The sequence below is a fragment of the Parasteatoda tepidariorum genome, chromosome 8 (genome assembly GCF_043381705.1).
Source record: "Parasteatoda tepidariorum isolate YZ-2023 chromosome 8, CAS_Ptep_4.0, whole genome shotgun sequence".
In the NCBI taxonomy this organism is placed as follows: Eukaryota; Metazoa; Arthropoda; class Arachnida; order Araneae; family Theridiidae; genus Parasteatoda; species Parasteatoda tepidariorum.
The window spans coordinates 53,080,492-53,152,580 of record NC_092211.1 but is presented as its reverse complement, the minus strand read 5'-3'; the positions used below and the strand labels follow the sequence as shown (position 1 = coordinate 53,152,580).

The window sequence follows — 72,089 nt, the reverse complement described above, 5'->3', positions numbered from 1 at the left end:
AAAATTATAAATTAATATTTTGTGTAACTTGAATGTTTTACAAATTTACAACGGCTTTTAAAAAGACTAAAATTAATTCAAGTTTATGAGAATAAATTATTATTGTCTAGTTAGAAACATTTATAACAGAGGATTTAGAAACGGTTTGGTACATAATTAGTATTACACGTGCAGGACAAAACAGTTTTTTGACATTTAGAAACTTTTGCATAAACTTAAAATGTTACACTATGTTAAAAAAAATGGTACTGGAACATTTAGAAATGTTCTGATATATTTTTACTTCATCTGGAAAAAGCAGTTCTAACAGTTCTGGGACAAAGTTTTGGCCCATTACTATAGATACACGTTTTGAACAAAATGTTCCTGGAACACATGAACGTTATATTAACCTAATAATGTCATATTTTCAGACAAAATGGTACTGGCGCATTTAGAAATGCTTTGACACAATAATATTGTTTTACACCTTGTAGACAAAATAGGTTTACGGTTTTTAACCCATGTTCTGGTATCTTTCTAACGTGTTATTTTCTGAACAAAACAGTTTTGGGTATTTTAAGAAACGTTATGAAATTAAATAATAATGCACTATTTAAATAAAGATGGATTGGATCGTTCAGGTGCATTGCTATTATTACATCTTGACAAAACGGTTCTTGTATAATGTTCTGGTACATTAATACTGTTATACTTTCCGCAAAAAGTTATTTTGGGACAAATAGAAATGTCCTACAGGATCACTTATGTAAATCAATTTCTTGGCAAAACTGCATTTGTACAGTTAGAAATGCTCTGACACATTATCATTGTTCTGTTCGAAACGCTATCAACTCATTTGAGACAAAATTCTGTAACAATTAACTAAATTCAATGGCTCGACCGCGCATGGAGGGCCAAGGCCTGTACAAGTTTTCTTGATCTTGGGAACTGGGGTGAATGAGCAAATGATCCGGTTAAGTGATCAGCCAAGCGTGAAAGTCCCAGTGTTTAGTTCCCAAGCATGCTTGGTACTCATTTTATCCACTCTCTGAAGGGATGAAAGGATGAGTCAATCTTTCCCGATCCGAGGATAGAACGGTATGGTCACGGGAGCGCTACCTCTCAGCCGCCAAGTCTATTTATATTATTTTAATTCCTAAACAAAACAGTTCTGGGACACTTACAGCCGTTCTGGTAAATTAAAAACGTTAAACTTTCTGAGCAAAATTCTACCGGTACTTTTAGAAGCAATCTGGTATACAATTAATGTCGGGAAAAAGCGTTTTTCTGACACTAAATCATCTAAACAAAAAGATTCAATACCTCTGGGGGTACAGAATTGGAGATCGATCGTTTTCTGATTCAGGTCAGAATCACGATCTGTGGATGAATGAATGAATGTATGAATGGGTCCGCCCTATAAACGGGTGCGACGTATGGTGTGGTGGAAGTCGAATTCTTGGCCAAAGAGGGCGCCACTGGAAAACAAGAGCAATCGCACCCCTTCTGCCAAAACAGGAATACGTCAACAACAACAACAACAACAAAAAGATTCTGGGACATTTTAAAAAGTTGTGGTAAATTACTATTTTAACAATATCAGTGAACGTTCTGGGGCATAACCAATGTTGCACATTCTAAATATAATAATTCAGGTACATTTATGATTGTTATTGTACATAATTATTGCAACATGTAGAGAAGTAATTATTACAGCAAGTAGTGTGTAGAGAAAAGTATTTTGGAACATTATGAATGTTACATATTTTAAAGAAAATAATTCTGAGACAGTTAGAAATGTTTTGGTATATCTCTACTTTTTCACGGCCGGAATAGCCTGTTTGGTAGGATGTTGGGTTTGTGTTCGTGAGAGCGTGAGTTCAAATCCCACCGGCTGAAGACTCTAATGAATGGTGTTTGTTGAATCTGCCAAAATCACGATCCAGGAATGGGTCCTCCCTGTAAAACGGGCTGTGACGTGTGGAGGATGAAACCGTATTCCTGACCATTGGTGGTGCCATTATAAGTCTAGAAATGCACCCTCTTTCTTAAAGATTCTCTTAGATTCCCACAGTATTCTTGCTGATATTGGCAAGTGGCATTAGTAACAACAGCAACAGAATTTTTGACAAAACTTATTTTGGGAGTCAGCTTTAGTACATTAATGCTAACATTACATTAAAAAATTTTCTTTTAAAGTTAACTCAGGAGATTTTTATGACATCATTGGGAAAATACTTTTAATTTGAAACAGGATATAATTCTTAGTTTAAAAAGTTTTAATTTAAGATTTTTGCTTTGAAGAGTAAATAAACGAGGACAGTTGTTATAATAGAAGCATTAATATTCCTCACGAAGAAGTAATTTATAGATTTATTCTGCTTAAATAAGAAAAATCATAGTTATTTGAAATACTAGCCGTGATTTTCTTAAATATTTCTCTTCTTAAAATTCTTGTAAGTTGCAATATTTACAGCTTTATATAAAAACATTAATCTTAAGAAAAATTCCGAAACAGTATTTTCCTTTATTCAATTACCCCAAAAATTTCTTTCAAAGAATTGTGAAGAAATATGAGTTTTCCGCATTTTCAATAACCTACAAACAATAAATTGATTTTTCGAAACGCTTCTTTCATAGCGAAATGCTTCTACGTTTAAAAATAGAAAGCTTTATAATTTCATACCAGGAAGAAATATTTAAAGCCAATTTAAATTATGCTCACTTATCTTTTCCCGCAAACTTAGATAACAGACTCCTGACTGAGATTTCTACATCTTTAAAATAGTTAAGTATAAATCAATGAATTAAATATCTTTTAGGAAAATTCGTGTTTCTAAATTGTTTATTTAGAAGAAAGTTGTTCCCAAAATTAATATGAAGCGAATTAAAATCAGAGTTTTAATTTGGAAACTTCTTTTAGTTGTATTTTTATAAGGGTTTCATATGGAAATATTGTTTAAATTTGTAAATAATTTGTGTTGTTTTCTGTTTAAAGTTACCTTCGAACTAAAAACATGGTCATGGAAAGCAAATTTGAAGAAATGTTTTGAGGAAGTTAATAAATGAATCATGTGATATTACAACAATGGATTCATTCATTCAGTAAATAATTTTATTGGTTTTTGTTAAACATTATGGTTGTTTAATTGACCTAGTTCCATAAGAAACTAGATGCGTTTTCGATATTTCAAAATTATAAATATATATTTTAATTATACAATTTAGTTAAAAGAAGTTAATTAATAAATAGAAGTTCAATAATGTATTTTTCTAATATTAACAGGCTGCATTTTTTTATCGCTGAATTCATCAAAATCTATAATCTACCAAATTTTTTTGCTCACAGAACTACAGTGTTACCTAGAGCATAGCATCTTGAATAGTTTGCCACAGTTTCAAAGCGATAGTCTATGTCTTATGTGAGTGTTTGTTTAGATTTTGTGGTTTAAGTTAAAATGACTTTTCACTACATAAGAGTTTTTAAATTATGGTTCCTTGGGTTATTCATCCATTTTTCCTTCGAGGTTAATATCTTCCTTACCTGTACTATGCATGATTCTTTATCGCCTTACGAGATCATCGCCAACAAAACCAATTATTATTTTTATTTTTTGAAATGCCGGATGCTATTTAGGCAAAGTATGAAATAATCGTCCTGATGAGGTTATTATGTAAATGATGTGCATGTTACTGCGAATGAACGAAATCAGTAGTTGTTGACTTTCACCGGTGAATGTTGACAATCAAATTAGTCGCTTTGGTGAATGTCCGAAATATTTATTACATCCGATTTGATATTAATTTATTCGTGGATATAATTACATTTATTCGATATTTTAATACTTACTGACGATAGATTAGAACAAACATCAGTGTTTGGAGTATCGGGCAAATATATACCGGGCAATGGCACTTGACCTTAAAAAAACATCAGTGTAGGGTATACCGGGCAGTGGCACTTGACCTTAAAAAAACATCAGTGTAGGGTATACAGGGCAAATGTATGCCGGGCAGTGGCACTTAACCTTAAAAAACATCAGTGTAGGGTATACCGGGCAGTGGCACTTGACCTTAAAAAAACATCAGTGTAGGGTATACCGGGAAAATGTATAGCGGGCAGTGACACTGAACCTTAAAAAAACATCTGTGTAGGGTATACCGGGCAATGGCACTTAATCTTAAAAAAACATCAGTGTAGGATATACCGGGCAAATGTGTACCGGGCAATGGCATTTAACCAAACCTAGTATGACTAGACCTTTGATAAATGCCCGAAATATATACTAGGTCTAGTGCCACTTTTGCTATAGCTTAAATATTAAAAAAAATTAAACAAAGCGTTTGAATAAATTTTAAACTGATAACGAAATTATTGCTTTAAAATTAAAAAAATAATAATAGATATGCGCCAGATAAGAGTAATTGAAGTAGTTGTTTTATACAGCGCATGTGCGGAAAAAAGGTTTTAAAAAAATTATCCACGTGCATCTTAAAGTGGATGAATATCCCAAGACACCGAAAAAACACCGGTGTCGTTTTCTGCGTTAAAGATGAAATCTTCCAAGCACGGCTCACTCCTCAGCAACAATTTTTCAAATTTGCACTTTTTTACAGTTTAGATGAAACACCAGTGTTTTTTTCAGCGTTAAATATAAAATCGTCCAAAGACGCTTCATTCCCAAACAATAATTCTTCAAATTTGCACTTATTTACCGTTTAGATAAGCGTAACAGTTTTTCATAATTGAAACTTCAAAAGCAATTATCGATAAATTTTTTAATGTAAATGAATTTTTTTTAAATCTACTTTTTTATGAATTTAAATTTTAAGACAAATATAATTCCGATAATCTAACAGATTTTTTCTGCAATTATTAGATTTTTTTATAATTAAAAAATACAAAAATATATTTTTGTCTGTAATTTGAGCTTCAGAAAAATAGATGAAAGGGACACTGATGTCCAAACTGCGCCAAAGGGTTAAAATTTTCGTCATATATAAACTCTTTTTAGATAGCTTAAATTCAAATAAAGACAAAATTTATTTCCGTTAGTTAAAAGTCCTTTAGCTCAAGCTCAAATATTTATTAGCATTTTTATGCGGTCAGTTTTGAACTCGAATCAATTTCTTTGGTCATCCTTTTCGAAGTTTAGCATTTTAAGTAACATTCTGCTATCAGGGTGTAGAGTTCCATTTAGCTAGATCGAAGGTAACACCGAACCTGCAACCTGTCATCGTGCACATCCTGATTTTATTTCTGCTGTCGGAAATTAACTGTAACCGACTGCAAGAAACAGATGTCATTTTTGTTATCGCCCACTTTTCCCAGAATATATTTATAACTCTGTGAAATCATAAAGTATTTACTACTACTCAGTGAGTTATACATTTTTTGCATTTTAATTTATTTTAAGTTAGTCACTCAGTTTTGTGACTGCACCTTTTTCCAGAAAATAAATCTTTTATTTTTATCCTCTAATTTTATTCATGTTGTCTTTGGTTCCCTCAAATGTGTGAACGTTATACTAGTTCTTACAAGGGCATTGACTAAAACTTTACCAGGGTTAAATCTGAACTAGATCGGTAGTTTAACTGCTACGTATCGAGTTATGTCAATATACTAAAAAGAATTGTCACAAGCATAGTCAATAATTAAGATTTTCTTTTCAAAGAGAACTTATGGACAACAAGAAATATAGATTTTTAACTTATATTAAAATATAAGAGAGGATTTAGCATGTTTATAAGCTAAGTTAAAACACTAGAGAGAATTCGGATGCTTTTTGTTTCAATTTCAGATGATGAGGAATGAGGAATTCAGAAACGAGGATGGAATGGAGAATTTTGGCACTCATCCATCGCCCCTTTTTCAATGTCAATAAATCGTTTTTATTCAAATGGTTACTATATACAACAGAAAGTCACGAATAGAAATACAAATGATCACAAAAGTTTTATCTCAATCTCAGTATTGCTTTCAGCCTACTTTCTAGAAGAAATAAATCATTCTGTATAAATTATAAATTCATAGTGTGAAAATATATGAAAAATATTTTCCATCTCTCATTTTTTTCCTAATCCAAATGTAATATGATGTGCAGTATGGTACATAGCTCCCAGGCTGCTTATTTAAATCTAATAATGATATCTTTTTCGTAAAATATATGGCAGATATTTTTCAACGCAAAGATATTTCTTATATGCAGTAAAAAGTGAGTCGTGGTGGCTCAGGGTGGCTCCACAATTAAGTGTGACCAGTTGTAGGATTGTTAGAGTAAACCTTAGACTTTGAAAAAAGCCAAAAGAAAAGGTACTACATTATCATTTTGCATGATCTGGACAACTAATCTGATCAGATCAGTGGTGGCTCAGGAGATAGAGAAATCTCCTCTCAATGAGGTGAATAGAGGATTCGAATCCCAGCTATGGCTGGTTGATGCGAATTCTGCAACCGACTCGCACTGATCACAGTTCTGATGTAAAATATCCTCAGTGGTTGACGGATCATGGGTTAGAATCCCGTTGCTGTCAGACTGATTTAGTGAGATTTTCGTGTTTTTCCTCGCCATGTAACGCAAATGCGGGTTAGTTTAATCAAAACATCCTCCACAAAAGGCAAATTTCTCCCAATACTTGATCCAGGAGTGCCCTTGTCTTCTGAATTTGGTTCGAAATTACAAGGTTACAGAGTTTAACATTGTTATTCTTGAATCCAAAATTGGTTTTACTGTTCAACGGCGGTTATAAACTAATCTGATCACCAAAATATGAAATTACTTTACCACCGAATGGCTCAAGATTGCTCAACAATGAACATGTTGAGTGGAATTAAAACTTAAGCCAATAAAATGAGTTCTTTTGCAGAACGTTTGATTTTGAGTAACTTTGAACTGTCAGTGGTAAAAGCGTGATAAAAACTACCAGAATAAAGTATGTGCACACCGAAAAGCTCGTTAATTTTTACGATAGAGCTTTGGTTATAACTATTAATTAACAATAAAATATGGTTTTATGAAATGCGCCAAAATTTGGTAAGTGTGGTAAAATTTGATAATTTTATCATGATAACTTAGAACATGGCATAGAAATCATTTGTCCTGTTAAATTTATTTTTCAGTTTTGCATATTTACTAAATGTCTGGTAATACCACCGTTAACATATGAATGCAATAATTACCAAATGTATGGTTTAAATACCGTGTATTTTAGTTTTATTAGCCAGAAATACATTTTTCGTCCTTTTTTTTTAAAAAAAAAGATTATAAATTCTTTTATTATACAGTACAGTTATTTTAAATTTTTTTCACCGTGTTGGATGATTTTAAAGCCTTATTGAAAGATTATTAATGTTTGCCTAACACAAGCAAAGTTTTTGCTGAAAAGAATGAAAAATTTTAAGATAAGCGTTATAAAAAAATAATTTTCTAATGTAAATTAAAATGTTTTTTTTGAAAAATACTTGACAAAAATTACAAATAATGTAAACATTATTAACAGCTTTGTATTTTATGTCTTAATATTTTTTCTCAAAATTGTTGCATCATTTTTCTAAGGATTATTTAATTATTGATATTCTCATCAGAAATTTCTTCAATGCTTGAGAAAGTAAAAAAAAATATATAGTACTTTTCTGAATACAGTAATATATCATCGCATGATTTCATAAACCATCAATTTTGCTTAATGTTCTAATTCTTTGCTTTTGACTGGTTTTTTGTTAGCTTTAAATTCTTAAAAATTGTTGTAAGAGCACAGTTAGCCGTCATTTATATTTATTTATAAAAACTGAGATACGAAACATGGTGTTATCTACATGCATTGAAAATCATTAATAAAACTCTATACTATCATTACTTTGGCGTAAAGTTATTTTTTTTAAAAAATATATAATTACCGTGATTATTATTATAATCAATCGTTCGAAATTTTCCGTATTTTACAACTTAGTAATAATGATTCAACTAATAAGTAAAAAAATTATTAAATATTAAGTTAAAAATAATGTAAAGACCACGAGGGAAAAACGGTTTATGAAGGACTGATTCGAAGAAAATGATTTCACGCGTAGCAAGGAGGAAGAGTTTTTCTGCAAGTATGACTTTCTCTATGTAATAACTCTCGGGGAGAACCGATTTTCACGTCATTGAGTTGTAGAAATTTAGTTACTCCCAAAAGACAACAGATGGCAATCCAATCGTTATTTTTGTGAAAATCGGAAAAAACCGTTCTATCTCCATTTTCTTTTGTTTTAATAGTCAAAGTAGTGATACTTAAAAGAAGAGTTATTAACCACAATTACCAAGTTATTACCACAATTAACCGTAATTATAATTACAAAACAAACAATTGTAAACATCTTAATCAACGAAAGACTATTAATTATTTTAAAAATATTTAATGAATGAAATTTTATTAGTTATTTAGGAAATATTTAATATTGAAATTTTATTAATTATGCTGAAAATAATTAATGATTGATTAACTGCTTTGAAAATGTTTAATAATTGAAATTTTATTAATTATTTTGAAAACATTGAATGAATGAATGAAAAATGAAATATTTTCATTGTATAATTTTATCAATATTTTTCTTAAAAATTGTTTTATTTTTGTCAGACAGGTGAATTCAAAGGTCTAGAGGGGTATCTAGTCTATTTCTTAATTGGGTTTTATTGAAGGCATAAACTGCAAATGATTACGCTGAAGTATGGCTTTATCCTATAAGTAATCCTTTCAGGAATTGGAAAATAAAGCATGCATTGAAACATTTTGTAATATTCAACACGTAAAAAATATATTAATTAGTAGACGGAAGCTAATTTGTAAAATGCACATTGTTAATAGAAAGTAAAATTATTTTGATATTTCAGCTCCTTATTTTAATGAGTCCCGTTTCTTGAAATTTTACGTTAAAAGCATGCAACACGCGGTTCTTCAATGAAGCTGTCGCTGTAAAACTGTTTCTTACAGCAAACTATTAAACAAGTTTTCCAAAAACTAGAATTTGGAGCAAAGTTTGAGCCACTGCATTATGTTTTACAAATATACAGGATAGTATAAAAAAAAGTGCGGCTATCAGGAGAACTCCTCCAGACATCCGTCTCGCGTCGTGGCGGGTACCATGGTTACGAGGAAAGGTCACTTCGAATAGGGTTGTGGGGTGAATAGTTTTGTCATAATCTTAGCGTAGGTCGTCGTAAGAAAACCAATTGACACCTTCTTTCCTCCATTTCACCCCCATTAGAAATGTGATCTCGCTTGTTACCATAGCAGCAGACAGCCCCAGACTTTCAGTCTGGGGGAGTTCTCCTCAAAGCCGCACTGTAGTTGAATCATTCGCAACAGAGATTAACTTTACGAACCAAGAGTTGATTCAATGCAATTGGAATAATATTGGATCCGATTTAGTGGAAACATGGGAGGAATTGTGATAATTTCTAAAAGATATTACTTTGATTGTATAAAATTCTGTTGTATGTGTGCTAAATTATGCATTGAAATATATATTTTTGTTTGAATAAAAGATTTATGTAAAAACTAATTATCTTGCATATTTCTTAAAAGTTAGCTGAAGCAATGTAATTTTTATAATTAACTAGTGGTATTTGTATGTAAAAGAACAGCAGGCAAATAAGAGTGAAAATTTTTTTAAATTATTAATTTTGCATGTTTGTGAAGTAATAAATAATTCGACGTTTAAAAATGTCTTTTTATAAGAATTTTAAACTATTCTTTAAAAAAGAAGTTATTTTTAATGTCAACTATTAGCTAGATTTATTCGAATTTTTACATTAATTCTCTAAAGCCAACTATCTATAATTTGATGGATTATAAGAAATAGCGTAATATATTTTGAAATAATATTTAATATAATATCTAATAAATAATTGTAATTTAGAATAATATGAAAAATTCTTATGAACTTTTGTTTGGAATTTAATTTTTCTTTTTTTTTAATAACCGTTCCAGGTTTACGACATACATGCTTTACGTGGTTCTATTCACTAAAATACTATTCATTTCATTTTACTCACTATTCAATAATTATTCGCGTTTCAAGCTGAAGTTTTATTAAAGTCCTTTAATTTACTGTTGTACGAGANGCGTTATGGTTTGGGGAATGTTTTCCTGGCATTCACTGGGTGCACTCATCATTGTAGAAGGCACGATGGATCAGTATAAGTACATATCTGTCCTTGCGAACCATGTCCATCCCTACATGCAAATGATTTTTCCTCAGAATGATGGCATCTACCACCAGGACAATGCCAGGTGTCATACAGCTCGCAGTGCATGTGCGTGGTTCGAAGAGCACCAGGATGAATTTACCGTACTCCCCTGGCCAGCAAACTCACCGGATTTGAACCCAATCGAGAATCTGTGGGACCACCTCGGTTCGGGCCATTGTTCGGGCCATAGATCCTCAACCGCGTAATCTAGCGCAGCTGGCCACGGCACTGGAGTCGGCATGGCTCAACATCCCAGTGAACACTTTCAGAAACCTAATTGACTTTCTTCCTGCACGTTTCGTAGCGGTCCGCTCAGCCAAAGGTAGTTATTCTGGCTCTTGACAGGTGGTCACATTAATGTGACTGAACTGTGTATATTAATTAGTAGACGGAAGCTAATTTGTAAAATGCATATTGTTAATAAAAAGTAAAATTATTTTGATATTTCAGCTCCTTATTTTAATGAGTCCCGTTTCTTGAAATTTTACGTTAAAAGCATACAACACACGGTTCTTCAATGAAGCTGTCGCTGTAAAACTGTTTTTTACAACAAACCAGTTAACAAATTTTCCAAAAACTAGAATTTGAGCAAAGTTTGGACCACTGCATAATGTTTTACAAATATACAGGATAGTATTTAAATCATTGGCAACAGAAATGAACTTTACGAACCTCCAAGAGTTGATTTAATGCAATTGGAATAATGTTGGATCCGATATAGTGGGCAAACTGATCAGTAAACTAAGAGGAATTGTGATAATTTCTAAAAGATATTATTTTGATTGTTTAAAATCCTGTTGTGTGTGTGCTGAATTATGCACTGAAATATATACTTTTTTGTTTGAACAAAAGATTTATGCAAAAAATGATTTTCTTGCATATTTCTTAAAAAAGTTTTTTGCAGAAGCAATGTAATTTTTATAATTAACAAGTGGTAGTTTTATGTAAAAGAACAGCAGCAAATAAGAGTGAAAAAAATTTTAAAATCTCGTATTTATTAATTTGCATATTTCTGAAGTAATAAATAATTCGCCGCTTAAAAATTTCTTTTATAAAAGTTCTTAACTATTCTTTAAAAAAGAAGTTATTTTTAATGTCAACTATTAGCTAGATTTTACATTAATTCTTTAAAGCCAACTATCTATAATTTGATGGATTATAAGAAATAGCGTAATATATTTTGAAATAATATTTAATATAATATCTAATAAATAATTGTAATTTAGAATAATATGAAAAATTCTTATGAACTTTTGTTTGGAATTTAATTTTTCTTTTTTTTTAATAACCGTTCCAGGTTTACGACATACATGCTTTACGTGGTTCTATTCACTAAAATACTATTCATTTCATTTTACTCACTATTCAATAATTATTCGCGTTTCAAGCTGAAGTTTTATTAAAGTCCTTTAATTTACTGTTGTACGAGAAATTGTATTGAAAAACGCAAATTATACAGATTTTTATTGCTTACAAAGCTGTAAAATTCCCAAATATTAAAATAGAAATTTATTTATGGTTCAAAAACAGTAAATATAATATGTATATACCAATAATGCAAAATGTGAAAGCTGATATTAAAATTCTTACTTGTTTTCTGGTAATTTTTCATTGTAGATTGAAGTATGAAGAAATGTAGCTTTGTTTAAAATGGCTTAAATTTTACACTCGGTTATACCTTAGCTCCTATTGAAGAAAAAGCGAGAAATTAAAAAGTTTGAAACTCTAAAAGTATTATTTTTATAAAAGTAACAAATAAAAGAAATTTGTTCAAAATCTGTAATTTCAATTAAATAGAAAATCAAATTTTAAATTTTCAGAATTTTTAAAAAATGTAAATCTGTTACTTTTTGAAGAATTTATATTTCCATAAAATGCGAATGGAATTGATTTAACGCTCTATGATTAATAAAAACAACTACCATCTAGCGAATTCTGATTTAATGTTTAGTTAAATAAGTGATGCATTTTCATCATGAATCGCTTTTCCTCGGGCAGTCAAAATAGTTTTGATGTTTTAATCCCACTTAGCTCATTACTGTTTCTTCAGATTCCGATTACTTTCCTTCCTTTCAAATAATCATTTGTGACACTTAATATAATATTCATTCTCGGCTTAGTTTTTAACATTGATTTAAACAATAAATACTACGGGGAAAAATATTATTATCATCGGAATGTTCTTAAGGCCTGGTTTCTTAGGACAGGACGCCGTCAGCTGGAAATCAGAGCTAACCTCTGATTGGTCCATTTGTGAGTTTGATGGTATACGTCATCGACCGCTCATCTTGAACTGCAATTGCCGTCCAACTCAACTGCAGTTGGATTACAACGTGACGTTAACCAGAGAAGCAATGGCGGACAACATCCAACAGCACATTGAAATCAGCTAAGATTTTGACATTAAACATAGCTTCTTCATTAAACATAGCACTCTTCATTTAGCTCAGCTATAATGCGTTTTTTCTTGGACAAAGTCATTATTTGTTCTCTAAAACACTGGTCGACAATAACAAAATCAATACAAATTCAAACTAAATATTTGTTTACGTTATTAACTCATGCGCAATGAGAGATAATGTCTGCGTTGGACCGACTGCTCACGCTGAGCTAACAAAAAAGTATTTTTTTGGTGTCAGCTCTACGTCTACTTTCCGCTGACGCCTAGAAAAAGGCGCTAGTTCTAAGACACCAGGCCTTGAGCTAACAAAACAGTATTTTGTTGGCGTCAACGGGACGTTGACGTCCCGCTGACGCCCAGATAAGGCTCTTGTCCTAAGAAACCAGACCTTACCATAAATGTTTAACATATGTTCATTTTATCTTAGAAAAAATGTGACTGCTTGAAATTTTTGAAATGCAACAACTCTTATCTATTAAAACTAAATCCACATTTGCAATTTTTTTCAGATCAATATGCTTTTCTATTTTTCCTATTGCTAAATAAAGTTTAAAAACAAATTTTTGGCCTAAATGCTGAGGAATGCTTAGGAAAAGGAAAGATAGCCTAAATTTGGCGAGTCATTGATGGATTATATTGCCAAAAATAAAGCAAACACTGCGCTTTATACTAAATTTTAAATAAGTTGGCTACAACTTAATCACCAAATGGACCGTTAAAATTTAATGTAACCCAGTAATCGAAAGATTTTTGTAGTTAGAGAAATAGTTTTTTTCTCCAATGCTCACCTGGATTGACATTTCGTCAATTCAGGTGTATTAGAACATATTTGCTGCACTCTTTTAAGTGGCACCATATTAGATGGGCCAACGTTGCTCTCACAGTAAGGACAGATAGTACAGAGAATAAAAAATCCATTCCTTGCCCAGGATTCGAACCCAGAACCTTTCTGATGCAAGGCCAGTTCCCTGACCCCTACACAGTCCGGTTGGCGGAGAAAGCAAAAGGCCAGTCATTGGCCCTTTGCGAACTAAGTCAGGATGGTGTGCCCTTCGTTTGATAAGAGAGCACCATAAGAATGAAAGTGCGTCTTAGCTCTGAACCCCACGGATAGATGGTAAGTCTACTGATTTGAAGGCCACTTCCTTAATTTAAACATAGATCTAATTTTTCGTAGATCACTGCATCAATGTTAATAGCATTGTTTCCGAAAGCAAGGAAAAACTAGTAAATCGAATGTTTCGAATGTATGTGTGGGGTGGTGGTCACATCAGATGGCGGTCACTTTGATTAAACAAAAGTATGGGACTAAACTCTGTTGCGTAAGTCACATTAATTTTCATTGAGTATTAAGACCAAAATCTGTTCTGCGAGCTATATTATGCAACAAATATGTAAAATTGTTTAAATAAAAAAATTCTATTGAGTCTCAAGACCTAATTCTATGGAGCACGCAAAATGAAGTTCTTTGGAATATTAAGACTGAACTCTGTTGTGCACGCATAGTTACTGGAGCAAATTTGATTAATGGAAGATTTAAGACCAAATTTTCTGAGTAAGCTAAATAAACTTCCATTGAGTATTGTGATCCAATTCCGTTGAGTGCGATAAATTATGTAATAAAATATGTTTGCTTGAAAAGATTATATTTATGCAAAAGTTCTTACCTTTGTATGTTTCTTGAAAAAAGTAAAAATACACTGGGTCTATTGAAATGAATGAGTTTTAGAATACGTTTATATTTTTATTAGGCCAAAACGTTGAATAGAATAAGAAAATTTTGAATAAAGAAATTCTGACCTGAAAATTCTGAGTATCAAGACCTAATTCTATAGAGTACGATAAATTAAGTTCTTCGCAATATTAAGACAGAACTCTGTTGTGTACGTATGAATACTGACTGGAGCAAATTTGATTAATGGAAGATTTAAAACCAAATTTTGTTGAGTGAGCTAATTAACTTCCAATGAGTACTAAGATCAAATTTTGTTGAGTGCATTAAGTTATGTAATAAAATATGTTTGCTTGTAAAGATTATATTCATGTTCTTCCCTTAGCATGTTTCTTGAAAAAAAAAATGAAAATACAATGGGTCTATTGAAATTAATGAGTTTTCGACCACGTTTATATTTTTATCAGACCAAAATGCGAAATAATGCAGTCAAAACGTAACTTCTTATGTTAATTATCGATGAATGAAAAACGATTTTGTTTCGACTTTTTTTGAAACTTTACATCATTGTTATATGAGTTATTTCGAGTGGTTCATTTGTTTCAAGGATTGTTATGTTTGATTAGTTGATTCACTAATTAGCTAAGCAAGGTCATTAAATATAGTAACGTCATACTACTTCAGAATTACTTATGAAAATTCAATTTTTATTTCGTAGTCCACAGTCAATATTTCAATTCTGACGTTAAATGTGATACTTATGACAAACGTACTCTTAAAAATGCTGTTAATTTGTATTTAAGAGCGTTTGCTTAAAATTAATAAAGCAATTGAACTTTTAAAAATTTAGTTTTTTTACTTTCGAATCGGTTACAATTTGAAACGTATAAGTATAATTTAAAAATATATATTCCTTACTATTTAAGATTTCAATTACATTTTGAGCTTAAGCTCAAAATCTGATTTATACTTGAAGTTCAGAATGACTGCTCTTAAGTCAGAGAACTTCATTATATTTATTATTAATGAGAAATTTAGTGAAAAGAACAAATATATGATCGAGATTGGTGGATTTCAAGGGGCTTATTATTTCTCAAATTAATAGATAGAAAATTATTTGTAGTAATAAATCCAGCGTTTGTGTTGAAAGTTAACAAAAACAAAGTAAATTTTAAATAATTTTCCTACTGGTTTCACTAATTATTATTTTTTTTTATCTCAACTTAAAACTTTTTAGCTTTAAAGTTAACTTATAGAGTTCATTATCGGTATTGCAGATCGAATAACCCATTTTTATATCTATTTATGTCGCATCATCTTTAATCCAATATTTTGTAAGGATGACTGCAGGTGTTATAGTGTAATTTTTCGGAGATTTGGAAAGTTTTTGGCAGGAGATCGAACTTTGATCAAATCATTCTTTATGTTTAAATATTTTTTTTTAGTATGTTTGCTGTTCTTTTTACTATTAAAAGTGTAGAGTTCTGCGAAGTGCTACAGGGCTTACTTGCTGTTGCTACATTGCAAAAACGAAATCCTGTTTCTAATGTTACATAGAGTTCTTTTACGAACTAAGTCAGGATGGTGTGCCACTCATTTCATAAGAGAGCACCGCAAGGAGGAGAGTACCTCTTAGCTCTGAACCCCACGGATAGAGGGCAGCACCACCTTTTTTGAAGCAATTTTCTCAATTTAAACATATATTTGAAGGGGAAGGAAATTTTTTCCAGATCCCTGTACCAATAGTACAGCTTAGTGACTGACCATATGACTATCAATCCCATGCATTTTACGAGCAAGTATATCGCATGTACTCGGAGGGTCTTAATGGAATCTAAGATCGAATCTCGTCCCCTCTGGACTCTCTAACCATTGGGCTGTTACGGCCACTCTTTGACTTAGGTATCTTTTGGTGCAGACAAGTTAGACATTAACGAATTTAGGTTTGATTTAATTTTTGACAAAGTCTCCAAAAGGAATGGAGACCACTATAGAACATTTGTGTTTCCTATTTTCTAAAAACAAACAGTAGCAAATTTTTGAACACATTGAATATTTCATCTCTTTATTAAAGTTCAATATACAAAGAAACACTTTTCTATATATTCCAATTTAAATTACCTATGGTAAAAAATTTACGGTTTGTCGAAGTTTATTTTGAAATAAAAAAATCAGTACTATCCCTTCCATTTGAAGATTTCTTAGATTCAGCTGACTGAGAAGGTAAAAAAAAGCATTACCTTTAACCCATAAGACAAGCCATTACAAGAGACATTTATAAATATATATGTCAAACGGAAACATGAAGAAGTTTATGGGTTCCACAACCAGAGAAATACGAACACATTTAAAATAGTGAGTCCCTTGGTATTAGGTATAAATTGTAACCTGTGTCTAAAGCTTAAACAAACTTACCACTCTTTCTGTTTTCCTTATCAAAAACGGATTATTACTGCATTTCTTACTATATGTTGTTGCAGTTGGTGTTGCAGTTTATCCATTGTTGTCAATACATTTTTCATTGGCTTGAAAATCAAATGGTAGGATCCAATTTTCCCACATTAATTTTCATATTGGTTTGGTTGTCATCAGAATAAAATTGATATAAGTCATAAAGTTTATATTTCTCTATAAATATTTTTTTCTTAAATTTAAAGGTTAAAATTACCTGTATTGTTATTATTACGTTTCAGATTTTCTTTGATTTGTGAAGTAGGAGTTTGAATGGATTGTATTATTATTAGAACAATGTAATTCTACGTCAGGATAAAGTTAAAGATAAAGTTATTTAAATCGATGTCTGATCTTATAAACCGTCTTACAATTATTATTTTTGTTGCAAATTACATTAATATACCATTATGAATTACTGACATTCGTTATATGATTTAGAATTTAACTTTCAGCTTCATGCACAAAGTGATGAAAGCGAAAATTGGATTTAAAATACATCCTTCCGTTTGGTAAGAAAAAATATAAAATCACAGTTGTAAATTCACGAAATTTGTTAATAACATTAAACTTTTAATTTTAAATGTTATTTCAAATAATGATCAAAATGATTTATGTTCACTTATAGATCTTAATAGTATCATAAGGGAAATATTAGAAGAGGAGGACAAGTGTTCTTTTTAGTACATATATTTTTAGTTGAATAATTTCAATTGTTTTCTAACAAGAAACAGCAATTATTGCGAAGCAATCATCGGGGTTAGAGCGCGTGAGCGAACAGGGGGCTTAGGCCCCCAGTGTAGTAATATTGTAACGAGTGATATGATAGTTTTACATTAAAAAAATTATCTTTAAAAATTGTCTTCCTGAAAATAAAGCAATATTTACTTTAAATATTTAAAATATTTGCATAGTTAATTTATTTCAAAAGGATTGTAAAGATTGCATAGAATTAAGATAAAACTACATACAAGTTTAAGGTTAAAGGTTATTTAAAGGGAAAACTATATTCGCAGAAAAATTTGTTAAATATTGAACCATGACATCGGTACCTTAAACCATAATGCACTATTAATTTTTTTTCTATTTCAATAAGGTTTTTAATTAAACCATGTTTCCGTTTAACCGTAGAAGTGTCAATTCTAAGAAGTATGATAATATTGCTCACCTTATCACCATATCAATGTTTCTACAAATATGAATGATATTATTGTTCATTTCTATCCGAAATTTATAGCGCAGTGAGTAACTCGAGCTTTAAACATAAAATTTGGTTTCAAGGCTTAGTAACAATCGTATTATTATAGACTGTAAAAAAAAATTACCTTAAACTACTGGAATACGATAGTTAACCCAAGATCAAATCATTCATAAAAATTGCAAAAAAAAGAAGAACGAAAATGTAAAAATTTAAACACATTGGAAAAATGCATTTGGGACAAGCTAGAGACTTGAACAAAAAGGGATGCATTTGGGACAAGTTATAGACCTAAACATCAATTTATAAATTTTATAAACTTAGGCAAGGATTTGAACATACCTTTGCTAATAAAATTCTGAAGAACAGTAAATAAAAACAAAATATCGTTTCTGCACAATATTTAGAAAGTAAATGTTTTTAGGGAAGGTTCGCCAAGAGAATTTGGGAAATGCATATTAATTGATATAATGTTGGAGAAGAATTTTTTTTGATTGGCTATTGCAATTACATAAATTTTCAGGCTTGTGTGCTCAAAATAGGCTTATAAACCTTCGTCAAGAAGAAAAAAACAGATAGCACAATAGGAGAGACAGCACCAAGTAAATTTTTTTGAGAACCACGCTGTTCTACGTTGTTTATTGGAATGATTTCATCAGCCATACAACTAAACTGTGCATAGCTCTCATCAACGTCCCGACTGATCGTTAAGACACAGTTCCCAGCAGATCATCGAAGTCAAGCATCACTGACTGAGGTCAGTGTGCGGGTGGGTGACTACTTGGATCAGTCCGCGTAGGGACCGAGGGTGTGCGGTATTGTTCCTCGTTAAACTGTTTCACCGTAAAGTGCTCGACTTCGCGTGCAGGTCATTGGGCTACCGAAGCAGGGGTGCCATCCCCTCTGCAGAGGATCAAAATTGTGATGGCATGTCTTCGGATCATCCTCAGGGATGTTTCCCAGACCGTCGCCAATAGCCCATTGTGCAGCTCTAGTGCGACGTAAATGAACAACAAGAAGAAGATTGGAATTACATACATTTATAGGCTTGTGTGCTCAAATTAGGCTTATAAACCTTTGTTAAATAGAAAGACAGATATCACAGTACGCAGAATGACAGTACAAAGATACAGGGTAACAGCGGAATTCGAACCCACTACCTCCCAGCTTTACACAGCGTTTGGCAGGCGATACCACTCTGCCAGAGAGGCTCCACGTCAGTAGTTTTGATATTACTGATAGTTTGACATTCATGCAAAAACTGTGAATTTAAGTTGGATAGAAGTCCTTTTTTTTAGACAGATGGGATATTACACCTAATATGTCTCATATTATACTGTTAATCTGGTTTAATCCTCTTAAATTATGGCTCTACGAAATTGTTGTTCTCTGGAACGATTTCACCAAGTAAACATTAAGCCTGTGCATAATTGCCTTTTAGTTCCAAGATATTGGTTGCCATTGTAATACATGAGAGATTTAAGATGTTACCAGTTCGGTCAGAAAAAACGATTTCAGTTGGAACTTATAGACAGTTGGGATAATGCATCTACCATGCTTTACTGGTTATTAGGTTCGATCAGCTACAGATCTACGCATACATCAAGCCAGCACTTCATCAAGTGCTTTTGGGAGTAAGAAGCAAATCGATATTGTCCTTTGTGAGAAAACTGAACAGTTACTAGTTCGATTAGAAAGATTGAAAGATGTGGCAAGTTTTTGGCAGTTGGGATATTACCTCTACCATGTTCTATGGTGTATAGGTTGTGAAGTGTGATCCGCAGCAAATCTGTTTTCTATATGAAGCCTGCGCTTTATCAAGTACCTTCAGGAGTAAAGTGCAAATAGATATTGTGCTTTGTGAGAAAACTGAGCAGTTGCTAGTATGGCCAGAAAGATCGATAGAACTCTCAGGTTTTGGAAAGTTGGGATATTATACCTACAAAGTTTCATATTGTACTGGTTACCAGATTCGATCCGCTACAACAGCGTTCGAAAATAAGATGCAAATCGACATTGTTCTTTGTGAAAAAACCTTAGTTACTAGTTCAATCAGAACGATTTGCAGTTTTTGGGCAGATGGAATATTGCACTTACCGTGTATTATGCTGCGTTGATAAATACTTTTGATTCACTACAGTTACGGCTCAGCGAAAAGTTGTTCTGGGAAACGATTTCCACAAGTGAACGTCAAATCTCTGAAAGATACCATTTTACATTTCAACTAGTGAAAAAACTAAGAAGTTACTAGTTCAGTGAGAAAGATTGAGTGAAGTCGCTCTTTTGAGTCGATGAGGTGTTACGCTCTTACATTTATATCACATGCCGCATTGCTAACTAGCATCGATCAGCAACAGTTAAGATTCTACAAAATATTCTGCGCTTTTTTAATACAGTGCTTAGTTTAAAGCAAAAAAGTCAGTAAAAGCGAAGCAATTGCTAAAAGTTTTAAGTAAAATATTTTTATTGCGATAGCTCCTACCTCTTCATAGTTTTATTGTTTTTTTTACGCAAAACATTTATATATTTGACTGCTTTATTAATAAAAGGGGATGGAGGGTAGCCTGGCTAGTAGGGCGTTGGGTTCATGTCCCAAAGATCATGAGTTTGACCTCCATCGGCCGAAGACTTCTCATGTACAAAAAAGTGATTGGTCCAAGCTAAAAATCAAATCTTCACCTCTGGGGGTACTGGATAGCAGGTTGATCGTGCTCTGGTTCAGGTCAAAAATACGATCTGGGGAAGGTTGGATCGTGTGTGAATGTGTCCTCTCTGTAAAACAGGATGTGACGCATGTATGTTGGCTCAGGGGTGTTTCCCAGGTTGTCGGCAATGGCCCATTGAGTAGCTCCAGTGCGACTTAAATAAAAGTACAAATAAAATATTTAAAACAGAAAAATTCTACTTGAGTATAAACACTAAAAACAGTTACCATAAAACAACGCCTGCGTATGCAATACAAAAATGCGAAAGCACTCGTTTAGAAAATAATTCGACTAATTAAGCATAATTTCCGAAAGTTTTCCTACTTTACTTTCCATAATGACTTTACAAATATATTCTATTTAAAACATTTTTGTAGGGATATATATATATATATNTATATATATATATATATACAGAAAACATGTAAAAAGATGTAAAATATTTTAAAGGAAAAAAAAATATTTTCAAAAAATTTTCATAAGCTTAATCTTGAAATTGCTTGTTCTGTAAAAGTGGAGTTAAATGTAACTAAGAAAAGAAATTGTAATCTAAATACAGAAGTCAATGAGAAAAAGAAAGAAGAATATATTTCTGAACTACAATTTTCATAGAGCATTGCTTGTTTTTGCTTTTTATTCAACTAGTATCCCCCCATAAAACCAAGAAATTCAAACCGGAAGTCTTGCAGTCTTCCTATGACGTCATAGCAGCTCATATTAATGTAAATCAATGCATTCATATCATCAAGAGGAAGTTATGAACGACTCTGATTGTACTGCCATCTGATGATAATAGAGAGAAACTCCGTCAGGAATAGGGTTAATAATATTCTTGTTTTTGGACATTTTGTCTCTTTAATCAAATTTATCAGTCGTTATTCACTGCTAATGTTTCAAAAATATTTCTTTTATCATAATTCTTAGGTTGAAAGAAATGCTTAATATTAAATTTAATTTTCTTCCACCATTTTTATTGAATTTACATATTTTTAAAGAAAAATTTTAAAATATTAAAATACGCAAGAAATTACTCAAAAGAATGATTCTAAATATTCATATAAAAATTCTGTTTGTTTTGAGTTCTTTGTAACAAAACACAAAAAAAGTATTAGTATATAGTTGATCTTATTTCGCTTTCAACTCAAAGTTATGGAGGATTTTTTTATTTTTATTTTTTCATTATCCGCCGTGAACTGAAAAATTCTTAATGAGATTTAAGATCAAATTCCGAAAAAGCTAGGATGAATTCTTTCTTCTAGTTTGTTAGAACTTTCTTTCGAAAACAAGAAAAAATCCGTTTACTGCAAACATAATGATATTTTACAGATATTTTTTAAAACTTTCTAAAATATTTCTATACTTGATTTTTGTTTAAAATTTTTAAAGATATATGATACATATTAAAATTTTTTCTATGATTAATTTTGCTTATTTTATGATGAAACAAAAAAGAAGTAAAAAGAATAGAATTCTCGTCTCATAGACAAAGGTAGTGATTTAAAAAATAATTATATTACACCGTATGCAAAATTAGAAACGGAAAATGTTATTAAATTTTAATCTAATGTTCATATTTTCTCATATTAATGACATTTATTCAGTTTGAGAAAGTGGTAGTTTAAGTTACAAAATCAAACCCAAAAATGCACTTTTTCTGAATAAACATATATTTTTATAGATAGATTTGTATTCCAAATCTTCAAAACATGGGGAATGGTTCCTCGTGTCGAAAACGTAGCCAAATTGTTTAATTAAAGAAGTGGACACAAAATTTCATAGCTGACAATTAACTTTTTTTATAATTCCGGGTGTTTCGCTAAAGGAAGCTCGATTATTTATCCGAAAAACTTGGAAACAAGTGCCCTAGACTTAACTATACTGGGCTACCACATTACTCATACTAGTCTTATTTTTCAGATTGTGGCTGTCACTCCCTAATTTTGAGATTCAAAAATCAAAATCCATCAAAAAAAAAAGAAAAAAAAGAAAAAAAGGATATGTTTTTTCACACAAAGTGCTTTTCTGTGATTTCGTAGCTTAAAATATCATTTGCTCAAAGTTATTAATTAGCACTGTCAAAATCAACTCCTTGAACCATTTAAACTATATGTTAGTACGAGAAAATCTACCACTATCTCCGACATCAAAAGTTAGTGTGTTCCATTTTTTTATTTAGCGCATTGTACATAACTGGATACCTACAAGTGATGTCATCGTAGGTAAATCGTGGCATTTGACCATTCAGTAGCCAATCAAGTTCGACACACACGCGCGACGTCACTTTCAGGCAACTTATTAAATATGATTTAAATCACATGCTTAGGCATAATCACATCTCTTCTTCTCGAGTTACAAATATTGTGCTGCTACGAGGAGAAATCCTCCAGACTAAAAGTCTGGAGCTGTCTGCTGCTATGGAGCGAAAGCACATTTCTAATGGGAGAGAAATAGAAGAATGAAGTGGTCGATTTATTTTACTCACGTTGACCTTTGCCAAGATCGAAACAAAACTATTCACCCAACACCCCTATTCGAAGTGACTTTTCCTTGCAACCATGGTACCCTCCACGAAGTGAGACTGATGTCTGGAGGAATTCTGAAAACTCCACAATACCCAATTGTATAGATCGAAGCGTAATTTAAATAGTTGTCTCTGTAATGCAGTAGATTTGAGTAGAAGCCAGACGTTTGGTTAAGAGGAACGTATTGGGTTCGATTCTGAATATGATCAAAGATCTGAGCTGTACAAACAACAAAGTGTACAATAAAATTTACATTGCTAAAAGCATTTTCTATTTTTTTAGAGAAAAAAGAGAAAAGGAAATCAGCTCTGTTACTGATTACCTCATTAGAAACCACGTGATATGTTGAGTGTTATACAGCTGCCAATGGCATTTATATGTCATACTAAAGTTATCTAAAACATTTATTTAAGTATTAAAATGTTACATTTAAGTTGAAAGATATTGTAAAACATAACAAATGTTTCGAATAACAAAATCGATAAGAGGGAGAAGACTATTAAAGAATTAATTATTACTACTTTAAAGCAAATACGGCTCATACAAAACGGCAAAAATTCATGAATATATACTAAAAGTTGTGTTTAATATAATAAGCAGCATGAAAACACCATATTAATATCTGTACACCAGACTAGTTGTTAGCTAATGTAAGTTGGATCAAAGTGTAATACCGAACGGCCTGTGTACGGGGCAGGGAACTGCCCTTGCATTAGAAAGGTCCTGGGTTCGAATCCCGGGCAAGGCATGGATGCTTCTTTCTCTCTGTGTGGGTGTTCTATGTCCTTTCTCCTTTGTGTATGAACATGTGTGAATGTGACCTGCCCTATAAACGGGTTGTGGATGTGTGAATGGCGTGGCAGAAGTCGAATTCCTGGCTATAGATGGCGCCACTGAAAAACAGCAACAATCGCACCCCCACTGCCTAAACAGGCGTACGACAAAAAAAAAAAATCAAAGTGTAGTGGAATCTGATAATTGTTTGAAAGACTAAATATTGTAAAACATAACAATTGCTATAAGTAATAAAAGTAACAGAAAGTTGTGTTTAATATAAATAGCATAATACGCCAGACTAATATTTGTAGACTAACTAGTTGGTAGCTAATCTATGGTGGATCAAAGTATAATGGAAACTGATAATTGAAATGCTTGTCATCGTAGATTTAATATTAATAGCTGTTTTTTTTTAAAACTGAATGATTTTGAACACTACAGAAATGTTAAAAAAATTAAAAATATTTAATTAGACTTCAACAATAAACATGCAGAGCTTCAACTTTAGAATTTTAAAATTGTCTTAAATATGTTTTTTTCATACGAACCAGTTTTTTATTTTCCTTCTTTTTTTTATTAAAGAAAATTAACAATATTTCAAAGTGCGAGTTTTTTTTTTGGAATAGAAAGTTCACTTTATTTCTGGCAAATAAAACAAACACTTTTTTTAAAAGTCCCACAAAATTAAGAGTGAAAATTAAAGTAAACGATTGCGCTTATTTAATGTACTATAAAAAAATACAATTGAAATATAAATTAATTGAAATTCTAGTGAATTTTTAAAACAAATTACTCGAAGATTATAATAAATATTTATAAAGTTAAACTAGATTAAGGTAGTAACAATCAACTTCCAACTTTTTAAGGATTTAAAGCTTTTATTCTGACTTAATTATTTCTCAGTGGTTTGCATTTATGAAGTCTTTTACATTATACATATTGAATGCTTATTGAGAACAATAAGTCACTTTATTCTGATTAACTATTTACTAATATCTTGATAACTAGTTAAATGATAATAGTTAGAATGTTTATAACTATTTACTAATATCTTGAGAACTATTTAAATGGTAGTAGTTAGAATGTTTGGTTAATTGTTCTCAAAGGAACAACATGATAGCTAGAGTATTTAAAATGCATTACTATTTTATTGGTTTAAGATGAAGTTTCCATTTAAGGTGCAAAAGTAATTATAAATATTGATTATATACGATGAAATTAAATATTACGTCGATTTAGTTTTCAGAGATATTTCGTTCTTTTAATAAAACAAAATGAATGTATTTTGAATAATGTAGCAGAATATTTTACCCTAACTATAATCAACTCTAATTCCGAAGCAAGCTTCTTAAAAATAAGCATAAGAGTGTTTTCCAAAATTTGACATACTTTATGGTTATTTGGTATTGAAGCCTTAAGATAAAAATTAATGTATTTAAAAAGGGATAGTAGTCTAACATATATCTTAATAAATATTTTTAAATTGAATTTTAGAATACTTGAGGAAAGAGGGAAGTAAAAAAAGTATACACAGTAGGAGTCTCAAATTAAGGAACCCATTTATGTTTAATGTCTGTCTAAAAGCACAATCCTGTTTTTCATAAACAAAAAAAAAGGATGATTTTGTACTATTAAAGGACGGGTTCTTCCACAGTATGACTCATCTTCACTGTGTAATAACTCTCAGGGAGGATAGATTTTCCCCTTTATAAATTTGTCAAAACTTAGTAAACCTCAAAATGGAACTGGAGTCTATCAGATCGTCTTATCAGTAAAAATTGGACATAAACTGTTCTCTTTCCTTGGTTTAAAATTATCTTCTTCCTCTGCCTCACTTCAGCTTTTGTGGGCCTATCAAAAATACTTTCCACATTGAATCCCTTTTTCATCGTTTTTTTTAAGCTAGAAAATACATCAATATAATCTAAACAATCAACATCTGATGTGTTTTTATCGTCTACACATTACATTGCTTTTTTACATACATTGCTTTTTTATCTCTTTGGTAATTTTGTTTTGAGATTTTTCCTTTCCCCCCCATTTTTTGAATCACTGAAAAACAATTTTTTTTTCGTAATAGCACATTTTATGTTCCATTTTCTTTTATGTATCTCGATATTCTAAATCGGCTTTAGATGGTGATAGTACCATGTTTTACCATACGAGCATAATATGCCAGAAACATATATTGTACCCTGTTCTTGCTATAGTACCCTGCTTAACCATAAGAGCATAATACGCCAGACTAATCTATTGTACCCTGTACCTGTTATAGTACCCTGTTTTACCATAAGAGCAAAGATTATAGAAACGAAACAAAACCTTACTCATACCTGCCAACTTTTACGCATTTGGCGTAAAATTTTATTTTTATTTTTAAAGTGGTAGTAAATATATACTATTTTTTCTTTTATAAACTTAATTTTCAAATGATTTTGATCACCGCTATTCTTAAAAAAAACTAAAAGTATATATAATAATATACTCTGTCATAGTTGTCAGCTTAAGCTTTTTCAAATAATACAAATTTGTTTGCTTAAAATTGAAATTTCATTCCCATTTTAATACCACTGGGGAAAATCATATTGGAAGATATTAAAAGTTGGCAGGTATGCATACTGCATTTAAACTAAGGTAACCTTATAAAAGGTAAGCTAGGTGGTAGCGATTTTTTACAACAGTAACGACAAATAAATAGAATAATTTAAAAACAAAAGAACATTTAAAAGTTGACACTGTAAAATAAACAGATGCCACTGACACAACACTATACCAATATGGAAGGTCCTTCTTCCCTAGTAGAAAGTAATTCAGTTAATGTTTGCTACAAAGCAAAACAATTGCATCAGAAACGTGCTACCCGGTTTCAGCACACTACTCGGTCTTACCTCATTCCTCCATAATATAAATTTTTCAAGTAGTTTTTTTTCATTAATGTATTTATGGATATTTGGACACTGATGGATAAAAAGAGAGGGGGAAGAAACAAAAGCGCTGCCGAAATCTATCAAAGCACTATTAAGGAAGGTTGAACGAAAAACATTAAAACCGATTTAATGTCTTGATTAAATTTATACTCGTTCCTATTAATCGCTTTTAACTATTTTCTGTTTCTTCTAAAAGTAATCTTTTGTATATGTTTTTCATTCTGCTTGCCTCAATAGCAATTCAACGAATTTTAGATAGCGTTTTTGCCTTTTCTTATCTTCCACGATACACTTGTTATGCTTTCTTTGACTTAACTTTTAACAAGGATTCTAAAAATAAATATTAAGAACAGTCCTTACAGAGCACACACTATTTTTAAACAGAAAAATGTAATTCCCATCCATTGTTTCTCATTAATATCCAAGATTTTTCAAACTTGAGTTTTATAAACTTGTCATTTTGAAATTGACTCAGAAGTTTAGGTGACTTATGATGACTTGACTTCATTTCAAGGGATATAAGAAAACAGGTTAAAAAGAAGATGTTTTAAAATTACTATTGAGGTGTTGTTCAATAAACTATTTATTATATTTTCAATTGAAATACCAGTATCTGAACCTTTAATTTGAATAGGGGTAGAGTATTGATATTATTTTTAGATAGAGCATTTGCATAATTATTGTGTTCTCATTATGCTAGATCATCACCACTATTAGAAATTTCTCGGAGCAATTTATTAAGCAACAATTTATTTTACTGTTATTTCACCCTATTGAAATGAAACAGTCAAATAACCATAAATAAGATGGTATTCCAAATGTTAAATGTGATAAATACAGTTTATTGACTGTTTTAACCTAATACGGTTAAACAACCAGAATTTTACAGCACCCACCTAATGAAGCCACTTAGCTCCATGCAGCTTGGTACATATTACCGACGAGTTAGCAAATCTGTCCCTCTCACGACCTATATAATCGAAGTTCGAACCTAACAACACATGAAGAGTTTCCAGTGTCTTGCATTCCTCAATTTGTATCCTTCTAGTCGTGATGGTTTAGGGCATAGAGCATTCGCCTCCCAATGAGATAAACCGGGTTCGAATCCCAGCCAGATGGATATGAATTCCACACCCAACTCGCATCCACCACAGTGATGATGTAAAAATATCCTTAGTGGTAGACGAATCATAGATTACAGTCTCCCTAGCTATCAGGCAAACCATGGGAAGTTTTCATGATTTTCCTCTCAATGTAACGCAAACGCGGGTTAGTTTCATCAAAAAGTGCTCCACGAAGGTAAATTTCTCCCAATACTTGTTCCAGGAGTTCAATTGTCTTCTGGATTAGGTTCAAAATTATAAGGCTACGGAGCTGAACATTAGTAATCGCAAACCCAAAAATTGTGTCGGCTGTTCAACGACAGTTATAAAATCAAATAAAATTGGTATCCTGCACTTTCCAATGCCCTTTACGTAAAGTAAAGCCCAGCTCCAATGTCCAGTTGAATTTCTCTTTCACGGTTTTTGAATTAATGCTCATTGTAAATGGTTAGAAAACCATCGAATTTTGTATTCATGGTTTTATAATAATACTAGTTGTAAACGGTTTCAAAAACGTAAAGAGTAAAAATATTCTTTACCGTAAACTTTATGGTTAATAGAAGGAACAGACAGTTGCCGATTATTTTACCATGATTTTATAATGGCATTCTATCAATGCAGTAACTCGTTAATATATGACAACCAAATTGCTTCAGCTTTAGTTTTCTTCAGATTTAAACTCATGTTTCATTGTTACTATTTCTCTAAGCGAGCTATAAGCTTATATTTATGTAATTTTAGATGGAACGTTCCACTCTCTCCAATAAGATTCTTCCGGTAAATAAACATCAATTTGGCTCTCTCATATTCGGTTAATCACTTTTTCGAAAACACTCTGTGTTCTGGGTATAAAATTGTTGATCACTTAAAATGAGAGGATAATATTATTATGACTGGATAATGTCATAAAGATTTTGTGCAAGTTTGGTTTACAGCCGGACGTTAAAAAAGTTTTCTGCAATTGATTGCAGGTTTATGATCTTTTTCTGATGAAAAAAAAAAGAGATTGGATTAAGATTTTTTTTTTCGGAAATTTGATTATGAGAGATAATTGATGGGATTTTTTTTATGCGAAGATGGGGCAGTGTTTTTGATATTTATGTGGAAATAGATATTTAATTGTTTTATTAAAAAGTTTGTGTTTTGCCACATCCTATTTTTACGGTTATAATTTTTTATGAGAATTAAGAAGAATCACAAATTTAATAACTGCTGAAATTTATTTTACAACCATTTTTGATTTCTTCTGGTATTTCATAAACGGTATATCAATTATTAAGACAAAAAGAAGTTCCTGAACATAAGATTAATTAGAAATTTTGCAGAATATCATTAGAAATTTTACAACTTATACGCAGAGAAAAAATTCAGGAAAATTAGCGTATTGTATTGGGATGATATTTCTGCTAGAAAAAAAAAAATTCTGACTAATAAAACCAAAATGTACGGTATTTAAACCATTTATTAGGTAACTTTTCTGCTCATATGATAACAGTATGTCAGCTCATATGATACAAATCTGAAAAACAAATTTAACCGAGTCAATGGTTTTTATGCTATGCTCTAGTGTATCATGATAAAATTATCAAATTTCCCCACACACTTACCAAATTGTATCACATACTACAAAACCATGCTTTGTTTTTAAATTTGCTAAAACCATTACTAAATCACTTCGGTAAAAATTAACGAGCTTTTAGTTTATCACATGGTGAATATTTACGGTAAATTTTACCATATTCTGGTAGGTTACACCTTATTTTTCTCAGTGTATTATAAAAACACACATACACATATTCTGCTTCTGTTTCAATTTACCTCATCAGCTCATTTAACAACTTATTATATTTAATAACTTATTATATTTAATAATTTATTGTATTTAATAACTTATTATATTTAATATTATATTTAAGAACTTATTATAAAAATAATGTGAATAAAATAATGTATTTTCTCTTCTCAATAATTCTTGCTGTATAATGCTCTGGGTAGTTTACAATTAGGGTTGCACAATAGCTATTCGTGGGACTCAATATTTTTGTATTAGTAAAAAAAATATTTTTGCACAGATGTTTTGATTTTCAACTGTAATAAATCGCATTTTGTTACTGTATTGTTTTCAAACGTTCAGAAAATGACATATTATGATCCACTTAAGATTAAAGCTGATGTGCAACTGCTTAGATTGAAATTTAAATTTGACAAATGAAAATTACTAAGCTATTCAATATTCATAATATTTATTACAATCGGGAACTATTATTTTCAGTGAACATAAAATACATATTGTGTTTGTTAAATTCACCAAATTAAATAAATAAAAATTATTAAACAATTAGTATTTATTGAATTCATTAAAAACAATCTATCAAAATGTTTGAGAGTGTCGATATTTCAAAAATGTTTAAATTATTCATGTTGAGCTTGTTAATTTTAATTTATAAATAAAAACTGATGAGTTATTTGTATATATTGGAGTCATTAGAAATAATCTTTCAAAATTATCGAGAGTGTATATACTTTAGATTATTCATGTTGAATTTGCTACTTTAAATTAACAATTCATGAGCAATTAATATTTAAAATATTCATTAAAAAGAACCAATCAATATTATTGAGCGAGTACACAATTTACAATACAGAAATGCTTAAATTATTTGTGCTGTATTGGTTAATTTAAATTAAAATTTTAATTAATAAACAAAATTTAATGAGCAATTGGTATTTGTCAGATTCATTACAAACAATCAGGCAAAATTTATCATAATTAACGTAATTTAAAATACGGAAAATCTTTAATTTCTCAACAAACAAATAATATTCTGTTTCACGAAAATATTGGAATTCCATTTGAAGTAATAGAAACTTTTCAAGGACCGGTAACATCTGTTATTTAGTTTAATGCTCATAATAAATACATAATTAAAATTAGCGGCAGCTGTTCATTTTCATACAGATTCCGTCCGTTTGTCAAGGATTTAGATAAAAGCGAAAAAGCCATTGTGTATTCAGCTTAAACAATTGCTCATAAAAGGCTTAAATGAGAGTAGCTCTAATGTATTCATTAAATGCAACAATTTCTGCATCATTTTAAGTGTTATTGTTTTCGATAAAGCACATTGTTGAACATTTAGATAAGCTAGATTTGTTAGGATAAAATGATAAAAACTGTTTCATGTTTAATGGTTTCGCAAGTGATATTAAGCTTATTTAGGATGAAATCTGAATTTTTTAAAGCATTTAAACTACGAATTCATAAAAGTTTTACTAAATTTTGTTGGGATGATTTGATTAACATTAGTTATGCTTTACATAAACTAATAAATAGATAATAGAGATTTTTTGGTGCAATAATAAAATAGAATTATATCTACGCATGCTAGATTAGTTATAAAAGAGGAAAAATAAAGTGTTTCATTGCTAATGCCAATTAATGTAATTAGGATTAAATCAACATCGTCAAGTAATTAAACAACAAATTTCTAAAAGTTTTCTGAATTTTGATGTGATGTGTTTGATAAACAGTAGTAGTAACAGTAGCAGTAACAGTAGTAGTAGTAGATTAAAAGAGAGATAGTAATACATAGAAAAAAACGGCAATAAAGTTGAATTATTATATAGATGTGCTAGATTCGTTATAAAAATGAAAAGAAAATTTAGTGCTTGTCTTTTATAGCACATAATAACTTAAATCGATATATTAAAATAGTTATTCTACTAATTAATATAAGTTTTACTAAATTTCGTTGTAATGACTTCATTAACAATAATTATCCTCTAAATAAACTTACAGATATAAAACAGAAACTTTTAGGTATGATAATAAAATAGAATTACATCTAGATACGCTGAATTAGTTACAAAAATGAAAAAAAAAATTGTTTAATTGTTACTATAATGACAATTAATTTAGTTAGGTTTAAAAATGTATAGTAAAACTATGAAACTACAAGTTATTGAAGATACATAATTTATTTTTGTGATGATTAGATCAAGGGCAATAATAAAATAGAATGTCATCTAGATATGCTAGATTAATTATAAAAATGAAAATATGTAATATTTAGTTATTTCTTCAGCTAGGCTTAAATCGATATTGTAAAACAAGTAAACAACGAGTTAATAATCGTTTTAATAAATTTTTCAGCGTTGAGTCAATTCACATCAGACATCATCTGGAGATAAATTAATGGATGAATAAATAGATAAATAATCTGAATATTTAAAATGATAATAAAACATTTAGCAATATTACTTTTAAAGGCATCTAGTTAAGCTATATTTATGATAAAATAGAAGTAAAGTTCATGTTAAATTTTCTTTTAAGTAAAACTTAATTTATTTAGGACAAAAATGGAACTTTTCGAAAGAATTAATGTTCACTGAGAAATAAAATATGCTTAAAACTTCCAGCCTATTGTAAAATTTATCATATTCCTGGCTCCGTGGAAACATCAAAATGCTCGGCAAATTTCATTGGAGCCCATTGGTAATGATTTTGGTAAAATTGACAATAAAATATGGTTTTATAATACGTGAAAAATTTGGTAAATGTGGTAAAATTTTGTAATTTTATCATGATACCTTTATCATGGCACCTAGGATAAAATCCTTTATTTGGTTAAATTTAAAGTCAAGTTTTGCATTATTTACCAATGTGTGTCACAAAGAATAATTTTGAAAACTAAATTTTCCGATAAACTCTTACCATATGAGGGGAAAAAATTACCAAATAAATGGTATAAATACCGTTGATTTTGGCTTTTAATACCAGAATTATGTTTTTTTTAATATCAAAAATTGCCAAACAGTACGGCAATTTTGCCAGAATTTTATTTCTATGTTATTGCGATAAATTAAAATACATCAGATGTCATATTTTGCAGCAAGGGAAAAGAAATTTTAGTTAAGGTAGTGAATTAAATTTACATCCAGATAAGCTAGATTCGCTAAGATAAAATGAAAGAAAAATGTTTAATTGTTTCTTAAGTGACATTTAATTTATTTAGAATAAAAGTGTATCCTTTAAGAAAATAACACGGAAAGCTAATAAGTTTTTTAGAAAACTTTTTTGTGATTAATTAAAATAATGTGTGGAAAACAATTATTTGAAAGTTTATGTTTAAGAAAATTAAACTTTTAGCTTCTCAATAGCTGAATAGCCGATTTTGATACGGGGTAAAAGTATTTATGTTATTTGTGTTTTAATTTATACATTCTAATACACACAGACAGCGGTTCCAAATTTTTTTCAGCAACGGTACCCTAAATAATTAAACCTATTTTTGCCGGAATCCCGAATAAATAAATAAAGTTCATTAGCTTTTGTAAACCTAACCAAAGAAACGCTAATAATCATTTTGAGAAAATTAACGTTAATTTTTGCATAGTTTTATCAATAATGGTCATAAAATTAGATTTCATGTTTGACAGTTAAATTCATAGGTCTGAAGTAGTATGTAGTCTACAAGTAGTAGAATGCATGTAGTAGAATTTGATATGCATAATATTTATGTATGCATAAGTTGATAATGAGAAAAATAAATAAGCTGAATTATGGTTTTTGTTGAAATGAAAATGAATTATAAATGTTGAGTGAATTCGTTATGCATAATATTTATGCATGCATAAGTTGATAATGAAAAAAATAAATAAGCTGAATTATGGTTCTTATTGAAATGAAAATGAATCATAAAAGTTAAGTGATCTGTGATAAATATAGATAATAGATGTGAAAGAAACACATTTGATTTGAAAAGTTTGAGTAATACACATATTTTATGAATGCTAATTTTTTTCATTAGTTACTCGATACATAGTTAATAGTAAAAATATTTTTTTTTGAAATAACACTATTTTTTTAACTTGCATTTTGCTTAAATAATTTGATAAAATTAATCAAAATTAAATTAAAAATGGATTGTTTTGATTGGATGTAAATATAATAGGTTTTAAAATGCATAATTTTTTTTAAGAAAAATGTTTTAACTCTCAGAACCCGAGGAACACCTTTTGAAAACCGCTGCATAAAGGAATACGATTTCAAACTTGCATATAGGGAAAAAATATTAATGAAAAGATTTTTCAAAATTGAACAAAAAATAATTGCTGATTATTAACTCTAAAAAAATTAAATTTTCTTTGAAACTGGCGAGTATTTAAAGAACAACAATGAAAAATAATATCCGAATTATCAATATTTAAGTAACTTCAACGTTTTGTTTAATAAGGGTTATTTTTTTTATATCTCCTTAACAAAATGCATATATTTTATACATAAACAAGTAGACAGCATTTAAAAAAAATTGACAAAAAATTTAAATTCTGAAAAATGTTTTTCTCTTTAAAGTTCTTTTAACTAATCTGCGAAACAAAAAAAATATTTTTTTAAGTAAAATTATGAACAATATTGTACAAAAAACTAAAAATTAACATTATTTTTATGCAATGAAAATTACGAATTTTTAATTAACTTTATGGTGCTATTAAGAAAGTTAAAATAGATTATCATGCAAATTAAAAGCAGATGAAGTTGTTAATGTTTAAAGATTAAAAAGCGAGTAGAATTTGCAGGAAAAAGAAACATTGATTTACTATTTTTTTTAAATATTTATAATAAAAAAATGTTTTTTTTAAAGATATTTCTTTATTTTGGAAATTATATTTTATAGTTTTGAGGAGAATTTTAAAAACAAATTTAGATGATTAAGATTCAGAATAGATAGTTGTCTAAAACTTATACAAATATTATTTTTTTACTCAGAATATTATTTTCATTGATAATTTTACAATGTAAAACCTTAACATTTGTTTCTCAGGTGTGGTACTAAAATTGGGCTGCATATCTAAGTCTGCCATTGGTAACAACTATTAACATTTTTGTGACCGAGCACAGAGCACACAGTCAATGTTTAATGGTATATAATTTATACATCTGGCCTGAAAGCGCCAGAAAACGTATTGTGAGAAAACATATTATAATATTTCTGAACATTATAATAGTTTAAAGTTTCCGTTTTGTTTTAACTACAAAACTTAACTTTTATCTTAACTTTTGTTTGGTCTTAACTACAGATTAGTTACTCAAAAATTATTGTCAATGGTATATTTTAACGTCATAACTTTTAAAACTACATTTGGAGTGCGTGAAGAAAAAACGTGGTATGATATTATTAGAGATATTTTTTTGTGTTTCCGAAAAAAAAGACATATTTTGATGCTGCCACTTTTAAGCTATGGGGGATTGAAAAAAACTATTCCAACGATGGTTAAATGCAAGTCTTACTTAAATAATGTCTTATGAATATTTTTGAGATTATTTTTAAACATAAAAAAGTATGGTCAAAACTACCAGAATATGGTAAAATTTGCATTATTTCTAGGCCATAAGAAAAAATTAAAAATCTCGGTAGTTTTAACCGAAACCCATTGGCAATGGCTTTCGATTAAATTAACAATAAACTATGGGTTTTATTACCATGCCATTTGGTAGTAAATACAGTAAAATTTGGTAATTTGTCATGATATTTTGAAGCATTACATAGAAATCATTTATTCTGTTAAATATACTATTCAGTTTTGAACTAAATGTATCGTTATAAGAACTATAATTTTGAAAATCAGAATTTTTGGTAAACTGTTACCCTACGAATGGAAAAAAATTTCCAAATGATTCATTTAAATACCGTAGATTTTGATTTTATTAGAAGAATTATGGTTCTTCTTTTTACCATAAATGTCACCACCATATATGTACGGTAATTTTACCGGAATGTGTAGGCGGCATCCTTACTTGATGAATAATTCTTCGAATTCTTAAGTCCTATGTACGGTTGCCCAAAAATAATAACGGCTGAAAGCTTCGAGAATTACGCATTGAGGAGTCGCGATGGCTCAGGGGATAGAGCGTTCGCCTTCCAATGCGGCGATCCGGGTTCGAATCCCAGTCGATACGAATTCCGCATCCGGTTTGCACCGATCGCAGTGCTGACGAGAAATATCCTCAGTGGTAGACGGATCATGCATTAGAATCCCCTTGTTGTTAGGCTAACCGTGGGAGGTTCTCGTGGTTTTCCTCTCTGTTGAGGATTGAGTTCGAGATTAGTTAGATTGTTTTGAGTTTCCTGTGCTGGCAACATCTTTCTTGTTTTTATATTCCTTTTGATGTAAATAAAAGTTAAGTTTTCAGTTTGTTCTACGTGACTTTCAGTCTAATTTACTCTCAACAAAGTCCAACATTTGGTGTCGAAATAATTCGGTAAGTCATACTGAACTTGTTTTAATTACTTTCATAAATCTGAATTGGAATGGCTACCGGTAGTGAAAAACTTGTAATATTTAAACGCAAACGAACACAACGCTACGTACCGCCATTACGAAACTAACGACGAAATTGAACGATGCTGCTAGTACACAAACTGAAACGAAATACAATATTGAACGTTTACAAGATAAAATTAAGGAATTAACCTTGGCAGATGATGAAATATATAATTTTTTAAATGATGAAGAATATCAGGAAGACATAATAGAATGCGAAAGATACACAGAATATGCTCATTTGGCGTTATTTAATTTCAAAAGAACAGCGAATCGGAATACGAATTCAATTTCTGAAACATCGCCAGCAGTTGCCAATATAAATAATTTTTCAGCTTCGTCTTCAAATGTTACAGTAAAGTTGCCTACAATAAAAATAAATACGTTTTACGGCGAAATTGAGGAATTCCATAGTTTTTGGGAGCGTTTTGAAAACTGTATTGACAAAATCGAAAGTTTATCGCTGATTGACAAGCATGTTTTTTTGCGGGGATATTTAGATGGAGAAGCAAAACGAATAGTTGATGGAATTAATATAACTGCAGAAACATATGCAACAACAAAGAATATTTTGAAATCGAAATATGGCGATAAAGATAAAATAATACAGGCTCATCTCGATTATTTAGAAAACCTAAAACCTGTCAAAAATCACTCTCCAGCAGCAATAAATGAGTTATATATTGATTGTAATCGAAGAATACAGGCTTTAGATGCTTTAGGAGAAAAAACTCAATCATACGGAAGAATTTTGGCTCCTAAAATACTTCGTGCTTTTCCTCATNAAACAGACTACTAAAACAATAAAATACTATGAAAACTCAAAAGATAAAGAGGGGGGCTGGTGGTCGAAGTGAAATTAGTTTAAAATAGACCAAACGGGACAAAAGCCGAATATGTAACGGTGCAACCAGTGGTGGCATGTGAACAAAATTTTATCTATAAAAAAGAGATGGCATTAGACTATGAAAAGCTAAGAATAGAAAACAGGCTAAATTAGTTGATCCCCTACTAGTGAGGGATATAAAACTCAGAAAATTTAAGTTGAGTTGTGTTAAGCTCAGTTAGAAAAGAGAACGCAATATAGAATCATTGGTAAATACAAAACATGTTTAAGACATGATTAAAATTGGCAAAATTAATGATTGCTATTGACACTTGGTCAGGGATAGTAAATAAAAATTAATTGGGTATAGGAAATCGCTATGACGAAAAAGTTGTAAACCTAAGGAAAGGATAAATCGTTAAAAGCATTTTTGGTAACAGCAGCAGATGATATGGCCAAGGACTGTCCCGTTGATGATATTGAAGCAAAATAATTGTCAACCAGTAATCCAGCAAATCTAGTTAAGTGATGACCCTAAGTTGTGTATAAATATTTAACAGAACATTGTACAAGTATATGTGGATACTTAAGAAATATTAGTTGTAAGATAGTAAAATGCAGAGGCATGATGAAAAACAATTTAATGGCAAGCAAAAATTTAACACAAAATGAAAATATAAAGCCTTAACATATGTAAGAAAATGTAAAAAAGCATTGCAAGAACCTAAGTGGAATTAAAATCAAAATCTAATGAGAATGAAACCACTGACTTTGATATTGATATATGACAGTAATAAAATGAAATTGTCGCGGAACAAGTTAAAAGAATTAAAAAATTTTAATTATTAAAGAAATTATGGATCTGGCTTGATGATAAGAACTTAACTGCGTTTTTCATCATGAAGATTGTTTACTAATTGCTATGGGGAATAGAACACCATCAATAATGGAAAAATGATGTGACTTTAAAAATTTATATAAAATCAGAGGGAGGGGATAAAATAAAAAGAAAGATGTTGTTTAATCAGAAACAGTTGGGAGAAAGAAATATAAAAATTTTAGATAAAAATATAAAAAGCAAGATATTAATTAAAGTGTACAAAGTCAGCGTTAACAAATAGCAAAATTTAGCTTAGCGAAAACCTATACCCAATCGCGACATATTTTGAAAAGATACCGATAATAAAAGTACCAGACAGCCGGAAATTAAAAACTTAGTAAATTCAGATAGATAATCGTATTTGCGTTTGCAATAAAATGTTTTAGACCAAGAATAAGATCGAAAAAATATTAAAATAAGTAGCCAAAGTTAGCGAAAGATTCCATTAGTAGTGGATGACACGTTAATATGGCGGCCTGATACTCTAAGCCTAAATCAATGGAACATCGGATTTCAAACACTCAAAAATGGAAAAATTGGCCACCCGGAGGCCGGTAAAAGACTCACCAGGAATGCCTTGTGGGATAGCATGTTGAATTTAATTAACTTCGGGGTGAAAAAATGGATATTTCTTTCTTTCAGAAGATGTTTTTGAGGACTCCATAGAAGTTGTTGTTTCGTTGGTGGGGATCTAGATCAGCTTTTCCCTATGGTATACTGCCATACAAACTTTATGGTTACCATTGGCCTATGGTATACTGCCATACAAATTTCTATGGTTGCCATAGGCCAATGGTGACGTGCCATACAAATCCTTATTGTTACCGTTGGCCTATGGTATACTGCCATACACATCTTTATGGTTACCTTTGGCCTATGGTATACTGCCATACAAATTTTTATGGTTGCCATAGGAGAATGGTGACGTGCCATATAAATGCCATACATGTCTCTATGGTTACCATTGGCCTATGGTATCTTGCCATACAAATTTCTATGGTAGCCATAGGCTTATGGGGTTTTGCCATAAAAATTTCTATGGTGACCATAGACGTATGGTGTCTTGCCATACAAATTTCTATGGTAGTCATAGGCTTATGGGGTTGTGCCATACAAATCTATATGGTAACCATAGGCGTATTTTATCTTGCCATACAAATTTCTATGGTAGCCATAGGTTGCCATAGATTACCATAGGCTTCTCTATGGCAAATTTTCCTAAGGGTTTCGTCATAAATCTGAATTGGAATGGCTACCGGTAGTGAAAAACTTGTAATATTTAAGCGCAAACGAGCAACGCTACGTACCGCCATTACGAAACTAACGACGAAATTGAACGATGCTGCTAGTACACAAACTGAAACGGAATACAATATTGAACGTTTACAAGATAAAATTAAAGAATTAGCCTTGGCAGACGATGAAATACATAATTTTTCAAATGATAAAGAATATCAGGAAGACATAATAGAATGCGAAAGATACACAGAATATGCTCATTTGGCGTTATTTAATTTCAGAAGAACAGCGAATCGGAATACGAATTCCATTTCTGAAACATCGCCAGCAGCTGCCAATATAAATAATTTTTCAGCTTCGTCTTCAAATGTTACAGTAAAGTTGCCTACAATAAAAATAAATACGTTTTACGGCGAAATTGAGGAATTCCATAGTTTTTGGGAGCGTTTTGAAAACTGTATTGACAAAAACGAAAGTTTATCGCTGATTGTGACAAGCATGTTTTTTTGCGGGGATATTTAGATGGAGAAGCAAAACGATTAGTTGATGGAATTAATATAACTGCAGAAACATATGCAACAGCAAAGGATATTTTGAAATCATAATATGGCGATAAAGATAAAATAATACAGGCTCATCTCGATTATTTAGAAAACCTAAAACCTGTCAAAAATCACTCTCCAGCAGCAATAAATGAGTTATATATTGATTGTAATCGAAGAATACGAGCTTTAGATGCTTTAGGAGAAAAAACTCAATCATACGGAAGAATTTTGGCTCCTAATATACTTCGTGCTTTTCCTCATGAAATCTGTCGTAATTGGATTGTACATGCCAAACGTGAAAATTTTGCTGAAAGCGATATTTCAAAATTAATGAAATTTTTATCAGAAGAGGTCGAGAGAGCAATTACTGCAAGTAATATTAAAGGTTCACTAGCTCCAGACTATCCTGCTAAATCTTCCTTAGAAAATTTTAATGTGAAATCTAAATCAGTTACCAAAAGTAAAATAATGTCACCCTTTTGTCCTTTCTGTGAAACTTTCGGACATTGGCCTCAACAGTGCAATGTTGTAACGGACATAGACGTGCGCATACAGAAATTGAAGACTAGTAATAGATGTTTTTTGTGCACTAACCGAGGACATACCAAAAAATATTGCCCCCGTAGAGAAAAATTTAACTGTTCCAAATGCAAGAGAAAACACCATACATCAATATGCAAACCTCTAACCAATGAGCAGCCTGTGGCTACATCTACAAACAAAATTGATGTATCGCCTTCCAGTTTCGTTCATTTGCAAACTGCACGAGTTTTCATAACTGGGCCCACTGGCATTACAAAACTGACACGTTGTCTTTTGGATGGTGGAAGTCAATCTAGTTTCGTTTCTTCTAATCTTGTGGATACTTTAAAACTTCCAGTAATTTCAACCAGACATTTGGACATTCAAGCCTTTGAATCCCCAGCTAATGTTGGCTACATGCGAAGACAAGTCAAATTTCAGTTATCAAGTATCTGGGACAAATCTAAAGTTAATGTTACTGCATTTGAAAGCTCCAACAAATATGCATCACACCTACCTTCATCAACGGATGTTTCACTCTTTGCTAAAAACAAGCGAATGAAACTTGCTGATCCAGATGATTCATTGTCGAACTTACCAATTGAGATTTTAATCGGTGCAGATTACTACTGGATTGTTATGAATTCTGAAGCTCCAGTCAGGTTGTCGGATTCTCTGGCCTTGGTCCCATCAAGTTTTGGTTGGGTACTTAGTGGAACTCGATCACACGCAACAGTTTCCTTCATTTCAACGGTTCATAATGTTGATGTGGATACTTCAACTCAGGAATTAGACAATGTGGTACGAAATTTCTGGAACTTAGAGAGCATTGGCATACAACCAACACAAGAAAAAATAAGTCCTCACAACTCTGAACTCTTAACGAACTTTCATCAATCTTTTGAAATCATCGATGGTAGAAGAGTTGTAAAATTGCCTTGGAAACCAGAAGTTCAACTTTCGTCGAACAATTATGAAGTCGCAATTCAACGATTTANGTGGTACGAAATTTCTGGAACCTAGAGAGCATTGGCATACAACCAACACAAGAAAAATAAGTTCTCACAACCCAGAACTCTTGACTAACTTTCATCAATCTTTTGAAATCATCGATGGTAGAAGAGTTGTAAAATTGCCGTGGAAACCAGAAGCTCAACTTTCGTCGAACAATTATGAAGTCGCAATTCAACGATTTAAATCTTTAACAAGGAAAATGCATGCAAATTCAGAATTCAAAGAAAAATATATTGAGCACATGCAAGATTACATTGATAAAAAACTCGTTGAAGTTGTCTCAGAAACACATAATGAGGAACGTTTATATTACTTGTCCCATCAAGCTGTAAAGAAAATCACAAATGGAGAAACTAAGTGGCGTATAGTTTTTGATGCATCTTCACATTCTCCAGGTCACCCATATTTGAACGACGCTCTTGAAGTAGGACCAAATCTTCTTCCTGATATCTTAGCCACATTGTTGAGATTTCGACTTTCTATAATAGCAATCACTAGTGATGGGCGACAAGCATTTCTGCAGCTGATTCTAGCAGAAGAAGACAGAGATGCAACACGATTTATTTGGTACAATACTACATATACTCCTGATGGGACACTCTGCACTGAAGATAACATTGTAACTTACCGATTCACACGTCTTCCATTTCGACTTGTCTCTAGTCCATTTTTATTAGCAGCTTCTCTTCGTGAATTGTCTACAAAACACAAACAAGCATATCCTACAGCAACTAGACACGTTTAGAATAACATTTATATGGATGATTTTGTAACGGGAACATCTACGGATACTGAAGCTCTGATTCTTTACCAAGAACTGCAGAAACTTACATCACTTATTAGCCTACCATTAGACAAATGGACTACAAATTCTAAGATTTTGAAAGATATGTGGAAACAAGAAAACGTTTCGTTTAAGGATATTACGCAGGTCTTGGGTGTTAAATGGTATACTAACAGTGATGTTTTTTAAATTGATGTGCAGACAAAAATTGTTCAAGCATGTAAAGAACCAGTAACAAAACGCTTACTACTGAAGTTGATGTCAAAGTTTTACGATCCTCTAGGCTTGTTTGCTCCAGTTACAGTAGTTGTGAAGATATTGTTTCAAGATACATCGCTTAGTGGTATTCAGTGGGATGAACTACTACCTCCATCTGTAGCACAGCAGTGGCACAAGTGGATAAATGAATTACACTATCTGAATGAAATATGCATCCCAAGATGGATTTGCTTTTCTGAAAATTCCGACGTTACCATACATGCGTTGTGCGACGCTTCGGAACGTGCATATGGTGCTTGCTTGTATGCTCGTCACGCAGATGATATTTCTACAGAGATCCATCTCATTTGCAGTCGAAATAAACTAGCCCCAATCAAAAGGGTAACCCTTCCGATGCTTCAATAGTTAGCTGCACTACTAGGAGCTCGTCTACTCCAGTATTTTTGCAAGGAAACGAACATGAATTCCCACACTTCCATACTATGGAGCGATTCTACTGTAGCTTTAAGTTGGATAAAGGGAAATCCCAACCTTTGGAAAACATTTGTCTGCAACAGAACAACAGAAATTCTTCAAAGCACTACTTCAGCACAATGGCGCTACTGTCCCGGTACAGATAACCTTGCGGATCATCTTACTCGTGGTACCTTTCCATCACAGTTATCGATTTTAGAATCTTGGTGGCACGGCCCGAAATGGCTAAAACATGATCCAGAAACTTGGCCTATCAAAGTTTTGTCTACACGTACACAGCCTTTAGTTGAAGCTGAATCACGAAAGACCAAATTTCAATCCTCCTACGTTGCAACTACAGAACTCATCATAGATATATCTCATTATAGTTCTTACACGAAACTTCTTCGTGTGACTGCCTGGATTCTACGTTTTGTATACAACTGTAAGACTCCAGTAACGCATAACTCATGAACTGAATTGTAATGAAATAGAGAAAACTAAAAACTATTGGATACAAACTGTACAGAATCAATGTTTCTCAGCTGAAATAAATGCCTTAAAAGCTGAACGTCCCTTGCCGAAAAAATCCAAAATTTCCTGTTTCAATCCCTTTCTCTAAGATAATTATTTGCGCCTTGGGGGAAGGCTGCAGTTTTCAAACATTTCATCTTATACTCGACACCCTTTATTGCTCGATGGTAAGCACTATTTTGTCCACCTTTTGATCCGGCCTACCCACATACGACTTCACCATTTAGGTGTGCGTATAATCCTATCCGAGTTACGTTCAACCTTCTGGATTTTAAGAGGACGTCAAGCTATAAAGCAAGTTATTCACAAATGCTTGCCTTGCAAGCTGTCCAAAGCGAAATACGGAAAACAAATTGAAGCTGCTTTACCTCCTGAAAGAGTTGTACCTTCTGCTCCATTTACTACCACAGGAATTAATTTTGCTGGACCAGTGAATATTCGATGTTTGAAATCAAGAGACATGGCCTTCATAACACTATTTACTTGTGCAACAACACGTGCATTACACATTGAACTTGTGACGGATCTTACCACAGACAAATTTCTTTTGGCACTACAACGTTTTGTTGGCAGCAGAGGACTCCCACACACAATCTATACCGACAATGCTACCACATTTCATGCAGCAAATAAAGACTTGATTCTGTTAAGTTGGCAAGTTTTGTCATCAGCTAAAACTCAGAAATATTATGCCCAAAATGGCATAACTTGGAAATTTATCGCCCCACGAGCGGATTGGTGGGGAGGCTGGTGGGAGTGCCTAATAGGAGTTGTCAAGCGATGTCTACGAAAGGTACTCGGACGAGCACTTCTTGACGAGGAAAGTCTGTCTACGGCCCTCATTGGAATAGAAGCCGCTCTGAACAGCCGACCATTGCTATACGAAGATGGAAAAGATGACAGTTCCACAGCCTTAACACCAAGCCATTTCTTGACAGGACGGAAACTAACGGCCATTCCATCCAGCCCAAATAACAACACAAAGCTAAGAAAAATCTACAAGCAGCAGCAGACTTACTTAGCTTTTGGAAAAAATGGTCCAAGGAATATTTGCTTCAATTGCTGTCATCTCATCAAGTTCGTAATCAGGACAATATCATTAACGTTCAAATTGGCGATATTGTACTTCTACAAGAGGATGTTCGACCACGTCACAAGAGGAAGAAAGCTAGAGTGGTGAACTTGCATGAAGGACGAGATGGAAAAATAAGATCCAATGAGCTGAGAGTTAATGGTCACAATATAACCCGTCCGGTAGCTCTGGTCATCCCCCTCGAGGTCGACCAGGGTGGGGAGGATGTTGAGGTTTGAGTTCGAGATTAGTTAGATAGTTTTGAGTTTCCTGTGCTGGCAACATCTTTCTTGTTTTTATATTCTTTTTGATGTAAATAAAAGTTAAGTTTTCAGTTTGTTCTACGTGACTTTCAGTCTAATTTACTCTCAACAAAGTCCAACACTCTCCATGTAATGCAAATGCAGGCTAGCTCCATCAAAAAGTCCTCCACAAAGGCAAAATTTCTCGCAATACTCGATCCAGGAGTTCCCTTGTCTTCTGGATTGGGTTCAAAATTTCAAGGCTACGGAGTTGAACATTAGTAGTCTTAACCCATAAAATTGGGTCGGCTGTTCAACGACTGTTATAAAATTACGCATTGAGAGCCGTGATTTCTCAGGGAATGGAGCGTTCGCCTTGAGGTGAACCGGGTTGTAATCCCAGCGGCGGCTGATCAATACGAATTCCGCACCCAGCTTGCACCGACCGCAGCGCTGATTTAAAATATCCTAGGTGGTAGACTGATCACGGATTAGAGTCCACTTGAAATCAGGATAACCGCGGGAAGTTTTCGTGGTTTTCCGCTGCATGTAACGCAACTGCTGGTTAGTTCCATCAAAAATTCATCCTCGAAGGCAAATTTTCCACAATGCTTATTTTCAGGTGTTCTCTCGTCTTCTGGATCGGGTTCAAAATTACATGGCTAAGGAGTTGAACATTAGCAGTCGTAAATCTAAAAAAGTCTTCCACGAAAGCAAATCTCTCCCAATACTTGATCCAGAAGTTCCATTGCCTTTTGAATTGGGTTCAAAATTAGAAGGTTACGGAGTTGAACATTAGTAGTCGTAAACCCAAAATTGGGTCAGCTGTTCAACGACATTTATAAAATAAAAAAAAATTACGTTTTGGATCAAAAAATTTCAAAATACATGCTTCGAATATTTTCAAAGGATCAATTCAAAAATAAAGAATTTAAAATCCTAACTCTTTGTCAGGGATGAGGATCATCACCATCTCATTTCAGGGAGTGAGGATAGAGTTATATGTTCTTTTTACATGAAATGTATTTTTTAAGAAATCTCCATTTTGAAAAAAATTAAACTCACTTTTATTTTGTTGATTGCAGCGCCATCTGTGTTCTAAAATGAACAAAAAATTCATATTGGAATTCTTTTTGTCCTAGAGAATCCAAAATTGCCATGGAAAATGGTTACAATGTAAAATGTCGAAGTTGCTCTATAACTTCCGAGTCTAAAGCTAGGAGGTAGAGTTTAGTATAGTTGAATCCATCCTTTGAAAACATTTGAAATTGGCATTTTAGATCTTGATGGTTCATGTAATTTTCGAGATTATTGAGTGTTTCGGTACTGCTCGAACATTCTAAAAAAATGTTATTTTAACACAAAAAAATTGAAAAAGTGTAGAGTAAATTCATAAAATTGCATGTTTCGTGCATTTATGTACGTAAAAATTAGAATGTTATTTTCGAACAGTTTTAAAATTTTACTGACAAAATATAACTATTGACTTTATATTTTTACGTTTCAATCATCTTTGAAATTCGGATTCCATATTTCCCTTATTGTCAAAACATAACCATTGACTTTTTATTTTCGCGTTTCTACCATCTTTTAAATTCGAATTCCATATTCCCCCAAATTGTCAAAACAAAACCATTTACATTTTACTTCCGCATTTCTACCATCTTTTAAACTCGGACTCCATACTCCCCTTATTGTCAAAACATAACCATTGACTTTTTATTTTCGCCTTTGTACCATCTTTTAAATTCGAATTCCATGTTCCCCGTATTGTTAAAGCATAACCATTGACTTTATATTTTTGCCTTTGTACCATCTTTTGAATTCGAATTCCATCCTTAAGGGAAAAATTATACTAGTTAAAAATAATTTATGGGATAAAGCAATAGTAAATTTTTTTTAAAGTTAAATATTTTTTTTTAAATATTTGTAAAGTTTTCCTTTGTTGTTTATTTTATAAAAGCTTATTTGAAAAGTACAGTTATAAATAACAGTATATTAAAAAAATAACGTTTATAGAATAAATTTTTTGTCTTAATTTTACATAAATTAATTTGAAAAGAGGCAAGATATTTTGTATTCTCCAAGGAGTATAACTATTAATAATACTACAATACACAAGTTTGTAGTTTGTATATCAGCTTTAACTATAACATTTGAAAGAATTATTTCACTTTAAAAATAACTATTAGCGAGAAGGAACAATAACTATTAATTTTAGAATTATAGTTTGAAGTTAGCTGGATGTATTAAAACACGTAAAAAAGTAAAACATCCACTTTTTAAAAAGAAAAAAAAATTAAAGCTACTTTAGAAACGATTTATTTTTCATTCTCTAAATTTGTAAAGAATGAGATTGCAATAAATTATAATCTTATCTATCATGCTTTTATCTTTTTGAAATAAGCCGCCCTGAGAAATTGAAAACATTTTTCTCAGCAACAGTTCAAAATCTTTTTAATATCGCTAAGAAATACTTTTTATATCATATTTTTCGGTTTAAAAGCAAGGAGATTCATGTTTGAAAAAAAGTTAAAATTTTAAGTAATGTATTTCTTTTCCATCCTTTTAAAGGATTAGTTTGAGGAGTAAGTTTTAGAATAAGATATAAATAATTAATTAACCAAAACATCATTATATTTGAGCGTTAATGAGCTAATTTTTTTTTGAAAATTTTATTTTATTAAATTGTTTCAGCGATAATAAGGCTTATATGAATTTATTATCATTAGTGAGTTAACTAAATATATTTTCAAAGAAAAGATAAGTTTTTAAATTGTTTTTCTTGCGCGTCTTTCCATTCTAGTATTTCAATTTAAAAATAAAAGAAATTGAGTTATAAGGGATGAATTGTATTAACATCGATTAATAATGATGAAATGAGTGAAATGAGTGAAAATAAGTAAAATATTTGAAAAAATGATTTTAAATGCTGCATTTTTAAGAAAGTACAATAAGTGAGATAGGTAGTACTCCGATCCAGCCTAGGGGGTATACGGAGATAAAAAGTTCAATTATTACATTAAATATTTAAGCTAAAAACTAAAAATACAGTAAAATATTTCCATATGACAGTGGTGGTGATCAGTTAAAAGTGAATTAACTAAGAATTAAGGTAATTAAAAACATGATTTAAAATCAATGGACGCTAAAAGAGTCGGTGTAAATGTGAAGAATTAAAATGATGATAATACTAAGGAAATAAGAAATGAAAATAAAATCAATAAACTAAAAATATATGAAAGCTAAATGTCCTAAGTGTAAATGGCTAAAAGCAAAAGTTCGAATAAAAGTCGAAGAAATGTAAAATCACATGTAGATAAAAGCTCAAAATGTAGAAGAGGCTAAAGTTGAAGCTAAAAGATAACATATTCTATTGTTGGTTTATGACTGGGGTAAGTTGATCTGGGGCTGAAATCTTGTAAGTCGAGGGTTTGCTTTATTATTTGAATCACAATTTTCTTGCAGGCCAATATAGCAAAGAATTGGTGTTCTTTCATAGTCATTCATGTGGGTTCCTCGAAGTACCCGGAATCTTGAACAGTGCTTAATGAGATGTAATTACAATACAATAAGTGCAATAAGTAAAGTTTTCCACTTTTAAGTATTTAAGAGAGAATAAAAAGAGAGAAGGGTGTAAATTTTTTATTCGTGCGTTTCTTTAAATTTTTTTCGTATTTCTCAAACAATAGCAAAACACTATCACAATAGTCAGTTGGGTCGGGATAGCCTGGTTGGTAGAGGTGTTAATGAGATCGTGAGTTCGAATCCCGCCTTTCGAGAAATCCCAGTGTTAAATCTGGTTACGTTAAATCTGTTGGGGTCGCAAAGTCCTTCAAGATCTCATAACAAATCAATACCTACGGGGGTACTGAATGGGAGATTGATCGTTCTACAGTTCAGCTCAAATTATCTGTGCATGAAAGAATGGAGTATAAATGGGTCCTCCCCTCAAACAGGCTGTGGTGTGAGTGGCCATAAATGTCACCATTGAAAAATAAAAAACACATCCTCTGCCTTAAAAAAAAATCGCTCGGAGTTTCATTGCAGGCATGCTGATTGGCAAATGACATAAGCAATAATACAATAGTCAGTTGTAGGTCATGAAAGCCCCGGATGTTAAAGCTCTACACTTTTAAGACCAACTGTGTGATGGAGGCAAAGTGGACCGCATTACGCACTGGTTGTATTTACTTCCAGACTAGATGATACTCATTGAATGCATACCAAAAATGCCAACTGCACACCAAAGAATAATTTTTCTAATGAAATTTCTGACAACAGGACATTTTAAATTAAAAGTTTGATGTATGTATGTATGTGGATAAAAACCCAGCAAATATAGCAGATAGAGATCGGTATATGCGCAGAGAGACAAAACGTCAAAAGTAGTCAGCTGCTCTGAGAAATAAATGTATGGTCAAAACTACCAGAACATAGTAAAGTTTACAATATCTAGATCAGTGGCAGCACCAAAGATCTCGTTAATTTTTACTGAAGAGCTTCGGCCATGGTTTTGGTGAAATTAATAATAATATATGATAAAATTTGGTAATTTTATAATGATACCTTAGAGCATGGCATAAAAACCATTCATTCGGTTAAATTTACTTCTCAGTTTTGTATTTTTATAAAATCTGTGGAACACTGTAAAATATTCCGGATCCGGAGATTTACCTTAAAAAGTCTGATAAACAGTAAAAATTCTGATATCAAAACATCAAATATGAAATTGATACTAAAATGTATAAAACAATGACATCAAAATGATATCAAATGAATAAAAAATGATATCAAAAATGATTTTTGATACCAAAAAAAGTGATATACCATAATTTTTACAGTAATAATTACTATAAAATCACTGAATCACTCAAATTAAATAAATATTAGTGTAAAAATTACATTAAAATATTTAATAAAAAATTGATGCAAGTATGGATTTTACGTATCATGCACCTAAAGTTCCGATAATTTGATCCGGAACTTTTTACAGTGTAATGAGAACTATATTTCTGAAAATCAGAATTTCCTATAAACTGTTACAATGAAAACGAATGAAAAATACCAAAAGAATGTTTTAAATACCGTAGATTTTAGTTTATCAAGCAGAATAATGGTTTCTTTTTCAATTTATTTTTTTACCAGAAATGTCATTTTCATCCGGAAACTTTACCAGCATTTATTTCATAGCGCATATGAAGAAAAAATACTAAAATAATTGAATAAAAAATCATATGGTGTGAAACCGCAATCATTTCATATGCCTAAATAATTATGGTAATTATTTTTTTGATAACGCAATTATTTCAGCAAAAATGATTAACAGATTATTAAACATTATTAACAGATACAGAAAATTATTAACAGATTATTAAACACAACTTTTTTATAGTAAGTTAAAGTTATATCCATATAAACTATAATCTTAACATTTGAGGATACAACAGATTAATACTATTGTTCCATTAAATTTATTTTCTTATTTAAGAAAAAAATTCAAAATAATCTATATAATCTACATTAATTTGATAATAATAACATGTGAACCAAGCCGACGCTTCTGTTAATTAGGAACTAAACTATCGATTTCTTTTTTTTTTGTTTGAAGATATAATTTCCATATTTTTTCATAGAAAGTAGCAGATGGTGCCATCATTCACTATTTAATTGAAAGAGACTAATGAGAAGTGAAACTAATAACCCCTTCTGAAGTGCTTTCCATCAGAGCTGAAATAATTAACCCTTTAATTCAGTTCTAATTATTTTTGAAAAACACATAAAATTTGCGATAGAGATTAGGATTAGAGCCTTGATTTTCATTAGATTAAGTTTCTGCATGGGTAGATTTGCTTTGATTCTTAATAGATTTCTTTTCAATGAGCATTTTTCAAAACAAAAAGCTGCGTGTTTTTAAAATGAAAGTTTACTAATTAATTAACTTGTTTCTAATTAGGAATATGTAAGCATACTATGCATTTTAATTTCTTTTTTTTTGTGACTTTCTATGAACTACTCATATATCTAGAGGATGTGAGGTAAAAACAGATTTCTTTGTATCTTTTTTATTTTATAATTATTTTATCTCATAACCATCGTTGAACAACCGATTCAATTTTGAGTTCATGACTACTAATGCTCAACTTCACAGCCTTGTAATTTTGAACCCAATACAGAGGACATGGGAACTTCTAGATTAAGTATTGGGAGAAATTTGTCCTCGTGGAGGACTTTTTGTGGGAACTAACCCACATTGGCGTCACATGGAGAAGAAAACCACGAAATCCAAAAACGGTTAACCTGGCTGCAAGGAGACTAAAAACCATGATTCGTCTACCACAGAGGATATTTAACGTCAGTACCGTGGTCTGTGAGAACCACGTACAGAATTCTGATCGAGCAGTCAACCCTGGGGTTCAAACCCGGGCCACCTCACTCAACGCTCAATCCTCTGAGGACATCACAGCTCTTTATAATTATTTTATAACCGTCGTTGAATACCCTATCCAAATTTGAGTTCACGACTACCAATGTTTAACTCTGTAGTTTTGCAAAATCATTTAATACATCCTAACTTGAAAACTAAAATGTAAATATTAATGTTACACAACTAAATACATATATGCGGATTTCTAGTGGTGAGCTTTAGTTTGGTTCTGAAAAGTAACATTGAAGATGGCCACAATCACTCGACAGCTCATTATCAATTGTAAACAATTATGAACGATATCAAAACACGCCAACATTGGTGTTTTCGGAAGTTAAAATACTTAACGTATGATGTGAAGGAGCGGGATCTTAGTGTGAATTTTTTGCATTTTCGATGCTTAGAACTTTCGTACACCCTTTAAAGCAGAGGTCGCCAAAGTGGTCTATATAGACCCACAGGGGTCCATTTAGCAAAAGCGGGGGTCGATCTGAGACAGGGGGGGGGAATGGGGGTCGATCCGAATCGGAAGGGTCGATTGTGGGTCGAAAAAAAAACAGTTCTCAATACGCAAATCACACATACCTAATTAAGAATGTAAAATTTGTGAATTTTTTTTACAATTGACTCAATATCAGTTTCGTTATAAAACATAAATTAATAAACGGATATTTATTGGGGTGAAACAAGTATTTACGTACCACCGCGCAGTGGCACGAACACAGCGCAGTTTATAAGTCATATGCATATGTGCGTTTGTCCAAATGTCACGTGTGACGAGCATTGACGTTACAAATGCAAATATCATACGCAGTTTCAGCTATCCTTGCAAACTGTGTTGAATATTTGCAGTGTCATTATTAAAACTTTTATAGTTTTGGATAATTAGTTATTGTTTCGATAAAACCATTCGTTTGGTTTAGATATCAATTTTAATTATCAATGCACAAAAAAGAAGGTAAGCATTAATAATATGGATTAGTACAGCCCGCGACAAAACTATAGCACACTTTGTATTTTTTTACGAAAATTACAAAATTGACCAATTTTGACGAAAATTAAAATTGACCAATTTTGAACCCAATATAGCGAACCTTGCAAAAAAACACCAGGCACACCCATCTCATTGATCAAGAAGCAGTAAATCTTTAGTTACTTTACTTATTATATCTACTTATGCATAATTACTTATTATTTAATAATAAGGTATTTAAATTTCAATATTAATATATTTTTCATAAAACTATTGTTACACAATGTACTATTACTTTAATAAATGTTTAAAATCATAAAATAAATGTACAAACACAGTATCTAATAGAGTTTTATTTTAATTAACAGAAAATTACTTTTGTGGGGGTCGATGGAGATTTCGAAAAATTATATAGGGGTCGATGATCAAAAAAGTTTGGCGACCCCTGCTTTAAAGTGTATATGACAGCTTGTTTTGGTAACGCACAATGATTATCTCACTCACAATCTTTACACCATTTTTAGGATTGAGGTGTTACACCACAGTTTTTGATGCTAATGTCAAGATAGTTCGAGCAGAATATACGGGTGTAAACGTGAAAAACTCAATATGACAGAACAAAGTGTCTTAAAGTATTATTATCGAAACAATAGAGTTGTGACGATACAAATAATAAAATTATGTAAAGTCTAGATTATAAAATTCATTATATCACCAGGTTTACACAGTTTTAAAATGAATATTAAAGAATTGTATAGTTTGGCTATGCAAAGAATTCCCCTAGCCATTCGTCTGAAGTACTCGTGGTGACTATGGTTACGAGGTTTAACTATTTCAGAGAATCATGGGAGAAAGAAACTCCCCTTCTTAAAATGTGCTACTGCTTGTTTCTATTGCAATAGACGATTTTAGGCTTCGTGTCGAGGGGAGTTCTTTCTATACACAAACTATATATTTCTTTTTGTGTTATGTTTGTATATTGCATAAATATTTTCATAATTTATATAAGTCATGAGTTTAGAATCAAACTTTGATAAAATCTGAATGATTGAATCAGGCACAAAAACAGAATTTTTTTAACCCTTAAAATTTATTAATAATATTTTTGCCACAAAATAATCACTTACATATTAGAAATTACAGATACCCAGAATTGAAAGAAATGATCTGAAGCTAAATTTAAACAATTAAAACTATAGTTAATTTTACCATAAAAGTTATCAAATTTGCTAGATCTTTGATTTTAATTAGAGCCGAAATTATTATTGTTAATACAAAAGAATTCTTATTAAATACGTTATATAATATCGATTGTTTTGATAGTGTATTGGTAAAATTACATTATTAAATTCATCGTAGTTCAAACTTATTTTATAGAATAAGCAATTTTGCAATTTAAGTGAAAAAACAAAACAAAATAAATGTGACTTTTTTTTTTGGTCATAGAAATTAATATTTAACTGTACAAATGAAGAATTAAAATATATTCGTTATTCTATAGAACAAACACTTAATTAATTTTTTTCCAGATTTATTTTTGCAATCTTACTTCCTCCTTAATTAGATTCTTATTGTTTTACTCTATGCGAAAATAAATGAACTTTGCTGCTTTAATTCCGTTTTCCAAGCATTTCTTGTCTGATAAGACAATTCAATTAATCTTTAATGGCTTTTTCTTGTTCTTCTGAAGGAGTTTTTGTTTTTTAGAAAACATGCTTAGAAAATTTTAAAGTGCATTAGTGAATATTTCTTTTTACATTTTTTAACGAGTTGAAAAAACAACTTAATTTTTTAGTTATAAGATTCTGGAATTTTGAAAAAAGAGTGCTCTGAAAAATAAAATTGATGCTATGAAAATTGTTAAAAGTGTTATTGTTAGAAAATGTCTTCTTTTTTATTGTATTTTTTCCCAGCTTAAAAAGTAGAGCCAAATTAAAGTTTAACAAATAGTAAAAAGCTAATAAAACCCTATTACTTAGTATAAAGTTAATAAAATATTATTATTTAGCAAAAATATAAGTAATCTTTTTATTTAGTGTGAAATTTAATGTCAGTTTCTTATATTTTACAAACACAAAAGTAAATTTTAGATTCATAGCAAGAAAAATAATAAATATTCTTAATTATGATAAAAGAAAAAATTTGTAGATTTTGTTAATTCTTCTTAAACTTTTTTTAAAATTCGGTGAATATTTGGTTACTTTCTCTAATTATAATTGTTTTTAGTGAAAATTATTTTTCTTTTTTAACTCTTATTGCTACTTGTTATTAAAAACCTATTTAAGCTTTTTTTTATTGAACTATAATCTCAATGGTTTTAAGTTTTAGTAATTTTTAAAAAGGGCATACAGTGGAAAAACTCTATATCAAAAATATTTATTATTTAAAAATATACCCGATTTGTTATTTAAATTTAAGAATGAAACGAAATCTTGTTATCTGGTAAAGTAGCATCGGTTATAGGTTAAAAAGCATTTATTATTTAAAAATATGCCCGATTTGTTTTATTTAAATTTAAGAATGAAATGAAATATTGTTGTTTGATAAAGTAGAATTGGTTATAGGTTAAGATGCACTTATTATTTAAAAATATGCCTGATTTATTTTATTTGTATTTAAGAATGAAATAAAATTTTGTTGCTTGGTTAAATAGCATTGGTTATAGGTTAAGATGCATTTATTATTTAAAAATTTGCCCAATTTGTTTTATTTAAATTTAAGAATGAAAGGAAATATTGTTGTTTGATAAAGTAGAATTGGTTATAGGTTAAGATGCATTTATTATTTAAAAATATGCCAGATTTGTTTTATTTAAATGTAAGAATAAAATGAAATTTTGTTGCTTGGTTAAATAGCATTGGTTATAGGTTAAGATGCATTTATTATTTAAAAATATGCCCGATTTTTTTTACTTACATTTAAGAATGAAATGAAATTTTGTTGCTTGGTAAAGTAGCATTGGTTATAGGTTAAGATGCATTTATTATTCAAAAATATGCCCGATTTATTTTATTTGCATTTAAGAATGAAATGGAATTTTGTTGCTAGGTAAAATGGCATTGGTTATAGGTTAAGATGCATTTATAATTTAAAAATATGCCCGATTTGTTTTATTTAAATTTAAGAATAAAATGAAATTTTGTTGTTTGGTAAAGTAGCATTGGTTATTGGTTAAGAAGCCATTTTTTGAATGTGACATACATGAAGATAACAGAATAATCTTTTTAAATGACAGTGACAAGTTCAATAAAGTAATTTGCTTTATCACACCCCTACTCTTCTCAACTGACAGTTTTGGGATAAAATATTTATTGTCATATTTTTCACGTAGAATAAAACACCCTTTTAGGCCATTACTTTGATTTCCATAAACTTGTGATTCTCTGTTAATTTTAAACATAACCATTGATAATCAAGCTATGTATCAAGTTTCATACATTAAAATCAAACAAAAAAAATTAATTATTTAAACCGTCAAGTTTAAAAAAATGAGAGCAATTTATTTTATAATGCCCATACTCTTTTCAATTGTCAGTTTTTGGATAAATATTTACCGCTATAATTTTCATTTAAATTTTTTTTGTCATTTACTTTTTTTTAATTCTTAAACTGTAATTCTCTATCAATTTTACTCAATATTGAGCAGCACTCTCAAAAGCAAATAGCATTAATTTTTTATAGCATAATAAATAGCTTTATAAATAGCATAATAGATAACATTAATTGCGTGTAAAATAAAATACGAGCATTTTATTTTACACACACAGCCAGGAAGCCAGTTGTATATCGTAGAAGTCATTATTATCATCCTTATCATATCGCAAAAGTAATTATTATCATCCTCATCATATCGCAAAAGTAATTATTATCATCATAATATCGCAGAAGTAATTATTATCATCATCAAAATATCGCAGAAATCAGTATTATCATCATCATAATATCGCGGAAGCGATTTTTTTACACATACTTAACTACCAGTTGTGGGATAAAATATTTCTTATGGAATTTAACAATTTAAAACCTATTATTTGTAATTTTATTGATAAAAAATAATATCATATAAACTTCGAAAATAATTGTTTAGCATCAAACTACTAATTATTTTAAAACCTTTTGCCCCATGAAATTTAAGTTTCTCTTAGTCTACTGTCCACAGTGTGTAGTATTTAGCACTTTGCAGTAAAGTGGAATTTACATTCATACATATTCCTCTTCACTCCGAATTATAGCATAGGGTTTCTATCATAGCCTTCCATTTCACTCTATTTGTTGCCAGATATTTTACCTATCTTCATGTTTTTTTAATTGTTTTCAACTCGTTTACAATCGTCCTGCGAGAAGTATTTTCAGGTCTTCCTCTTTTTCTATTGCCCTTAGGATTTCAATCAAGAACTTGTCTTATTTTAAATTTCTCAAACTTACGTAGAGCATGATCAATCGCTTTCCATTTTATTTTATTTTATAAATATCGTTGAACAGTCAACCTAATTTTTGGATGACTACTAATCAAAGCTTGACCCTGTCCCGCCCCCTTCAGGGTGCACTTGGAGAATACTGTAGACTCTAAGTGCACGCACGTGACCTCTCAGTAAAAAAAGAGGATTCAAAAAGGTAGTCTTGGTGGCGATTCATGGCAGCACCAGAAGGCCTCAAAGAATTTAGTGAAATCTTTAAATTAAGAATAGTAGTTACTCAGAAAATAGATTTTAGGAGTTTGAGTGTTCTAACGTAATAGGCAAGGCCTTGAAAAAAGGTAACAAACAAATTATGATGATGAAAAGTACCAGAATTAATTCGGTGACTACGAATGTTCAACTCAATAGTCTTGTAATTTTAAACCCAATGCAGAAGACAAAGGAACTCCTGGATCAAGTAACGGGAGAAATTTGCTTTCGCGGAGGACTTTTTGATAGAACTAACCCGCATTTGCGTCACACGTAGAGGATAACCACGAAAACCTCCCATGTTTAGCCTGGCAGCAAGAGAACTCTAAGCCATGATCCGTCTAAAATTGAGGATATTTTTATATCAGTATTGTGGTCAGGGCGAGCCGGGTGCGGGTTTAGAACCCGGTTCACCACAACGGAAGGCGAACGCTTTATCCCATGAGCCATCAAGGCTTAATCCATTTCCACTTATGTTTTTCTTTAATTTCTAGATCAATCAGCTTCCGATCCGAGGGAGAAGCGATTGTTTACTTTACTGATTTGTCAAAATATAGTTATCTTCAAAATGCTACTGATGGTGATCAAATCATCATTTTTATAAAGTTATGTTTCAGAGAATAATTACCGGTGATGAAAGCATAACAAGTTCAACAGAAAGCTTTTTAGTAAAACTTCAGTTTTACGTAACGATAGAACATTGAAATTTCAGTTTTAAGTAAATAATAAGATACATTTTATCAAATGTATCAAAACTATCAAGAATAGAGAGACCCGATTTGAAAAGCCAAATTTTAACTAAGAAAAAGGGTAAATCTTTGCAGCTCTTCCAATACAAAATTTACTATAAATCAAACAAAAATTTACATAAAAACTACCAAAACTTATTAATTTGGGTCTTTTAGAATATATTAAATTATAATCAGTTTTGTTTCAGATAATAGTTTGCACACCATGATATTTTTTTGAAAAAATAAATAAAATTTTTTGTTAAACTTTAGAAGTGCCTTCATATAAAGTATACTTACACTCGGTGAAAAAAAAATCTTGGTCAAAACTACCAGAGCATTTTAAAATTAATCACGTTTCTCTCTCTAAGGATACACCAAAAAACACGGTAGTTTTTATTAAACCACTTTCGTAATGACTTTGGCAAAAAATAATAATAAAGTATGGTTTTATGACTTTCGATAAAATTTAATTTATGTAGTAAAACTTGGTAATTTTATCATGATACCTTAGAGTATGGCATGAAATTCATTTATTCGATTAAATTTACTTTTCAGTTTTGAAATTCTTACTTCATGGATGGTAATAAGAACTATAATTTCAGATACAAGAATTTTCGGTAAATCGTTACTATATGAACGGAAAAATTACCAAATGAATGGTTTAAAAGACCTTATATTTTTGTTTTTATTGTCTAGAATTACCATATAGTACTGTGAGTTTATCAGAAGTTTTTTCTCCGGGCATTATGCCTGTTATATTATCCATGTTTACACCGAATTAAATTGTTATACTTAAAATATTTTAAATACTGATGAATTACTTTATGTAATTTTTTAATCAAAATTTTCCAGAATATCTTTCAAGTTAGTGTTTTTGTCAAGAATATTTCTTAGCAGGTAGAACTAGTTTAATTTTTTTAACTATTTAAATCGTAATAAAATTTATTTGAAAATGACTGGAACTTTTTTGCAATTTCATTTCTAAACAGTATCACTGCAATGCTTTTTATTTCTTACTGTAATTATTTTCAAGCATTTTTCTATGGGTAACAAAAGAAAGACATAAATTAATATGATGTTTGAAACAGTAGCATGCGCAAATTGTTTTAAATAGGTAATAAAATATACATTTGAAAATAGTTATATATACATATTTTTTAGTTTATAATTGAAATATTGTTATTGCAATGCTTTAATCATGCTCAATTTTTATTCTCCATTTAGAGAACCTACGAAGGACACTTAATATGAGTTTTTTAAAAAGTAGAATGAGCACCCTTTGGAAAAAAGATGTTTTCGAGGCTGTTTTAAGATTGATAGATGCGAAAAAATTCACCTGAAGTAGAAAATAAGGTTGTATATAGAACTAAAAATAACCTCATTAATAAACCATCTCATTTACATTTCTTAAACTCAACCTCATGTATAAACCAGCAACACGTTTAGTTAAGTTCGAGTGAAATTATTCACAACTCAGATATACGTACTTGCTTGAAGTGTAGAAAATTTTCTTTGCACTTCAAAAACAACCTCCCTAAACTGATAGCTCAAAAATAGACTTCCATCAACCTCGAAACATCCTCAAGTATGATTGAAACAACTCCATAAACCTTGATTGTACACCTTGGGAGGTTTATATTTTAAGGTTGTTTTTGAAGTAAACTTCAAATAAACCTCAAATCAACCTTGACACTTCCAAACTACCTCAAAAACATCAAGCATTTCAATTTATTAAAAAATACTTTTCAAAAATCATAATATGTTTTTAATTTAATATTTGAAATATAATCAATTCGATTCTACTTATTTCCTACTATAATTGTGTTCAAACTTTTCTTTACAGATTAAAAACAAAGCAAATTAATTTTATTTTTCAAACATAAGCGTGTGCATCAGCAGATCTACGTACAAAAAAGAAACTTATTACGTATCATAATAGGAGTTACTTTTATTGACAGAGTAAAGAAGAGCAAAAGGGAAAGCCACGTTAGGCACAAACCTAATAATAGGGTAATCATAGCACAGAGCAAACAATACAGATGATATCTCTTGAGGATTTGGACTTACTTTTATTAGAAAGATCTGTGTAATAATTATAGTTCAGATGGTACAGTCCATCATATATTATTTAGAAAAGTTGTTATTAAATTAATTATATCCCGTATTGAATATAATTGCTCTGTTTAAACCCCTCGTGAAATAAACTGGAAAGTTTCCAAAAGTTGTGATGTCAAATATTTAAAGATTTCACGGAGAACTGAGTTTAATTCGAATTTGTTAACTCTCAGGATAATTTAAAGTTACTCAGGCTGTGATTAGAATGCTATGTTCGGTATTTAAAGTAAAAGTTTAAATTATTTAAATTCTTGTAAGAAGTTTAGTTCATGAACTGTTTCATAATTTCCAATTTCGTTGTGAATGAGTTCGATAATCAGATGTAGCTCGAAATTTGAATTCTAAAGTATTATAAATGTCTTAAAGATATTATTTTAGAGTTAGTATGAATTGCTAATGGCTAACTATTTAAAAAAATATCATAAAAGTCCTTAAGATTGAATTTTTGAGAAATATTGTTCTTTTTTCTTCACCAAATGTATAATTAAATATATGATTAAATGAGATATATGGGCGATTGTTTAAAGTAATTTAAGTACATGTTAAATTAAAAAAAGTAAGAATTTATTATTTTACTGTCTTAAGTACCTTGAAATAACCTTAAAATCTTAAGAAAATAAACATTATGAAATTATACACGGGCATAACTAAAAACGAAGCTCTAGTTTTTATTCTGTTATTATCTTTTATATTTTATTACCGTGGTTACAATACTTTTTTCAATTTTCACTCAATTCACTTAAAAACTAGTTTTAATTTTCATTTTCACTCTCAGCCAGATTGAATAATATTAACAAACCATGAGCCAATGTACCATATACGGTATTTAACCATGATTGATCAAGTTGAACTGCAGCATGGTATATAAGAAATTAATTTCATTCTGTTGTTGTTGTCTTATGCCAGCTGTCAATACTAACAAATCAATTTTTAAGGCACAGGGGTGCACTTCTTATTTTACAGTGGCGCCATCTTGAGCTAAGAATAAGATTTCTCTTACATACGTCACAGGCCTTTTTATGGGGAGGATACATTCACCTGATTTTGACCTGAACCAGAACCGATCCAGTACACACAAAGATATTGGTTTGTTATGGAAACTTGGAAGACTTTGTGACCCCGACATATTTAGTGTGCACCAGTCACTATTTTGTACAGGCGGGAATCAAACTCATGACCTCTTGAACATGGGCCCAACACCCTACGAATTAGAGATTAATTTCATGAAAATATGATTAATTTGGCTTTGCATTAGGATTGATTTTCACGTAGTATTATTAAAGGATTTTCCAAATTTCTAACATCGTACAATGGAGTTTTCGAATACGTTTAAAGAAATTACATTCGAAGAACTGCGCATGACTTTTTGAATTACGCACTAATAGCGTTAAAAAATAATAAAATAATAGGAGTTAATGATCATGCTCAGGTAATTTGAAACTTACTTACGAGAATGATTGATATAATGCTTAAAACTGTGAAATCTATGTTCATGCTAAAAGCTTTTACGAAAATTGTATGAAAACAGCAGAATTTATTCAGTTTGTGGGGATAAAATAATTATGTTTTGAGAAAAAATTGTGAAGAATATGATTCAAACACTCTAAAGAAGACAGTTATACTATCAGTACCTTACGAATAATAATAGAAGAAAGATATTTTAGATAAATCAGGTATGATAATCATAGAACGATCATATAGGTATTGCAAGTATCATAATAACCAGAACGATAATAAAGATACTTTAGGTATAATGGCAAAATGATACAATAGATGACAATATAAATATAGATATAATAGTATAGGTATATTGGTATAATAATATAACTAATAATAAAAACAATATATATAATAATATAATAATAATAATAACTATAATAATATATAATAACATATAATAGATTATTTATGTATCATAATAACAGAATAATAAGATTGGTACTTCAGGTATAATAGTAGCAGAACAATAACGCAGGTGTTTTAGGAATTAAAATACGAAAGAACGATAATATCGTGCAATATATAGGTAATTGTAATAAGGTGGAAAACTGAATATTTATAATCAAGTTTAGCCACATTATAGTTCATATTTAAAAATGACTACCTTCCAAGTTAATATGTCACAACACGTTCAAGCATTATTAATACTATACGCACATCAGAATAAAACGAACTGCCTGTTTCTAAATTTTGCAAATTTTTGCTGATATAGTCAAAAGTAGTTTATACTTTCCAAAAGTTTATACTGTCAAATATTTTAATCCTTTATTTACAAATTTACAAAAAAATTATCAAAAATGAGTAAAATATTTCCACATATTTACATTTCGACAAATATGTCTTTTTAATATTCAATATTATATTCTAATGTTTCTATAAAATTTTCAATTTAATGTCGAAGGACAACAGATGATAATTTGAAAGCAGAAATTATACTATAAAAAAATAACGAGTAATAAAATACTTGTGAGTATTTCTTTTAAAAATGTTTAAATATTGATGGATAAAAATACAATTACTTATCAAAAAAAGCAAGTAATGCATTAACATTCTACTAAATGTGGTAAAACCGCATAAAAATGAGTCAATACTATTTTCAATAAAATTTATAAAATATTGATTGTACGAATATAAAACCCATCGAGACTTTAAAGTCCAAAAAAAAGGATCAACTAATTATAAAATTTTAATTAAAATTAAGCATTAATATTTTGTTTTATACCTTGTTGAAAATGTTAAGAAATCAATAAAAAAATGGGAAAGACTTAGCTACAAAATTAATCGAATTTGAAAACGGAGAAATAAAGAACAAACATTGATGCTAAAATGGTCGCAAAATGATTATCAGAATAGTTTCATAAATGAAATTCAACTTTAATTAATCGTGGGATGCTAATTACTTATAATAATTGGAAAATTATATTGCAAGAACAAACAAGTCTCGATGCGTACATGGCGATGCTTTTATTTTCGTTACTTGTAACGAATATTGTAGTAATATATGTAGTATATATATATATGTAGTAATATATATAATATATATAATATTGTAGTAATATAGTAGTATATATAATCCCAAAATTGGGTCGGCTGTTCAAAGACGGATATTAAAAGTATTTGTAACGAAAATTTCGAAAAAAAATTTTTACTTTTTTCTGAAATTGTTTGATATTTTTCTTCAAATTTTTTTTTTCGAAATTTGTAAGATTATTTTTCTTCTTAATTTATAAATTTAATGTATTACATAATTAACAGCTAATTTCTTATTTCAAACACCTTTAAAGATTTCAATTTTTTTTAAAGGGTTGCTCTTTTGAACATTCAGTGACAATTCAGTTCTAATTAACGACGTGAATAGCTTGGGTGTTGAAAGTGTTTGCATTTTTACAGCTTGGGTGTTCGGGTCTACATTTTTTAATTATTGAATTTAATGTGATTACCAGTATAAATATACTTTTTTCACTTATTTTTCAAATAAAAATTATAATATTCATCGAATTCGATCTATGAATTAATTTATTACTGNTGATATAGTCAAAACAGTTTATACTTACCAAAAGTTTATACTGTCAAATTTTTTAATCCTTTATTTACAAAATTATTAAAAAATTATCAAAAATGAGTAAAATATTTCCACCTATTTACATTTCGACAAATATGATTTTTTAATATTCAATATTATATTCTAATAGCTTTATAAATTTTCTTTAATTTAATGTCAAAGGACAACAGATGATAATTTGAGAGCAGAAATTATACTATAAAAACATAAATAGCAATAAAATACTTGTGCGTATTTTTTTTAAAAATTTTCTAAATATTGATAGATAAAAATACTATTTCTTATCAAAAAAAGCAAGTAATGCATTAACACTTTACTAAATGTGGTAAAACCGCATAAAAATGAGTCAATACAATTTTCAATAAAATTTATGAAATATTGATTGTACGAATATAAAACCCGTCGAGACTTTAAAGTCCAAAAAAAAGGATAAACTAATTATAAAATTTTAATTAAAGTTAAACATTAATATTTTGTTTTATACCTTGTTGAAAATGTTAAGAAATCAATAAAAAAATGGGAAAGACTTAGCTACAAAATTAATCGAATTTGAAAACGGAGAAATAAAGAACAAACATTGATGCTAAAATGGTCGCAAAATGATTATCAGAATAGTTTCATAAATGAAATTCAACTTTAATTAATCGTGGGATGCTAATTACTTATAATAATTGGAAAATTATATTGCAAGAACAAACAAGTCTCGATGCGTACATGGCGATGCTTTTATTTTCGTTACTTGTAACGAATATTGTAGTAATATATGTAGTATATATATATATGTAGTAATATATATAATATATATAATATTGTAGTAATATAGTAGTATATATAATCCCAAAATTGGGTCGGCTGTTCAAAGACGGATATTAAAAGTATTTGTAACGAAAATTTCGAAAAAAAATTTTTACTTTTTTCTGAAATTGTTTGATATTTTTCTTCAAATTTTTTTTTTCGAAATTTGTAAGATTATTTTTCTTCTTAATTTATAAATTTAATGTATTACATAATTAACAGCTAATTTCTTATTTCAAACACCTTTAAAGATTTCAATTTTTTTTAAAGGGTTGCTCTTTTGAACATTCAGTGACAATTCAGTTCTAATTAACGACGTGAATAGCTTGGGTGTTGAAAGTGTTTGCATTTTTACAGCTTGGGTGTTCGGGTCTACATTTTTTAATTATTGAATTTAATGTGATTACCAGTATAAATATACTTTTTTCACTTATTTTTCAAATAAAAATTATAATATTCATCGAATTCGATCTATGAATTAATTTATTACTGCGCATTCCGAAAGTAAAAACAAAATTTTTAAAGCTTTGTTAGTTTTGAAATTAATAAAACTCTCTTTCATATGCAAACAACATTAAATTTCGATATCCGGTTTGGTTTCTGCATCTTTTCAACGTTCATTATTACAATGAATTTTGAAACATTTTTATGCATTTTAAAGATTTACAAAATGTAATAAAATTTTTATGTATTTTAAGTTGAAATTATATTTTTTCTTACATTTTAATGAGGCTTAAGGTTACTTTGAATTTTCGATTTCTTCGAAATGTGCTTTAAAATCATTACTTTTTTTGGTTTTCTACTTGTACTTTTCACACGTTACTTTTTAAAATCCAAGCTTTTTACTTCTTACTAGTTACTTTTGCTTAAAGTACTTGTACTTTCACTCGTTTTTTTGCTAAAAGTACTCGTACTTTTACTCGTTATTTTAGCTAAAAGTACTTGTACTTTTACTCGTTTCTTTTTAAAAGTAGTTTTTGTTCTTTGTTAGTTGGTAGTTGGTAGAAATTTTTTGCTCTGTCTTAAATATTATATTGCATTTAAATATTATATTGCATTTAAATATTATTAGTGGGATTTAAGAGTCTCGTTGCAGCATCAAAGTTTAAACTTTTTCTTTCAAAACTTGCACAATGTTATTTTTTTAAAAAGAATATCGCACATTTTTGTTACAAAAATTAGCCTTTTTTTATACTTCTTATTCAATTTGGTTGTTGCTGAAGGGATCGAATATTTTTTTTTTACACGAGTTATTAATATTTATACTAAAAATATTTTTATTGGATATGTTTGCCAAAATATGCATTTTGGTTGCGTACTTGTAAACTTTTTACGTTACTTTTTAAAATTCAAACTTTTTACTTTTTACTCGCTACTTTTGCTAAAAGTACTTGTACTTTTAATCGTTCCTTTTTAAAAGTAACGTTCCTGGAATATGGAAATATATAGTATATGGAAATATCATAGTGGGGCTTAAAAGTAGCGTCACAGCATCAAAGGTTAAAAAAAAAGTTTTTTTCAAAACTTATACAATGCTACTTTTTTTTAAAAAGGAATATAGGAATGTTTTTTATAAAAAAATCAGCATTTTTTCGATACTGCTGAATTAACCGGATATTTTGTTTCGTATGAATTATTAATTTTTATACTCGAAATATTTTCATTGGTTACGTTTATCAAAATACCTCCAGCATAACATCTCTATTTATGAGTTGTAATGAAAATGTGGTTTCGGAAACTGTTTTTGAATACGTAAAAAAAAGAAGAAAAAAAGAAAGAAACACGTGTGTGCATGGAAGGAGGAGGACTAAGACAATATTCGTAACCAAGGGTGTATTGCAGATTGTGACACAAACTGATTGAGACACAAACTGAAGAATCCTGAAAATTTTAGGAACAAGAACTCGATATCTATTTATCTACTATACATGTGTAATACAAAGGTTTAAAATTAAATTATCTATTAATGAAAAAATTTATAATAGCTAGACTCAGAAAAATATTATTTTTTACAAGAATTGCGATATTGGATCTTAAAATCACGAAAATATGTATCGCGAAATTGGAATTTAAGAGCGCGAAAATACAAATCGCGTTGTAAGATTTTGAAATTGCGTAAGTACAATAATCAATGCTTAATATTACAAACGCGTGAATATGAAAGCGATATTCCATTTTAAACTCGCGTGAATACGAATCACGATATTGGATTTTAAAATCGCGTGATAACGAATCGCGATATTGACTATAAGAACGCATAAAGAGAAATCGCGATATTGACTATAAGAGCGCATAAAGAGAAATTGTGATATTGGATTTTTATGCCACGTGTATACTAATCGCAAAGTAAGATTTTTAAATCTCGCGAATATGATTCACATAACTTTTATATCAGCTAAATATGAAAATCAATGTTTGATATTAAAATCGCGTGAATATGAAAGTCGATATTAGCGGATTCAGGCATAAATTCAAATATTAAAAAAAGCAAAAAATCGACAAACCAAAAAAGGAAAAAAAAAAAAAATTTGGGGGGAGAATAACATGCATGTAAATGATGTCTCGTTAACGCGATTTAGAGAAAGTTTCAAAACTTAAATTTTAGATTGCAGTGAAAAGTGAAAATTTCGTTGAATTATAAGTTTTGATTCTCGGAAGTCCGCAAATCAATGGTCTTGAGAAACGTGAAATTCCGTGAGATTCTCGAACAAATCACATGCCCTGCACCTAGTTTTCAAATCAGGAAGGATGATATGAAAACCCCGAAATTCCTGGATACACCCGGAATGCAGTCTCCCGTGGTGACGATTTTTCGTAATTAGTTTTAAAAACAAAATGTTATTTTAGAGCTTAATATTTCTTATCTTCTTACACTGAAAATTAAATAAAAAAATCAATATCTAAATAAGCAAAAACCCTAATGATTTAACGCAATAATTTGTTATTGGAAATATAAAATTTTTTAAATTTCTTCAATCTATATTTAAGTTGAATTTGTTCCTGATTTTGAAAATTGATTCGAGAAAAGCTCTGTAGTTTTTTTAAATCAATCTATTCCTCAGAGGACTGATCCAAATTCACAGTAGATCACCGAGGTAGATTCTCAGTAGATCACCAACTTCGGACACTAAGCTGGTGGGTAACCACTTTGATCATCCTGAAAAGGGACAGAGAGTCTGCTGTATCGATCTTTCTTTAACATTTCTACCCTAAAATGTTAGACTTTGCGCGATCATGTAGACGGGCTTCCAAAGAAGGAAAACCACCTCTTTTGCAGAAGATCAAGGCTGTGATGGCATGTCTTCGGTTCATCCTCAGATGCTTTCTTGACCGTCGCTCACTGCCCATTGTTCAGTTCCAGGTTGATGTATATAACGTAAAGTTTTTAATATTTTAAAGCAATACATTCATAATATAGCAATGCAAAATTTCGTTTATACGATCATTAATATCTTTAAAAATATTATGGTTTTAATTTCTTGTTTCTTTTTTTTTAAAAAAAGAAGTGGTTGTTGTCATATTAGGGATAAAATATAGAAGAAATAAATATTAGTACAAATATCTATTTCATAAATCATCTGTTCTCTTAAACTAACAGAATAAAACATAATATTTTTCAAATTAATTTCAAAATTTTAAAGCAAATATTTATTACATTTCATAATAATTATTTTTATTTCAGTTTGAATACTATTTTAAATTATTTTTTCATACCAGAAATTAAGATAGTAACACAGTGAAATATTTCCAAATAACAAGAGAGATATTAAAAATATTAATACTTAGATAGTTAAATCGTCTAAAACGATTTGTATTAAATAATAATTAAATCCATTTAATGTAATTAGTTTAATTACATATATAAATTAAATAAATTATTTAAATACACATCTCCAGATAGTAAACATACAAATCATTTGTTATGCAGGCATCATTTCGGCAGGTAATGATCAAAATATGCGTCATGGAACTCGCGTTAAGTAAAATATCTAAAATGATCAAATTTTCTAGTTCATTCATTTGAGTTCTGAGGAATTTTTTTGCTAAAAGGGTGAGAAGTGCGCAGATATTTTCTTTATTTTGAAAAATATAAGAAACGGTCACGAGAATTTTTTTTAAGAACTGAAAGAAAATTATTGCGCTTCTACGCATTTTTTGTACTACGTCAGAAAAGTTGCGATAGGGGTTACAACTAAGCGATTACAAGTGTGCTATGGTAGACGTTAAGTTTTTCTGCTGTAATACTGGAAAAAAATCTTTTACTTAGTTAAAATCAAAATAAGATAAGCGCATTTCACGCACCCAAACACGATGTTCCTGGTCAGGACGACAAGTAAATAATGACCAAATGTACAAACGGAAGGAAAAAAATCAAGCTCAGTCAAAAGGCACTGTAGCAGTCGAAAACACGGTGGAGGCCATAAGAGACAAATCCGAAGATAATACATTTTTTCCAGATACTAGACCAACAAAGATATTATTTACTGGAGAAAAATTTTTGATATGCATGAAATGAAACTCAAGAGCATCAAAGTGATCCAAATGTTTGGGGGTTGAAAAATTTTTGCTTTTTTATTTGTCTTAACTACAAGGGAAAATGAACTTTTTAGTTTTAATACATATTTCGCTTAAATTTTCTTGGGATATTTATTTTATAATCGAACTACTAGTACACCTAACTGTAAGTCTATATTCTGATGAAGAAGTCCTAAATGATAATATGATTCTTAAATTGCGATATGTTGCTTCTTTACACTTTTGTTTCAATGCAATTATTAAGCTGGTTTTCTCCAATACACAGAACTGAAAGTGACATGCTGCTCATTCTTTAATATGCTCTCCTTATAAAATGTAATAATAATAATAATAACTTCAACAAGCAATGAAAATTTTAATTTTAAACTTTTTAAAATGATGTTCCATTTTGATCAAATGGCAGCATTGAAGCTTAAAAACGAAAACTGAAAGAAAAAGAAAAGAGAATTACTACGAAATCGATCGTCTCCAAGATTATGTATTTAATCAAATACGTATTACGAAATAATTTAAAGTGGACTTACTTGTTGAAACTAATAGGAATGTAGAACTTCGGCAAAAATATTTCTAATAAATTGTTGCCAGATTTAATTTATTTTAATTGAAAAATATTGGAAAATAAAATTTAGAAATATTTAATAACTGCTGAAATATTCATGCGGTTTACTCTGTACTGTTGCTTGTGTTCCAAATGAATTAATTATTTTCTCGCAAATTTAGTATTACAAAAAGAAAAAAGGGATCTGACATCGTTTTATCTCTAGGGCATTTTTAGAATAAATAATTCAATGGTACGATAATAAAATTTAACTATTATAACTGCTCACATTTTCGAATGTTTTATTTAGACTTAAGAATTATAATCTAAATTATAATATTTAGGATAATACTTCAGAATTATCCATTACTAATTAGAAAGAATATTTTATTTCATAAGTTTTATAAAGATAATAACATTATAAATAAATATATTTTAATGTTTTAAAAATGTATTTCATGTAGAAATACTATTAAAACATTTCCTATATTTCGAAATTAAATTATATTTTATGTGAAACAACTTGAAATCCGTTTGAATAAAATTCCGTTGAAAAAATTTATGTTCATGTATTCACATTACTCATATTCTCAATCATTACATTACTCATATCATCAACAGCAGCTAGATGCCTCATTAAACATAAACATTTATGTTTTGTACTCATATTTTGGGCCTGATCAATTAAGTTTCAAATTCTGTGCTTCAATATTAAGGAGAGAAAAGTTTTTAACAGCAAAAAATTTGTCGTCTTAGCTTGAAAAAGTTAAATAAAGCTGATTGGCCAAATATCCATTTTAATTACTAATAAAAAGCGTAATATGAACGTTAAGACTTTTAACTTTTTAACTTTAATATTCATTTACTTGGTTATGTGATCTTACAGTTCTAGAAGAGTGCACTGTTAGAATTTTCATTCTAAATTTATGGCAAAATAACCGGCAACAGTCTGTCCATCCAACTAACCGTAAAGTTTACGGTATAGAACATTTTTTACCTTTATAGTTTTGAAGCCGTTTACATCTAGTATGATTAAAAGACCATGAATATAAAACTATGCGGTTTTTGAACCATTTACAACTAGCATGGTTTCAAAATCTTGAAAAAGAAATTTAACTGGACATTGGAGATAATTTAGCATCCTTATGTCTATGTGTGAATTTCATTTTAATAGTCCAGGGTCACAAATTGGGGATTGCAGGACACACACTGGAAACTCTTCATAAGATGAAGGAAATATAGCGGCGTCAGTGCTGGGACTCGAACCTTCGTTCTGTCCGTCATGAGATTGTCAGATTAGCCTTTTCGGTTAAAATATGTGCCCATCTGCAAGGAACAAAATGGCCTCATTAGGTGGGTCTTGTTGGTGTGAAAAATTTCTGGTTGTTTAACCGCATTAGGAGAAAGCTGTTAATAAAATTTTTTTCTCACAATTAACAGTTTGAATACTATCTTATTTATGGTTATATGACTGTTTTGTTCAAATATGGTAAAAAAGCAATTAAATTAATTGTTATTTAACTATTTTTTAAGACAAATTTCTTACAGTGTGCCATTAAGCTAACTTATTTCTTATAAATTTATTTTTTGCTTTGAGGTGTATTGTTTACTGTTTTAGATCTGTGTATTCTTTACAATTATAAAGAATTTATACCAGTTAAAGTTGGTCTCGTTTCGGTGATAAAATTCTTACAAATACAGTTGGTTCACATGTATTACTTGGTATTTCGCACTTAAAATGCATTTTTAGTGGTACTTTTATGCATAGATTTATATAGAAAAAGGTGACAAGTTGATATGTTATTAATTACTCTGTAATTGATTTTCATTAAGGAATATCATTGTTTAGTCAGAATTGGTTAAATATTTCTGTTAGTTACGAGTAAATATTATAGTATTGCAAATTGTAACATTCGTTTTCGTTCTGAGTACAGGGGTCGCTTAATCGAGCTTTGACTGTGTTATTGTTTTTATGTTGAAATTATATACTTAGTTTGTACCTGAGATTTACAAATACCATTGACATTTACAATTTAATATTCAGTATATTTTTAAAATTAAAAACATTACTTTTACTGGATTAAAATATATTTTTCGCTCACAATTACCATCACAATGAATCCGCGACTGTGTAATTGAGTTTATATTGAAATTATGTACTTAGCTTGTACATGACTTTAACAAACACCATTGACATTACAATTTAGTGTTGAATCTATTTCTGAATTAAAAAAATATTTTTACTGGAATAAAATTCATTTTTTCGGACAAATATTTATATTAAGATACAGATTCAACTATTTTCAGACAAAATACTCGTGATCAAATACAAATCTATTTATTAAATGTAAATCAGATTTAAAAATAGATTTACAGTTTATAAATCGAAATTACATGGATTTTATAAACACGTTTAGCTAATTAACTAGTTACTATTATTTTGTAACACAAAAGTTTTAATTTTTTTTCCTGTTAAAATTATTCATTTTAGAAGTTTTTAATCTTTCAGTACATTCATTCTAAGTTGTTTTGGAATTATATTTTCGCTAACGTTTTACGTTAAACGAACTGAGCTACTCTGTTGTTGCAATTAAAGTATTGTAATTTAGGTATTCTGTAATACGAGAGAGTTAATCAACAGAAAAAAATAACTAAGATTTATGGTTTTTTTTATTTTATTTTATAGCCAACGTTGAACAGTTTACGTAATTTTTGGGTTTACGACTACTAATGCTCTACTCCGTAGTGTTGTAATTTTGACCCCAATCCAACAGACAAGGAAACTCCTGGATCAAGTATTGGGAGAAATTTGCCTTCATGGATGACTCTTTTATGGAACTAACACGAAAACATCCCACGGTTAGCCTGACGGCATGAAAACTCTAACCCATGATCTATCTACCAGTGAGGATATTTTACGTCAGCACTGTGGTCTGTGAGAGCCGGGCGCGGAATTCGTATCGACCAGCCATCGCTGGGATTAGAACTCGTTTCAACACAAAATGTTATGGTTGGTTAGTTTGGAACTAATCCAAATTTTGATGGACTTTTTACGACTACAAACGTTTTTTAAATATTTATTTATACATTTATAGTCGGATGAAGCTAAATTGGCTGTGCAAG

The 72,089-nt window shown here is 30.3% G+C and overlaps 3 protein-coding genes across 3 annotated transcripts; all 3 read left to right on the top strand.

Moving 5' to 3' along the window:
- The first annotated feature begins 39,246 nt into the window (after positions 1-39,246).
- Positions 39,247-41,327, top strand: LOC122269636 (uncharacterized). Its single transcript, XM_043043649.2, has 2 exons — positions 39,247-39,612; positions 39,870-41,327. The coding sequence occupies exons 1-2, from the start codon at positions 39,247-39,249 to the stop codon at positions 41,325-41,327; spliced, it is 1,824 nt and encodes a 607-aa protein (XP_042899583.2).
- A 190-nt stretch (positions 41,328-41,517) lies between these two features.
- On the top strand, positions 41,518-42,063 carry LOC122269634 (uncharacterized). The gene has a single exon (XM_043043645.1). The coding sequence runs from the start codon at positions 41,518-41,520 to the stop codon at positions 42,061-42,063; it is 546 nt and encodes a 181-aa protein (XP_042899579.1).
- Positions 42,064-42,780: 717 nt separating this feature from the next.
- Positions 42,781-44,488, top strand: LOC139426138 (uncharacterized). The gene is made up of 2 exons (XM_071183899.1): positions 42,781-43,219; positions 43,398-44,488. The coding sequence occupies exons 1-2, from the start codon at positions 42,781-42,783 to the stop codon at positions 44,486-44,488; spliced, it is 1,530 nt and encodes a 509-aa protein (XP_071040000.1).
- The last annotated feature ends 27,601 nt before the right edge of the window (positions 44,489-72,089 follow it).

Bases quoted from the DNA above. Each gene is read 5' to 3' on its own strand.
- LOC122269634 (XM_043043645.1), top strand. From the start codon at position 41,518: ATGCATGCAAATTCAGAATTCAAAGAAAAATATATTGAGCACATGCAA.
- LOC139426138 (XM_071183899.1), top strand. From the start codon at position 42,781: ATGAATTCCCACACTTCCATACTATGGAGCGATTCTACTGTAGCTTTA. The intron at 43,220-43,397 runs GTAAGACTCCAG...CCTTTCTCTAAG, and splicing joins TCTACGTTTTGTATACAACT to ATAATTATTTGCGCCTTGGG.